We start from the raw sequence: 72089 nt of genomic DNA, 5'->3' as shown, positions 1-72089 counted from the left end.
ACTGTCCATCAAAGCAGAGTTTACAAAAGTTTACTTGTTAGAACCACTAGACCTCAGGAATTCTGCAGCCATTTCACTCCTGCCATTCCTGATCCCCCAAGCAATAGAAGATTCACGTAGGTTTGCCAAATTTAGGAATGGATTCCCTCTGCATTACTTTCGTATATTATAGATTTGGTATTTCCACAATCTAACCCATATTTCTGCTCAGGCTAAAATATTTCACTGTTACAACAATCTGCCAGTGAAATCCTTTCTCTCTCATGTAGTTTCCAAGCCAGTATCTTTACCAAGACAAACCTCTTCCAGTCTCACGTAGATTTGTCTAGTATGAACACAAAGTGATTCACACTGGTGATGGCTTCAGTGTTTAGAACATTATTTTTATAACAGTCCGTAAAGATGACATAAACCTTCAGCAAAAGGTTATTGCATGCCTTCTGACATTTTATTCAGCTGTTGCTCCCCTCACAACTCCCACTGAACTATGTATAGTGTTTTAGGTGTGGGCTTGCCAAAACCTCATAGGAAAGAACTAAAATCTCTCACTACTCTGGAATGATATGTTGCATTACAGCTTAAAGCCATAATAATGCCTTCTAAGAAAGGCTCTGAAAGCCCTCAATGGCTAAATTACTGTGATTCTGATGTCTCTTGGGACAAAGAAGCAGCCACAAGGCCAGTACAATCTTCGCCACACAGATATGGAGAACAGGAGTTCCACCTCTTCCACCACATGACAAGGAACAGGAATGTAAGCCAGGGCTGGCCACAGCCTGCTGGAGGCTGTGGGCAGAGTCAGAGTATACTCAGCGATGGAATGCCACTGTCTTAAGCCTGTTCCTGTCCAACATGGCAGTAAAGGGCTACAGTAACCACAGCATAACCCTAAGACAATAGAGAGTAAAAGTAAAAGCATCTATTTGTGACAATAGAGGGTAAAATATTAAAAGCTTCTCAATAAATTGTAGCATAACAAGCCATTGGCTTCCAGGCCTGCTTGGAAGAGCCGGGGACCTGCTCATCATCACCTCCCATGTGACTTCCCTGGTCACCACAGCTCAGATGGCAGAACTGAGTGCATGAACACTCCTTATTCCACCACAGCACAAAGACCTATGCTCTATTAACTGCCAGTGAAACCCAGTGGTTCGAGGCACTGTTTGAAAACAGGTGTTAGGACCTCCAGAAAGTTCAGGCAGTCCAGCTCCATCCCGTATGTTTAGTGCGTGCTAAAGAGGACAAATGCACCAACCACTGCAGGACAGATTTCGTATCACTTTTCTGCAGAACAAAAACCCGTCCCAGATCTATTACCCTTAAAGAACTCAGATGTATAAGGGAAGACATGAGTCATCTGGAGCTACTATAGTCAGAATAAGGTACTCACCTACAATGGTGCAACAATGAAAAGACTCACAACCATAAATATTTTTGTCACCACAGTGTCTTCCGTGAATGGTGAGCAACGTAATCACAGACTTGACATCATGACTGGTATCAGTCTGTCTTATGACAGGGTTCAAGAGTTATTGTCATAAAAGTTACACAACTGTCAGCCAGAATTATTCTTAACAGCACATTAATAAAATGCTTTGGCATCCATTCCTGGAACCCTAGAACTTACACAGCTTCTCCTCGTCTATTCCACGTGCACTTCGAAGGATAATATCACGCTCTCCATCTCTGCTTATAGCTTCAACACCTGCAATTTTGCACAAAAAGAAGCTGCATCTTAAAAGCATAAATGAATTAGTTTGCAAAAATCAATAAAGACAATAAACCGAAGTTGGTGAAAAGAGAGCAAGTGTGCTATAAAGACCATCAGCTTTCCATGCTACTGCCTAATTTAAGGCTGAAACAGAATAATCATGCTTTAAAAAGCAGATGACTTACTAAACATGTGCTTTTTCTGAATTAAACACGGTCTTAGTATCCAAGGCATAGTTTTAATGTAACAAAAATATCCTAGACCCAGTAACTACAGGGCAGTGAAGAAACAGGAAATCCTGCCTTTGCCGGCATGAGAAAGTAACTGAATGTGACTATCCTCAGCCTAGCAAAGTTTCTTCCCTGGTAGCATTGAGAAGCTTCCTTGTGCTGGACCCAGTCTGGGATTAAACACAGGAGTTCAGTTTCCAAAACTGTCAGTGAAGAACGTTTCACACAACCTAAATTCATTTTGAATTGCTAAAGGAAATACGTGAAATAAAAGGAAGTCATTCAGTGTTCATCAAACGCAGCTGATTTAAAGAAAAACTATATAACCTGTTGCATGGGTTGACTTTTAGCTCGTGTGGGTTCAGTTAATAGAGCTGAAAATGTTAGCAAATACAAGGTCTGAGGCCATCCTCTGAACAGACGTAGACGATAACCTTGTTGTGCTCAGCTGTCTGCTTCAATCACCTTGCAAACGATAGCCTGTTTCCAGCACAAGAGACAGGATTCAGACTGTTTGTACTAATTGAAATTGCACAACTAGACACTTCTGCACGCAAATGCTGTGGAAGCGCTGTGGAGGCTTTCTCACTGGGGCTCTAAATAGGAGTTACCAGAACTGTGAATAAACCCTTCCCAAACAAAATAATCCTTTCATTCCTAGGGAGTAACTATGGCCTATCAATCCTTCTTTGCCCTTGGTACCACACATGCAACAAAGGTCATTCTCTTTCAGGATTTATTCAAAATCTCAAAATTTACCCAAGTTGTTAACACTTTTTCTTTTTGTTCCCTTAATAAGCGGCTCACAATACCAAATGTCCTTTATTTTAAAGGCCCCGCAATTATCCTCCCACACTTCTTTTACAAAGTCAAAGCACAAGGGATGCCAGTGCTTGACAGTACTCTAAGCGATGATTTATGTGCTGAAGGCAGTCTATGCACAGCAGCATGGAATTCCATACAGGCTGATTCACCCTGCTGCACAGTTCATATTGATACAGCATGTATTGATACAGTATGCAAGCAGCCAGCAGTATTGATAACGGTATATGGCAGGTAAATTTCAGGCCTTCATACCTCCACAGGAAATGAAATCATCATCAGAAGAAAACAAACCCAACAAACCCCACTTTTGTTCTGGTTTTCATGATCTGGGGGGCTAGATTCATTCGTTCTAAACAGGATGTCTGATCTCTGTGATTCAAATAGGAGAGCATTTTGACAGCAAGCCCAGCCTGCCTCTACCTGCAATGCTGCCAGCTCCTGCTGTCTTTAGGCCCTGTGTCACTTTTTCTTGAGCTTAGAAGAGCTATGTTGCCAGAGACTCTCCATAACCAACATTTAATGTCACTGCTGAGTGACACAAAGCGCTGGCAACTGCATAAAGGCTGAATACCAGTTCTCCACTGTCCTCTGAACTCCTCCTGAACTCACAAACAGAAAGGTCCAGGGCAGAGTATCAAGTCCAAGGCACCGAGTAAGCAGAGAATTCCTTTAATACCAGCCTACCGGGCCATTCCCCAGACTTTGCCTAAGCATTTCAGCAATATGCTCTACAACCGTCTTACATACAGCGTGCTGCTGGATTACTTACGACTTCCCACTATTGTTCTGTTAGCGTATCATTGAAACAGAGCTCAGGCACCCTCAGGAGAGTGTAAATGGGAACATCCTGGCAGGAAAACGGGCTTAACAGTGCTTTTAAGCTACGATTCAGCACGAAAATTCTCTGTGGGAAAACCGAGGTGAACAGTGCAGCGTAGTTCGCACAGCAGACAGAAACGTTAAGCACGGAAGTATACACACGCCACAGAGAACACAAACCCCGATCCCGCAATCGGATTCAACATTCCATCAAGCAGCGCGGCTGCCCTTGCTACCCATGCCGCAGAGGGGGACAGGGGACCTCCCCGCCGCGGGGACGCCCAAGCCTGGCCCCGCCAGCCCGGCCGCTCCCCTCACAGGGCCCCGCAGGATTTCCTGCCTCGGCGGCCCCTCAGTTCTTGGAGAAGGCTTCTCCTGAGGACAGGAAGGGCGGCGCTGCTCGCTGCCCGCCGCCCGAAGGCCGAAGCTTCGCCGGGCCCGCGGGAGCTGTAGCACCTCACCTGAGCGGAGGCGCGCGGCACTACAGAGCGCATCACCGCTCCGCCCCGCCCCCTCTCTCCCCCCGCCGCCGCGCGCGGCTGTAACAGCCGTAACGGCTGCAACGGTACCGCGCGCTCGAGAGTGCTCACGTGACGGCCCGGCGCAGCCCGCCCCGGGGGGGCTGGTTGGCTGGCTGGGGTGCGCCGGCTGCTCTGCTCCCCGCCGGCCGGGCCGGGCCGGGCCGGGCAGGGCAGGGCAGGGCGGGCCGGGCCGCACCGCACCGCGCCGCACCGCACGCTGAGGAGGTGGGCCGCGCCTCGCCGCGCTGCGCCAGGCAGAGCGCTGCGGGCTGTGGCTGGCACTCCTACGCTGTCCCCAGCGGATCCCGCTCCGTGCTCAGGTGAGACGCGCGGCCCCGGTCGCGCTCCCGCGGGGGGGCGGGCGGGTGCCGCTGTCAGGCGCTGCCCGAGGCTCTCCGGGGCGCTCGCCAGGCTGGGCGCGTCGGGACTGGGCACGGGTGACCCAGCGGGGCCGGGGCCGGACGGGGCGGCAAGTTCCGCTGGACCTGAGGGGAGCGGGAAGCTGCCGGGACAGGCGGCGGAGGCAGCCGCCGCGGAGGAATGAGCGGCAGGCGGCTGATGCACGGCGGGGCTCGGGACGGCGCTGCCCAGCGGGCCGGGGGACGCCGGCCGCCGCCCGCCCCTCTTCGAGGGCAGATCCTGACAGGAGCCCTCGGCTCCTCCGGGCCGCTGAGCGGGGCCGACGCGTCCCGCCCCTGGGCGAGATCCGGCACATCCTGGCCCGATCTGGTGTCCCATTCCCTTCCGCGGTAAGGCTGAAAACGCTGACAGTCCCTTGGGCGTGCAGGCGGTCCCACTGCAACGCTATTGAGCTATTAAATACCGCTAGACGTATTTATTACATCTCTGGTTGAACACGGGGTAAACAGTGCGCTGGGATATTTATCACTACATCTGATATGACTTTTACTTGTTCGTGCAGAGGGCTTCTTTATATGATTTGTTCTGGCTACCCCCCCCTTTTGAAAACTCGATGGACAAAACTAAAATCCATTCTTATTTCTCTGTCTGGATATTGATGTGTCACATTCATAAAAACTAAACTTTCCTCTCGCATGGCTTCTCCAGACACTTTCTGAATGCACTTTCTTTGAAAAGCAATTTGCTGAATTAACGTAGCATGCACAAAGATAACTTGAGTTGACGTACTAGCAAAGTAACATCTATCACATGAGGAAAAATGGAATATTCCCGCCCTTAGGTTCCTTTTTAATCTTAAATTATTAATGATTCTCTGCATCGCATGAATGAAATTTGCGATCAGTAGAGTGCAAATGCATGTAGAGAATCAGATACAAGAGGAGCTGGTTATGAAGAAGGACGTGTCTCCAAAAAGACTATCAGGAGGATGAAGGTAGAGAGCCTCCTCTGTCCTTACAGTTGTTGAGGACCTGTAGGGGAGAAGCAGTGGGCCGTACCCAGCCCAGCTCTTTTGCAGATCTCAGAAAAGAAGAATGAGGAAAGGGCAAAACTTCTCCCTACTTGGGGAGCATAGGAAATTAGAGCTTTAGTACACACGCTTTTGTTTAGCAGCTGTTTAACCGAGTTGTTGGGGTGCTCCTAGAGTAAGGTTAGTGGCTATCATAGTATCCTGTCCTCTTTTAGAACCTGATCAACTTCTCACCAAATGCCATCGTTTGCACTTACTTAAAAGTTTTTGCATCACATCGGATACTTTTCTCTATGTAAACAATACAGGAAAAAAAATCCTTTATCTCTAAGGGAGACCCCAGAAAAAGCACACTGAAGTCTAAACTGAAGTAGGAAGGGCAAACCACTTGCATTTGCTGTGGATTCCGGAACATTAGAGGTTTGAAAATATGTTGAGAAGAAATGTTGCTTTAGGTGTCGAAGTAAAATTTCTACTGTCTCTTGAACCATGTAATGTGCAGTAAGTGAGGTGTGTCATAGTAAAAATTAGTAAAGTGAACTAAGGTTCTGCTCTTTCTTTTACTTGAACTTCTTCCAGTATTTGAACTTTGAAAAGCAAAAGTTTGAAGTAAGACCATATTAAACAGAGCAGAAACATCATGCTTATAAGCAGTTATTTTTCTTCCATTAATCCCTGAAAGTTTGTTGAAGGCATTTTGGGCAGATGTACTGAAAACATGTGATGTTATGCAAGTATGAAACTAATATGTGGAGATGATAGTCCAGTAAAAGGAAGCTCTTAAGTAGGTTGAGAGTATAAAAGTTCTGCAATATTGTTAGTTTGGTAACAATCTGAAAAGAAAAGAAAACAAAAAAACCACAAACCAAAACCAAACAAAAAACCCACCCCAAACCATATAAGTGTATAAGTACATCCCTCACTGAATTACTCTTTGTTCCAGCTGGCTTTAGTTTCCCCCAGCCTATGGTGACTTTTCTGTGTGTCCTGCTGTCACGGGTTGAGGCTGAGCCGGCCACTAACGAATGACAGATGCTCTCTATTAATCCCTCTCCCCTCCCAAAAGGGAAAAGGAGAGAGAACAAGGAAAAGAGACTTTATGGTTTGGAAAAGAAAATTAAAACAGCTTTAATGAAACAATAACAATAAAAGAAAAGAAAAGATAATAATAAGAATAAGGGAATAATGAAATATATTCAATATGTACAAATATATACAAATAGATACAAAACCAATACCGAAACCAAGTCCCCCGACCCTGATGACAACATATCACCACGACACTGCAGGGCTGGCACTTGGGCAGTACCAGGCTGGACTCGACAGCAGACGGGAACAGGATGCAGGAGCTGCACTCAGGCACTGGATTCGGGGATGCACAGATCGGGATCACCGATAAAAGAACAGACAGAGTCCTCCTCAGATGTCGGCCATCGAAGAAGAGAGAGAGACCCTCGTGATCTCTCAGCTTTATACTGAATATGACGTGTATGGGATGGAATACTCTGTTGGTCAGGTTTGGGTCACCCATCCGGTTCAGCCCTCCCTGCAGGTGCAACCTTTTTTGTGCTTGCGACCCTTTTTACTCCCAGCATCCCAACACGGAGTACAAGATTTAGCATTGACCTTGGTCGGTACAAGAACAAGTGTAAGCAAGGGCCTCTCTGCATCCCATTCCTTGGTACGAGCTATAAACATCAGGCCTTATCACTGCTAGGAGCAGTCACTGTCTGGAAAAACATGCTGCTGTTTCAGAAAATGCCGTTAGTTAGAGGAGACTTAACTGAAAAGTTAAAGCACTAAACCAGAATTAGTTCTGGTTTAGCCCAAACCAGGACACCTGCATACAGCACCATAGTGCACTTGCTGTTGTGGGTTAGCATTAGTTCAGGTGATGCCTGCCTGGGTGAGGAGTGAGAGGAGGAATTGCACTGCCACAGCTGGAACTGATGCTCTCTGGGGCAGGCACACGGGGTAAGAGTCACATAAAGCCAGCTCTCTTTTTCGGTTGTGAGCTCCTCAAGACTCAGATAAGGAAGTTGCACTTAAGCTTAGCTGCTCTGTTGTTCTGGGTGCAGATCATCATCACAGAAATAGACGATCTGCTTCCACTACCATAGTAGGAAGACGTTTATGATTTGGAGTTGTAATCAGGGAGTGCGATGCTCCTTAAAAACCTCTTTTTTGTGGTCCCAGCTATCTTCAAAACCAGAAAGTGGAAGTGAGATTGAGGGGCAGGAGATGGAGGCCAGAAATTTTTTTTCTCTGAAGTGGAACTTTTAGGCTTATGCTTTAGTAATGATGAAAATCAGTTTTAACTACATTTCTATCTGTTTACACTCTTCAAACACCTGGTCTGACTTTACAGCATAACAAAAAAATAACTCAGCAAGCTGAGTCTCAATGTGGCCTTTAATAGGACAATAATGTAAATAATTAATGATTTCTGAAAAAAGAATGATGAATGAGCTGATGGAAGGGCTTTGCATGTCTGTTTGAGAAGGATCTTAATGTATCTGCGGAGGCCGTGTCTGTGGATTTTAATGAGAGCAAGACAGAGAAAGGCTGGTTGAAATCCATCCATGAGATCTCGGTGAAATATAAACAGAAAAAGCTGCAAATAACTTCCACCAGTACTGAGGAAACAAATGAACAGTTAGGAATGGTACAGTATCACAGAAATAGGTATTTAAACAGTTTAAGAGCCCTGTATGTGCTAATGCCACTATTTAAATCATTATTTGGGGTTTTGTTTTGTTGTGAGATAAGGCTGTTATGTGTAGGGCTTGCAAAGGGAGCTACGTGTGAAGGCCGCTAAAACACTTATGAGTAAGTAGCAAAGGTGCTTCTAGGGAAGGGAAGGACTTCTAGAGGGATAAAAAGATCATGCCTCTAGCTCTAGTCAATTCCAGTGGCTTGCCTATTCAACAAAGGTGGAATGAAGTGTTACTTAATTGTCTGTGTTCGTCCTCGCTGTTGTATGGTGCAGGCTGTCTACAGAAGGCAGGAATTTCTGTGAGAAACTAACTTCAGTCCTAAATTCAACTCTGACATGTTGCTGATAAGGAGGGAGAAATGTCTAGAAAATCTAAGCCAGTCGCTAGTCTCTTCAGCTGAAGAGTCTGCATTTCACTTCTGCTTTTCAGGCTAGCATGAAACCTCTGAAAGCTGCTTGTGTCGTTGAGCGTTGCTTTTAGGGCATCATCTGAGGTGAAATCATTGTTGCTCCCACCTTAGGTTCTTGGAAAACCTCAGCCTTGCTCCTGGATGGGAACCAAGCCACAATAATGCAGACATTTACTAAACCCAACAAAGCACTTCTATAATTAATTTAATTTGGGACGAAAGGTGGAAGCAACACAGAAGTCCCAGTTCGTATGTCACCAGGCTGTTGGATCATACTTGAGAGTCTTGTCACCTTCTTGAAGGTGGTCAAAAAAACCCTTCTCAGGGTCTGTTAGCTAACCTGCGAAGACCTGGTTAACTGTAATACAGCAGCGTTCGGTTGTGACACGTAAGGTAATTATTTTTTTTATCTAAACCTAGAGGAAAATTATTCAAGAACAAGCTTTAGTTGACAGAGCTGTGTCAATCTACAGTTATGCTCAAAAGCTAATTTGTCCACTTGTGATTTCTTCAGTACATTGGAGTGAACAGTTGGTATTTTAATGCAGATATTCAATTTACCTGTTTGAAACTTCGAAAGACTGTTTTGTTGACCAAGCAGGCCTGTTTTACAATATAAAATGGATCATAAGAGATGTCTTTGGTGTTGCACCTGTTGCAATTTTAGGTTAAAATGTAATGTTTATGTCCACTTTTTTTTTTTTTCTTTTTTTTTCCTTTCCCCACAGGAATGCCACAGTGAAAGGAAGATGTGAAATATCTTTAATGGACTTCTGCCTTTGATCAAGCTTTTAAAAATGGCTATGAACATTATTTTCTCCTGTGAGGTAAGTATTCTCAGGGAGAAATAAAACCCAAACAAACAAAAATCCCTGAGTCTATTTCATTTCGTGTTGCCTGTCACTGCTGCTGTTCTATCCAGCAGCTTTCAGTCAGGTGTTTTGAAGTTATAGCATCTGTGACTTGGAGAACTTTGTACTGAAAGTCTTAACTGAAAAGTCCTAGAATGAATCCTTTCACTTATAGGATTAGTCAGCTTTGTTCTGATATTCCAGTAGATAAAAACAGATGTATAAAGGATCTGCGTTGTTGCAGAGTTAGTGTAATGGGCGTTTTCTGCACATAGTAGCTTTTGACCCAATGTCAAGCTTTTCTTCGAAGCATCAAAGAAACGGAAGCTGCTAAGTCTAATTTTCAGGAGTGAATACTAACTGCAGATGCAGGAAATGTGTGAGATCCTGGGATGAAGAAAGAGTTTGTACCACACCTAAGCAGGTACGCTTTCATGTGACCAGGCAGCTTTCTCTGTTCCTGCTCTATGCAGCCTAGGGAAAAGGTGGGGCTGTTGCCAGCCTGAATTACAGGTGCATATTAATAATGCTTTTGCTAAGTCCCACACCCAGATCTTCAGAGGTTCATACAGTAAGCGTGTTACTCAGTACAATCAAATACATCTCCTTAATTTAGGATCACAGGGAAACTCAGGTTGTAAGGAACCTCAGGAAGCCATATAGTCCAGCCCCCTGCTCAAATTTTGGAGTAGTCAGTGAAGTTAGCTCATTTTCACCAGTTGGCCTTCCCAATGTATGGGAATCCTTATATGTTCAGAAGCATTAATAAAAGGTGTATTTGTGTCTTGCCATACGTATTGAATGTACATTGTAATAATGCAGATAGGAACATAAGATGCTACTAAAATTTGTCAGGAGAGAAAAATATTTGAATTAAGATGGGATTGTACAAGAATTGTCTGTTTCTCTGAACAAAGGAAACAATAAATCTCTGATGTATTCATTTCTCGCAATTACAAATGGAACCTCTACATGTCATCTAACACAGTGACATGCTGCCAATATTTTCAGGACTGGTTCCCTGCAAGAATGACCCCTTCCCAGGCATCTCTGGGGAATCTATTTATTTACTTTCTCATGTAAGCAAAATTGCTTTCTCATAATAAAGGGAAGGGAAGTGAACATCTTGCTTATCCTGCCTGATACATGTTACTGAAACATTTCCTCTGAAGTATAAATATTTGTTCAGGGGGAAACATAGTGACAATGTGAAGAAAAATAAGCATCTTGTCAGGAAGCTTAGGGAGCAATCTCTCCCCTGGGCTCTCAAAGTAAACACAAGCCAAGCATTCCCCCCTATCATTATCTACTACCAATGTTGCATGAGCCCTACTTCACTGTTTTGTCTAGGGAGGGTCATACAAAGGAGGGGTTAATGCTGGCAGGAGAAAGAGATTTCAGCATTCAGAGCCTCAGACAAGGGTCATTGAAGTGAAGAGACACTTGGTCTACTTTGGATTTATGCTTATCTCAATGTGCTTTGAATTGATCCCTCAAAATTGGTAATTTAATAGCTTTAATAGTTACATTAGTAATTCAATAAGCCCCATCCAGCACATCATCAAAGACAAACATATACCTTGTGAACAAAAATAGAAGTAATTTTATAGGTAATGTAGTTCCTGAAAGCTGGTATATAATATTACATGTATGCAAGTTGTGATGCTATGAATTATTTAATATGCACTAAGAGTGATTTCAGCATCACAGAGTACTTATTAGGGCAAATGGCCTAAGAACCCAAATATCTCTCTCCACCTCTGCTCCCAGTGTGAAGTCTCACTTCCCAGCCTGATTTTCTGTCTCTAAATGAATTTCTGACTAACATGCACAGCTTATATAATCAAGTTACAGAATAATGTTCTTGGAAACGGACTGTTTCCATACCAGTTTCTGTTGCTTCTGTGACTGGGTCTCACTTCTTGAAGAGAACATATCTGCAGGTCTGGTCAAAAGTTAACTTAAATGTTGTCATGCCCTTGAACCAGAAAAAGCTGCATCTGTGGAGGACATGTCTTTGTAGAGGTGTTATTTGCTCCTTAATATCCTGGTCAGAGCTTATTTGCTTATGGGCTTCTGTGTCACTTGAGGCATTATGAGACAAGTAGTAGTAAATTTAGCTCTCTGGTTAAAGAAGCTACTGCTCGCTCAGAGATTACTTTCTCCACAGTCAGTGGAATAAAATAGGTACATGTGTGTTAGCCACTACAGCACAGTCTGGCAATTTAATTTAGCTGACAATTCAAAGTTCCGGACTGTGCAAAACCAGGAGAGCGGGAGTATGTCTGTGAAACAGTAGCCTTCAGCAGAATTAAATGTAGCAGAGCAAATTTTAAATGTGAAAACTGCTTGAGCTAGTTCTTTGCTTGTGGTTGCTTGTGACAAGAGATTAGAAAATTGGGCAACTGCTGTGGGTCAATGTTGCTGTTTGTTGCTTTTAATCTTTTTAATTAAATTTATGTTCTCTAGCACTGTCTATCACAGACCATTGAAATCCTGTACCAAGCATGTTTCTAACTTCATCATGGGATTTCCTGTGCGTTTGATAAAGGAGAATGAATGATTCTCACAACACCTGTGCAGAAACAGGAAACAATTCTTTGTAATTGTTGGGTGGGAAATGAAAAAAGAAACTATGCAGTCCTGAAATGTCCGTTAATTCAGGGAGCTTAAGCAGTAAGGTACCCAACACAAGAAATCCAAGTTGTGATATAAAAGCAGTGCTGTCACCCCGGAGCATCCTCTTGCCAACTGGAATTACCTGTGTCTTGCACTTTTGGAAGTGCCTAACACTCTCAAGATGAGGATTTACAGCAATGAAAACATACTTAATGTGGTAACAATATTTAAGCTTTAGATACTTGCTTGTTTTCACCACTTTGTCAGTGGTTAAATGTGCTTCTACGTGGGCTTCTAAATGGGCAGATGTTCCAATAATTGTCCTGAGCAACAGGTACCATTTGCACCTGAGACAAGTGTGTATGTTGTGGCTCTTATGACTATCCATGTTTCAGTTCTTGATTTATAGCTATTGCTTAACACTTGAATTCCTTAAATTTGTCTCTTCTATTTCAGATACATGTTTTTGACTGTCATATGTGCTTAGGCAGGTTATCGGTCACTAAATAAAGAGGAAAATTTTTTTAAAAAAAAATCATAGTCATCTAAGGAAAATACCTGTGGGTCAAGCTTTTCTTGAGGCAACGCAACTGTCTCCATTGGAATTTCTCCACAGGTGAATTTGGTTCTGTTAATCTTCCTTCCTTTGTGTGTTTGCAACAGTGGTTCCTACTGGCAACACTATAATTAAGGAATTCTCAGCATTTCTCTTAAAATAACAGTACAATAGTATTTTAGCTGTAGTTTTGAATTTCGGCTAGAAGCCTAATGTAAAAGTAAGTACTGTTCACCTATTTTAAATTAGAATGGTGGAGAAATGTTTATCATCTGTAACAGATACAGTTTGACAAAATTTTATAGGCAGTTGCTTCTGTAAATAGTTCATACTTTTTCCTGCAAAAATATTTTGGAGGCAAGCTGGGGGAGGCGCTCAGTTCACCTGGGGCTTCTGTAGTGCTACAAATGCACCCTGCTCTATCACTTTTGCCAATATGTATGGGAGTAAATAAGATTAATATCTTTGTAGTTCTTGTCTTCTACCCTTACCCAGGAAAAGGACACTTGCCTGACTCAGAAAAGGCTCTAAAGGGTTCTTTAAAAATAAAAAGCTACATGCCTTTCTACTTTATTGAAAAAGAAGAAAAACTGTTAGTAGAATTCATGATGCTTTAGCAATGTGACTTCCAAGCAATGAGCACATGAGAAATTTCAAGGCACTGGAATACTTTTGATTTTATTAAAGCTCCCTCAATGCCTGACTGAGTTCAAAACCACTGCTGGTGGTTCCAGTTTCTTTTTAATTTTACAAAGGTAAATTTTGCTCCTGACATATTTAAATGCTGCAGCTATCTGTTTGTGTACGTGTAATTGGAAAGTAATGTGTTTCTCCATACTTTGCAAATCACACATCTTACATAGTAGCTTGCATCCTCTAAGCTCTCTGTCTTTTGCCTAATCTGTGTTTCAAGCCTGTAACAATGATACTTTGGCAGCTCCTGGAGGGAGTACGTTCCATACCCTCTCTAAAAACTGCAAATATGTGCAAGAAAGATGTACTTTGATGGCTTGTGGCTTCTGAATGGTAGTATTAAAAAAGAACTGAATCCTTTTTGGTAACTATTCTTAATAAACATAATTTGGGAAAGTCTCATCAAACAGCCTGTGGTGAAACATGCAAACTGTCTTCATTCCCTGCTTCTTAGACTTGGAATCACTTGTGTGCATTCACCTGTATGGATCACTTGTATGCATTCCTCTGCAATTTCTGGAATTACCATTTTCCTTCAGCTACATAGTTGTGCTAGAATTTACAGAAAGTGTTTCAGAGGGAGAAAGATGTAATATTCTTTCTGCATATGACCTAAGACCTTGACTCACTGGGGAAACAAAAAAGTGGTAACTAGACTTGCTTAGACATATTGAAGTAAACAGCTAAAACAGATGAGCAGTGTTTGGACAGTGTTGATATAATCCAGTCTAACCCACCAAATTTAAATTTGTGTTGCAAAAGTGCAGTCTTTCCATCCAATCTGTGCTAGTGTAACTAAATCACATTATTAAACTGATGTAAAAAGTTGTAAGAGGCACAAGCTCTTAACTTCCTGGAAAAGCTTTCTCTTTCAAAAAAATGTATGGCTCAAAAGCAGAGAATGTGCAGAATGTGACAGGAGTTTCAGACTTTGAATTTGGATCTTACATGATAAAAGCCACAGTATTGCTACTAGGGAGGGACTTTACGAGAGTGTCCGGCGACAGGACAAGAGGAAATGGTTTTAAACTGAAGGAGAGTAGCTTCAGACTAGATTTTAGGAAGAAGTTCTTCAGTATGAGGGTGGTGAGACTCTGGAATAGATTGCCCAGAGAGGTTGTGGCTGCCCCCTCCCTGGAGGTGTTCAAGGCCAGGTTAGATGAGGACTTGAGCAAGCTAGTCTAGTTGAGAGGTGCCCCTGCCCATGGCAGGGAGGTTGGATTAGATGATCTCTAGGGTCCCTTGCAACCTAACCCGTTCTATGATACTGTCCAGAATCACACTATTCAAAATAAATGAAGATTTGTACTGTAATCTGGGGATGGATTGTAATCCAAACCAGTATATTCTTTGAACAACCTAGTGGAAAAAATGTTAAAGTGCTAAGTGTTTCATTCAGTGCTGTTTCGTTTCAGCTATTTAAAGTTATATGTCTTCATCTTTCTAAAACAGGCATGTTACAACTAATTCTGTGGAGTTTTTCTTCTTGAATTATCACCTGAATTGAAGCCCAGAGGAGTAAATGGAAGCTTTTGTCCCTCATTTCAGTAGGATTTAAATCAGGTTCTTAAACTGTAATTGGGGTCTTTTACTTTTGTGTCTAGCTAACTATGGGGCAGAAGTGCAGAAAAGTAAGTTGTAGTTAATAAAACTGTTTCTCAAAGATTAATGATAGTGAGATTAAGATGTCCTTGATTCTACTATTTAATCCTTCTCTCTTGGTTTGACACCCTATAAAGATCCGAATATGGCTGTTGGCTGCTGTTGTTATATATGAGCAATGATTCAGAGACCAATAATACTAGTCTTTAGCAACTGTCAAAAAGAAGAAAAAATCCACTTTGCTTCTCTTCCCCTCACCATCCTTACCCTACACCTTTCAGTTCCTGTAATTAGAGATCTGTGTTCAAGACTTGTCCTCCTGATCTCTTTATGGCACCAGTATAAGCAACTCAGAGCAGTAATGGCAAGTCATTGCAGAGATCTCTGCTTATATATTGCTCCTGTAGAATTTACACAATCTTTGACCAAGATTTCAGCTTCTAAAATTTGGCCTACATTTTGTATCCTTCTGCATATAGAGCTACTAGGCTTTTAATACATGAGGTGATTTTTAGAAGCCTCAAAAGGCAGGGAGAATATTTATAATGCTTTAAAGAATGAGAGCTGATCCGTTTATACGTGGCTTTTAAAGCTCAATAGCTTGAATCAAGAGTGAGGAGCAAGGACTGTGTTTGCCATTGAAACCTCCTCTTGTAGTATAAAGGGGTTCCAAGATATCCCTGTCTCTTTGAAACTCAGTGCTCAGACAGAAGTGCATTTTGACTGATCTGCTTAGAGGAGGGATGGAGACCAACAGCTAGCCAGAAGGTCAGACAGACAAAAAATCTTCCCCAGCTCACCGTTTGCTATGACTCTCATTTTATTACACAAAGAAGTTCTTTCCATTCCGTTAATATCTGATTAGATGGCAGAAATGTTTTAAGAAACTCTGAACAATTATGCAGATGCCAGCACTGCAGATGAGATAATTTGATAACGTAGTACAGACATGAAATCAATTCTTCAAGAAAGATTTGTACCTGGGGTGAGCATTTCATATATATGGGAATGTTGGCCTGTCACATGGCAATAAATAGTTATTCTGGGCTGAAAAATGTATTTCTAGCATTTCCCAGTCTGTGAACAGAGGCAATAGCTAGGGACAGAATTGTCAAGAAATTAGCATAATTATTCTCTGTCAAACTTTTACTGCTGCATTAAGCATAGCATTACCTTTAAGTTTGGTTAGTGAGCTTTATAAAATATAACACTCCAATAGATTACCATTGAGGGCACACCATTGATTTTGAAGATGAATCTCCTGTTCCTTGGAAAACCCCTTAAATACTGGCAATAGCTGATAAAGCAGGCATGCTTTGGATAGTGTCATAAGACTGTTTCCCAACTTTGGTGCAATCACGTCCAGTTTCATTCCCTTGCTGAACAGCAAAATGACGCACATTCAAGAGGAAATCTTCCTGCTAGTCAGTTCCTCCCATTTAGCTTCACTTTGGAACTGTTTGTATAAGCTGATTAAGTCTTTCTTACTCATGTTGTAGTTTTGAGGATCTAGAAGCAGGGAATAGAGCAAATAGAAGCTGTTGCAAACTTGTTAGCATTAAAATAATTACACATCTAATACAGAACTGTGCTGTACAATGAATTCTTAATACAGCCTTGTCCTCTCTGGGTTGTGAATGCAATGAGCCATAACTCTGCCATTTCTTCCCTTGGGAGACTCTTATATAATCACTCAGCTGTTTCTCTTACTGTTCATAATAAGCCAAAATTTTATTTTGCTTAATTGTATCCTGGTACAGCTAGCTTTGCAAACTAGGACTGTTCAAATCAATCTACTCCCTTCTAAGACCAGACTATGCAGCTTGTATAAAGAGAGGTGCAGCAGCAAAGGCAGTGATGTAAGGTTTTGTAAGGTTTCATGAGAGAGACTGACAGCCCAAGTGAACAGGCTGAGATACCTTAGTCAGCAGAGAGCCCTTCCAGCAACGAAGGCTAACCACATACTGGGTTGCGTTAGGATAAGTGTAGCGAGGAGGTGAGTGGCAGTGGTTATTCCCCTCTACTCAGCACTTGTGAGGCTGCATCTGAAGTTCTGTGTCCAGTTTCAGGCTTCACAGTGCTGAAGAGAGCTTGAGCAACTGAAGAGAGTCCAATGAAGGGCCACTAATACGGTTAAGGGGACTGAAACACAAGATGTACACAGAGGGGATGAAGGAGCTGTTTATTTGGCCTGGAGAAGAGAAGGCTAAGAGGGCATCTAACTACTGTCTCACGTACATTACAAGGAATTATAGGGGAAACTAGTCCCTCCTCAGTCATGCAACAAAAGGCAGCAGTCACAGGTAGCAGTAAGGTAAATTCTCACTGGGTATAAAGAAAAACATTTTCATAGTGAGTGGCTAAGCAATGGAACAGACAAGTTCGAGACTGTGGACTTACCATCCTTGACCTGATCAAGCTTTGAAGTTATCTGTGCATTGAGGAGGAGGCTGGACTAGGTGACCTCCAGAGGCCCCTTCCCACCCAAATTATGATCCTGTTGTAGAGTGAGGTGGGGAGAGCAGGGTCTTATAATTAACAGGTTAAATATGGAAGTAGGGCAAGGTGAAAGCCAACATCTACATGTGATTAGACTAAACACTGAAGTATAGTTGAAATATAACCCTCTTAAAAAGTGGTGGGTATGTAATTTTTATTCCAAATTATAAATATTGGCATTTTCCTTCTTTAGATAGTCGCTTTCTTGTTTACCCGGCTGTTTAAAGTGCATGCATATATTAAGCATTTTATATCCCTCTGCTAGTGAAAAAAGAATGTGGAAATACAATTCATAAGGTAAACAACTGGTGCTATATATCATTCATAGAATGCTCTAATAAAATCTGGTGCATTGCAGGCTTCTTAAGTGATGATGGTCTTGCACTATATTTAGCATTTGGTGAATAACTGAAAAAACCCTAAGAAATAAATGGACAGTGGTCCATGTTAGGGTCTAATGCACACAGTGAAGATATCATTGTCTATGTTACATGTCTCCGTTTCTAAGAATGGAGACAGTTGTGTGAGATAGTATGAAAAGGGATGCAACTGGCCTAATCAGTTTGCACAATTGGCTGAGAATAGATGTTGACAACACTGAATAGAAGCACCTTACGTCAACCGCTAAACTCTGTCCTTATAATACCAAAGAGAAAAAAAGGACTGTGTACAATACATAATAGTTTTGAAAAGAAAGCTAATTGTGAATGCATAAGCATTTAGTATGGGTACATTACAGTTCTGAATGCAAATCCATTAATACAAAAATCGTATTGACAGGAAATTACTTGAATTTTATTTCAATGTGTATAGAATATGCATTTACAGAGGTTTTTCAAGGCATTTATTCACTTCATGAACTTTTCATGGATAAAATCTAATAAAATATATCCTAATCCATTACAGAAGTATTTAGAAATTATTTTGATCTACCCACATAATTAAAGCCTCCAAGCCTAATTGTAGGGAAAAAGTAGACTTCAATGACAGGAGCTGAGTAATTCTGGTATTCTAATTCGCGTGCTGCCGGTTGGCTGAGACTACGTATATCACATACAATGGGTGGATGGTGAAGTCCATAACTGAAGTACCACATGTCTCCTTATTTTGATTGTACATCATTCATTCACATTCTGTTGTATTGTTGAAAGCAGGTTTCATGGACTGTAGAAAGCACCTTCTGTCCCTGTGAGAATGCCATTCACAACATGGAGCCCATATGGGATAATTTAACCTTTTTTTTTAACTTAATTCCCTGTGTATTTAAACTTATTTCCACTAACAATCTTTTAATCGTAGCGTGCTCCTAAAGTCTGCTAATGTGAAGGGCCCCTGCATTCAGGGATATGGGAGAGAGAGGAGCTCTAGTTTGTCCTGTACTGTTGAGTTTCATTTTTGGACTGTCCCAGGCTGCCTCTGCAATGTCAGGTCCACCCTGTCTCAGCGCACACTCAAGCCCAGACCTGTAACTGTCCATGCTGACTGTTGTCAGTGTGTGTAACTTGTCTTAGGAAACTATGTTCATGCTTGGGTGGTACTACCTAAAACAGAGGGGAAATAATCTCGCTTGTCCTGAATTAAAAGCCTGAGTGGGTCCTCAGAGGCAGCAAGGAGCCACATCACTAGATATTTTTATTATTGTCTTTTTTTTTTTACACTGGCATCTGTGGTAGACCCTACCTAGACCTCTACTACAGGGAAGAAGCCCTTGCTTCCACATGGCCTCGAGTCTGGATGGGTCTGGGATGTAGACTTTCTCAGAAAGCTGGTAAACAGTAGTATAAAAACTAAATCCCAGACTTACCATGATTAGACTATCATTCTTGTGCAGATACAGCAGACTAGGATTATGATGGGCTGGTAAGAAGCATGGGCTAGTCCATTTCTTCCTCTTCCAGAAGAGTTTTGACAAAGAAGCTTAGTAAATGCTTGTAGTCCCCCCTTCCTGCACCTCCTGTTATCCTTGACTGGTATTTTTTCAACCTATCTATCTCTGGTTTCTCTGGTGTCTCAAGAGTGCAGAGGATGGAAGGGCCTGAGGGCACTGAGCGTCAACATTTCTGAGCTGGTAGGAAGCTCCCTAAGGAGTTCTGCTAACACTGCACATAGGAGCAGCCTCTGAAGTTAAACTGACTCTCCAGATCCAGAAGTAGAAAGGTTATTTGTAAATTCAGTTACGGTTTATGCACAACTGATGGTTTTTTGTCATCTGAGAAATAATTCTTAGAAATAAAAGGTTACTTTAGCCCCGCGGTAATAAATAAGATGTTGTATCAAATGGGAACATACCTTTACATTTGCACTTCCAAATGCATTTTGTGATTTAGCAAAACTAAAATAATTCTAAGTCAGTAGAATTCTCCATAGGTGTGAATGCATTTTTAATTGTTTTATTGGTTTTTTATCCTGTTATTCTCTAAGTTGTATGATAGTGTTAAAAGCCCATAATGAGGATGCAATGATGGGGCACATTTGGCAGCCCATAATCAAGTTTTGGAAAGCTGTACAGACTTGGCAAAAGCAGACTCTGTAGTTAAATGCTAGCCATGGTCTAATGACATGTCCTTTAGGATTTCTAGAAAAGATGGCACTTATTTCTCTCTCCCTTTCCCTCTAGCTGTTATCCTCCCCTGAAAACAAACAAATAAAGAAGAAAAATCCAAGCTGGCTACCTGGAATACTTAAACATCTGATTGAGTAAAGCTTTACCACTCATATATTTTAATGCTTCTGCAAAGTCAGTGGGAATACTTGTGGTTTATTACTGTGCTTTCTTGTATCAAAGCCTAGAAACTGTTGTTTGCTCTACACCCTATTAGAGATGCACTGCAGCCACTAATACTTGGTGTGTCACTCAAGTTTATAGTGAAAACTCAAGCATTTGTTTAAAAGTTTGGAAAAATGCAAATAGAGTTCAATAGGATTATGTGTCAGAGAGCAGAAAGCTTCTAGCTGTCCTGGGGGGTTGTTTTATACTTTGCTGGAAAAGCTGCAATCTGAATTATGTAAGTTACACGTTTGTGGTGGGAAAGCACTGAATGGTGAAAGTTGCTGTAGATGGTCATTAAAGTGGAAACTACATAGTAGCATGTAGCTATTTCCGCAGCTGCAGGAACCTTCAGCCTCTAGGTACCCTTTGATGAAACAGGAAAAAAAAGATGGAAACTTGAGACCTTTTCTTTATCCCCATCAAAAGCAGAGCCCTGTTTCTCTTTTTCCCATTTTAACCATGACTAATCTTTGTCATTGCTGTATTCTGCTAATTTTACTGTTGTGCGCTAAAAGTAACACTTTCTCCCTTCTTCCTGCCCTCTTCCTTTATTCCTGTATAAAAGCTCTGTAACAAGCTTGCAAGTCTCATTGCTTTGACCTGTTTTCTTCCACATGATGCTAACATACCTATTCCGACAATAGCATTCACTCTGTTAGCAGTGGTGATAGTCTAGGTGTGTTTAATAGAGACACGGCATTCTAGCTGTGATCTGTCTTCAGAAAGTGATCGTTTAGACTGTAAAACAAAGGTACCGATAAGAAATTAAGATTTGCCATACTGAAACAGTAAAAGAAATACCTTTTTTGTCACCCTGCTTTGCTCAGCCCCCTGAACTAAGTGGAATGAACCTGGGCCTCATTGTTTTCCTAAAAGTTGCATTTCCTACAAACAAGTGAATACACAGGTATTGTTGTTCTTGCATAGAATGAAAATTTTTAGCCCTCGTTTGTGGAGAAAAAAATAGTTCATGTAGAGCTTGAAACTTAAAAAATGGAAGATAATTATACTGTAACTTTTAAATCTGTTGGATTTTTTTTTACCTTTTGTTGCCTGCATTATCAATTCAGTATTTATTTGATTGCAAGCAGTTGCCTGAATGAGAGTTGGTTTACTTTCTGATGCGTTTGTCTTGTCTATCCAAACTCTGTGCGAAGCTAGGAAAGTAAGAATATGTGCAACGATGCACATTGTTCCTGTGCACCTAATAGCCTCCTGTGATGTGAAGTTGCAAACTGTGATTTTTCCTGATTGGATGGACTCAATTGAAAGTTGTTGCAGTCTGACCTGGTTAATGCAAGTTTGGCTTCTGGGTATCTGAAAAATGTAAGTAATTGACTAACCAAATGCAGTTGGATGCTGTTAACCTGTTAATGCCACTGTTGACTGTTATTGGAAGCGGTGTTTTTAAAACAGCTTTATAACATGTTTTCAGGGAAAAAAAAATGACTGTATTATTGCTACAAGACTGTGCAGTGTGTGAGTCCAGATTGCTGTAGGAGAAAATTTTCTTTCCAACAGACACAACTATGTCAGAAAAGTTTCTTTAGCTGGAGCAGTTGTGCCTCTGCTGCTTTACTGGTTGGCTACATTTTGTTCATGTCAAGTGGTGAACAGAAGAGCTGGAGAGCAGCATTTTAGCAGGGAGCCTAGTCTGAATTGGGAGTGCTTTTCCCAGTTACAGAGGAAGACTTGAGTCATTTTCACTGGTTAGAAAACACCCAAGTCTAGATTGTCAGTTTAAGAGAAGGGGGGTTGTGGTTTAATTGCGCGGGTCTGTTTGACATGAAGGGTTCACATATTAGTGAAGATGGAGAGAAGTCATTTCAGAACATAACAGCAGCACCTGCACTAAGAAATTGCGCACCCAGTTTAGGGGATTATCCAGGGAGGCCTTCAGGACCTTTGCATTGCCTGTGCGCATACAGTATTTGTAGAGCGTGGATATATGTACGGCGGGGGAGGGGTGGGTTCATTGACTGTGAACTAGTTTCGTGTCCGGGTTTTTCCCGCGCGCGGCCGCGGCAGAAAGCCGCCCAGCGCGCTGGTGCCGGGGTGGAGGGGGGGGCGCGCCCTGGGCTGCCGCCGGGCCGGGCACCGGGAGTCGGGCGGGGCTCCAGCCGCCGCCCCTTTACGCGCGGCCCCGGTTTCATGAATGAAATCCAATCGCCGCGCTAAAAATAGAACGCGGCGCTGCAGACGTCACGATGAGCGCGGCTCCCGCCGGCCCCGCCGCCGCCCGAGCCAGCGGGGCGGGCCGGGCCAGGCCGGGCCGGGCGGGGAGCCCGCCGCACGCCGGGGGCAGAGCAGCGCCGGCGGCATGATGCCGCCCTGCCCAGCCGGGCCGGCTCCTGGCGCTGCCCCGCCGCCGTGAGGAGCAGCGGGAAGGGGGCGCGGCGGCGGCTGCCACCCCCCTCCCGTGCCGCCGGCGCCGGGGGGCTAACCCCGCTGCGTGCATCCCGCCCTCCCGGGTAGGTCCCGCGTCGCCCGGGCGCGATCGTGCTCCGACCTGCCGGCGCAGCCTCCGCGGCTGCGTGTGTGGGGCCGGGTCGGGCTGGCAGACAGCGGCTCCGAAGGGCGCGTCCCGTCTCCCCGCAGGTGCGCTCCCGCCCCGTCGGGAGAGGGAGGAGGAGGTGTCCTCCCCTCCGCCGAGGACAGAGAGGGCTGAGTCCTTGATGAAGCCGATCTGTCTGGCTTCCTCTTCCAGAGAGGCCACAAGGTGCAAGGCAAAAATAGAGGAGCATGATGCGTACGGGAAGCAGAAACCTCCCGGCGCTTGGTACTTCTGAGTGTCATTTACTAAAAACCTGAAGGATTTCTCTTTCTCCCTCTTCTTTCCCCCTCCTGTGTCTGTGGAGTCTGTTGTGGGTTGCCGTGACAACGGCAGGAGGCTGGGGGGGGGGGGGGGGGGATGGCCTTGCAGCACACAGGTTATCAGGTGTCTGTGTCGGGACCTGTTAGGGGGTCGCAGAAAGGTACTGTAGAGACAAACAGGCGTAGAATTTCGTTTGTTACGTCAACCTTTAGCGGGCATTGTGGCATCCAACAACTAGGGCAAAGAGACTGAGGCAGACTAGTCAGAGAGCTCCGAGTTGACTTCTATTGGTCAAGTTGCTACTCAGGCTTCTGAAGGCAGCAATATACTTGTTTAAAAAAATATAATAATGAAAGAAAGCCCTTGAAGCTCTGCATATGGTCACAGTAAGAGCAAGGAAGTGATGCCAGAATATTCTCAATGACTTTGTTCATCCTCAGTTTGTGTACTATTTCAGGACACAGCTGACTCGAAGCCAAATGTTCAGCTTGAGCTGTAATAGAAGCTGGAGTGGAAACTAGTTTGTTCAGTGTGCTTGTGGGGAGTTCTTAAGCTGCCGGTCATTCAAGGCAAAGATAAAGCATGTGGGGAGAAAAACGCCTGTTGTTAGGACTATGTTAAAGAGTTGCCATATGACTGCTCAGTGTAAGTAGCAGTTGAATGGCACGTAGCTCTGTACAAGCTGTGCTTCAGAATTGGGAGTCACAGTACATGGAAACAGAATAGCTGAATTTCTTTTCAATATTTTTCTGCTGTCCTCTCCCATTAGGTTACACTTTTCTTCTGTATGCACATTGGCTTTATATGCCTGATTCTGTGTCTCAGGTATACAATGTATCTGTTCACTATTAACAGAAAAAAAAACCCAGCCACACTTCGTGAGTTCAATATTTGTTCTAGGGTTCTTTATCTAAGTGACATAATACTTAAGGGCCAGAAGATCTAGGGCAGGCTCCGACGCGTAGGAGTATTTTTATCCAAGAAGAAATAAACATCAATTTTAGCTCTGGAGAGCTTTCTAAAACTCCTGCCCTTTTAAAACTCCAAGCTTCACAAATACTGTAGAGCATTAGGCTGAGGGGAAGAGCTGGTCACTTGACCAGTAAATCCCGATGTTTGATTCTTTGCTAATACATTTTATTCTCTGGGAAAATGCTTAAGTCCTGCATCCAGATGTTGCCCTGTGCTGAAGGGGATGAAAGGACAAAGGAGCCTTGAAGTAGGAGAAGCAAATGAGCAGCAGGTGTCTGACATGCTCCTCCCTTGATCCCATCTATCCTGCCAGAAGAGTACGCAAATCTAGAACGAAGTACGTGCTTGGGAGGGAAAGGAAAGGCTGAGCAGCCTGTGCTGCGTACAGCAGGCTTGCAGAGCAGCTCATGGCAAGGCTGGTCAGACTGGTGTGAAGGTACCCTTGGATCACTGACTGGGTTTCCATGAAAGAGCTCAAAACCTTGTGCTGAAGGAGTGAACGGTGGCACAGTGCATGAGCTAGAACTGGTGCAGCCTGCAGTACATGTGGTGATAGCTGGGTCCTTTGTTACTAGGGGTAGGTTCATGAAACAGAAGTAAGGATTCCCTTTGGTTACCATCCAACACCATTCTACTTTTCTGTTTTCCTCTCCTTTCTGTCTGACATGAAAGACACGAGATGGCACTTTCTCTCTTTTTTATTTTTTTTTCTTCTCAAATGAGTCTCTGCATGGCACTAGACATTACACGTAAACTCCACATCTACTCGCCTCCTGCACAATTCAGTTAATGTTGCTGGATTTGCATTTGACATGTAAATGCAGAGCTTGACCCGAGATCTGAAAGTAGCCTTTATCTGAAGTCTGCCATCCTGAAGTATTTACTATTCTAGTAAGTGTTTAGGTCTTTGAGGTCTCACTCTCCTTGTGTAGTTTCCTTGTAGTGATCACCTGTGGGAGTGAATAAAATCACATGTAATATCTTTCTAACATCACTGATTAAAAAAGAGGAGAATGCATGAGAGATGTCACATAAAGTTCAAGAAACAAGAGCCTGATTCTGTCTTTTGGAAGGAAAACAAGCACAGACAGTGATTTCAACAGCTCTCTGTGCTAGAAGGTCACCAGTGTCTCTGGAATACTTTTCTTTGTAGTGCTAGCAAAACTTGATAAATATTTTCCCCGCAGAAATGCGCAAAAGGTGTGAGAATGCCTTGTTTGGTGGTTATTGTTGGGGTTTTTTTCTTCCGTACTGTTGGGAGCACTGCTCGGAATAATGTCCTTACGAAACAGATCGTACAATGTCAACACCTGTCTTTATACATGGGTAAAATCAATAACAACCTGTGCTACAGTATCAGTAGTTTAATGCTGAACAAGCTTCTGATGCTCTTAATTACATAAGAGTAAAATCAGGGATTTTATGGAGTTTATTACCATGAAGCCCAGTAGTGTTGTATCAGGCTTTTCCAGTGATCCTTCTCCCTTTAATCTCAAGTTTTTTGTGTACTCCCATAACATTATACTCTTGAGCATCACAGTCACTAAGGATTCAGCTGCAGCTTTGCCCCATTTATGTTGATCCAAACAACAAACCAGGAGTCAGAGCATCTGATGCTCCAGCTACTTTAGCGGGTCATGTGATGCAGTAGCAGTGGACGTGGGGATGGAAAAGTTGGTGCTGAGGACCCAGTGTCCACACTGCACACATTTCAGGGACAGAGGGTGTTACTTCAGCTTACCTTTAATCTGGTCCTATGGACTGTACGCTTGCTCTTTAATGGTGGGTGGCATATCTTTCACTTCAGATTCATTTGAAAGGAATTAAGTTTGTGCACTCTGTGGCTGCACTTGATGTGAACCAAAGCTTGGTAAGTGGTGACAACTGGGATATTTGCTTCAAAATATATTCTTGATCTGAACTGAAATGCTAGTAGAGGTGCACCCTTAATCTCTTCCTGCAGTGTAATTTTTTGTTACAGAAGGAGGACTGATCTAAGGACTCAGTGCACAATGGCATTTTACGGGTGGCTGCTTTATAAAGTAACAGCTGTTTGGTGATGGTTATCACCATCAATGGGTATTGTCCATTCTTCAGTTACTTGGTTCTCAGCCACTTTTGTTAATGTCAGCCACAGTTCATTTCAGTTTGTGATGATAGGACAGATTATGACCCACAGCAATGCCCAGGTCTTGGTCATTGGCTAGTCCGTTTGGTCATCTCTGGTAAATGGAAAGAACAATCAGTTGTAATCTGGTGTTTCCATAATCCTAACAAAATGCATCTGCAAAGCTGAAGTGTGAGCCTTAAATCAGTCATGTACCAGCTATGGATTATTTCCCTCTTTCCAGGGGTGGGTCCAGTGTGGTCACCCTTCCTCGCATCTCTCTGCACAGCAAGAAAGAAGAAACAGAAGAAGGCACAAGGGACTGTGCTGTGTTGAGATCTGTTCTTGAGGTAGACTCTGAAGATTTGGTGAAAGGAGGGGTGGCAGTGTTGTAGGCTGTCACACCGTATATAAAACACATCCCAGATTCTCACACACAAGGTTCTCAAACAGTTAAATGTCCTTCACCTGCTGTATAGATTAATTTCTAGAGGGATGATCTCATCACAAAGGATATTGCAAGGTGTATCACAGGTCAAAATAATATGTAAGCTGCTCAGTGTAATCAGCTTGTTGATTTCTGCCCTTCAGGTCTTCCAGAACTTGTCAGAAAATTGACATAGTTCAAGCCTAATGCTGAGCTTCACATTTGGATCTCTGTTTGGTGTGATAGACTGTGAGTGTAACACAAAGACATGTCCTTGTGGACTGCGCATTTTCAGGATGCTCAAGAGAATCAGTTATTGTATCTAAAACTGGATGTTTTCATGCTCACCTATTGAACTTCAAGGTAGTCTCTTTTATACAGTAATGTGGGAAGAATTTGTATTTTGCTAGTATCTCTGATTTTTGGTCATATAAGGAGGTGTTTATTCTTACTGATCAAAAGGTGTTGTGTCACCACAGAAGTAGGTCAGGCTTGACGAAGGGTCCTAATAACTGTCCTTTAGAAACAAACAAATCTGGAGTCACGCATGCTGAGAAAAAACAGACTGAGAGGCTTCTGATACTCCAAGCCTTGAATTATTCCCTGTCTCTACAGTTTCTACAAAGGTTGTGGCGACAATTTGACTGAGAATTTTTCTAGGTAAACGTAGAGATGTCTGTTCTGTCTTCAACTTTACACCTTTCTTAGGGGCTGCTCCTTTCATTTCTATGTGTGGCCATGGTCAAATTTTTGCTCCTTTTTTATCTTGAGGGATAGAGCAGGGATTATGGCCGCTGAATGGAGGCTTCAGAGAACTTCTTTCTTCCAGCAGGTAAACAAAGTAAGGGCTAGCATCCAGGATTAAATCTGATGCTTGTTGGCAAAAGCTGTCATGCAATAAGCTGGTTCAGCCAAGTGGAGTCTGTTTTGATGACAACCTCAGTACTTACCTTCTCCAGCTCTATCAAATTCTAGCAGCGCTCTGTGTGGTTTATTTCTTTGTTGATACTGGCCATAAGATGAAACACCTCAACTATCGCAGAACAGCTGAAAAAGGGTGGAACCAGATTCTGCCCTTGTGGAAGATAAAGGTGTCCCTGCTGACCTGTGCTCTCCTTTTGTGGGCAGCAACAGCCAGGCATATCTCATTTATCACCTCCTACAGTGACGGAACGTTTCAGTCAGCTACTTTTCTCTTTCTACCTATGGTAGATCCAAGGATCTCAAGTTTGAAATCAGGTTAACTTTAGAATATAAGGGCTTTTTTCCATTCCCAAGCATTGGCTGTATCTGTTGTCTTCTGTTGACAGGCCAGGTGAGGTAAGTAGTTGATAAATTGCAGAGTTAATCTTGAATTTCTTCCTCCCGTGTCAGTCTCTTCAGTCTTTCCATGTAAAATTCCAGAACTTTAAATAATGGCAATAGGGAATGCCTCTTCATCCTGGATGAGAATCCAGCCTGATACACATCATGCCGATCTTTGTCCCCTGGTGACATAGTAATCTGATCCCACCTTGACCCTTTGTCACCAGCTGGTTCTTTGATGCTGACAAGAAATAATTTTTCTTTTTAAACCAATCTCCCTATCCACCTTCCTGCAATTTAATAAAATACTAATATTAATTTATACCTTGTGAAAAATGTTTTGTGATGGTCTTTCAGCAGCTGTTATAGTTTATCTGTTACTTGATACCATGTTGAGATTTATTTCACAAATGTAGTTGGTGGGGCCCTAAATTCATTGATTAAATTGAGCCAAACCACAAAACAGCCTTTTGGCCCTTAACCTTTCCCCAGATCAGAGCTGTCTGTGAATTCTATGCTCTTGCACAAATGAGCAATAAGTCCCCCTGCTTTTTCCCTTGCCATATATGTGTTAATCCATTAAGATTCTGAAACAACACATGGCAGGTCATGTATTGAGAATGAACATTTCACACAATCGTTCTGGCTCATGTGCTCTTCAGTCCTTGCCAGCGTGCTGGTGCCTTGGGATTCTGCAGTGTAAGGAAGTGACTTCAGTGCATGAAGAACTTGGCATTTTGCACATCTTTTTCCAGTTTCCATGGTTGCAAGCAGTAATTTTGCAACTTGGAGATGAAGGTAAGAACATTGCATAGTCTTGTAAATTTTGTTATACTCCTCATATGTTACTGTGTAATGGCTCCCTGAAGGAGTCACTCCAAAACTATACTCAAAAAGACATCTCCAAGTAGATTGAAATATGGAGTACCTACAAATGCTTTTTCATATAGTTTCAAAAGAGAGTGTTTTTCAGGGATAAACGTTGATGGTCTTAGTACCTTACTGACAGCCTGAGTTTTCCAAATAATTCCCGCTCACACCATTCATATTGAGTGGTGGTAGATTTTGGTGTCACTTTCCATTAGATTCCTTTCATAAAATTGTGACATTGTAACTGTGGTTGGCAGCTGTTTGTTTGAAGGACTTCCTGGTTTGCATGTTTGGTCAGATTACTCGCGACAGGTTGGAATTACTATTTTTTTATTGCCGTGGAATAGCTTCAAGAAAAACTTTACTCAGCAGGGAAGGTTCTTACATGCTGTCATTCTGAACCTTCAGCTGAAGAGTTTGCTCTTAACACAAAAACTAAGTAACATGCTTGCTTGTTTTCATGCTAAGCAGTGCTATCTCAGTCTTACAGGGCCTGTTTAAGTACTGAGCTAAGAAGTAAATGCCTGCAGGATCATTCCATAATCACCGATTAACATAGACACTCTTAGTGATTTGTTTGTGGTGTTTTGCTGAAGAGAAAAGAGTTGGTAATTAGCTACTGTTCTTTGAAAAAAAATCTTGGTTATGTTTTGTACATGTGGAATGATGATTTAAAATACCTGGAAATTTCAAAATGGGCAGTTAGCTGCATAGGCAGTGAGACCCATAGGGGTAGACTCCTGGTCCTGCTCAGGGAACTCACTGTTGGGTCTGGATCTTCAACCACTTTCTTTCCAGCAGAGAAAAATGCAATTATAGCTTTAAATATATTAAACTGCATTCTTAAAACAAGACAAGTTCATGGTTAGGATCTGGTTATCTTTTGTACCTGAATATACCTCTGTTAATACAGAGAGAGGGAGAGAGAGATTATGTGTGTGTATCGTGTTTAATCTGTGTACCAGTGGACCAGCTAATCAAGTGATATGCTTCATCTACAGATCTTCTGGAAAATTTCTCTAGAAAGGCAATGTTTCATTACTGAGGCAGACTAGCCAGAAGAATCTGCATGCTATGGCAACCACAACTGTTTTTTAGTGATAATAATAACAACTCATTCAGCAATGAGGAAAAACTAGATAAAAAAGCAAGCACCCTAGAGCAACAGAGAAAGAAATCAGTGACCGTAACCGTCTGCAAGCCATGGTTTGGAACAGAAACCATATACTACTTTGGAAATAAATCAGCTTTATTTGGAATAGTTCTATTCTGCTAATCAAATGAATTAAATAAATGGCTTTATCTTAGATCTTGAGTCTACTCACATCTCCTGATTTCTGGCTGCCCCTGTCTCCTCTTCACCTGCAAACAATCACAGGTGACAGTGTAAAATTAGAAAAACCCTAAGAGGTTTTTTGAGATTCTGTGTTATTCTTGTGGGTATCTTTTTTTCATTTCCATCCATCTGCTTATATTTCTGTATAACTAGATTAAGCAGCTGAATCTTTCACTGCTTTCTTTTGGGAACAGCCATATTTGATCAGATCTTTCCCCTAGTAGGTTTCTTGCTGCTCCTCATTTGATTGCCTTTCTGTCTTTCTTTGGCTTTTTTGGCAGTCCCGTCTGAGACTGGTCACTCTTCCACCAACTTTCCTCTTACTTTACCCTATTTTGTTTTGTTGGTAAACTAAACTATTGCAGGTTGTAGGTTGGTTTTAGCAAGTTTTTCATTGGTCTTGAAATTTTATCGTGTGTTTTTTTAATTAAGATTTATATACGCTGGTTTGCTTTTGTCTAACCAATTTTGTTTCAGTTCCAGTTGGTCTTCCCAGATATAACCAGACTTTCAGAGCTCAAATCTAGAATAATTTTTTTAAGTTTTATAAATACATGTTTAGCATTTTTAATCTGTGTGATTATATAATAAGTTTAGCACAAGCTTAACCTAGAGGCTACCTTAAAAAAACTAACTGTGGATGTATTCTTAAGATCAATCATTCCAGTAGCCAGAAGGCTTCTGGCTACATTTGTAAGCATTTAATACACACATTTTACTAATTGTTTATACTGTAATTTGTTGTTAACATCTGTTTTTATTTGGGGTGTCTAAATATCTGTCCAGGCTCCTGTCTGTCAGTCTTTTCAGGAGCTATTTATGTTTTAATCCCTTTCTGAAAACTAGTGAACCATATTAAAATGATCTGCACTTTTAACACACATGTACTCTATATACACTGGAGTGGGTTTAAGAACTTTCCTTAACATAGCCACAAAGCTTTAATTTTGTTTTTATTCCAAGTTTATTTTAATCTCTGGCCTGTGCAGTATGGAGTCATGCTAAAAATGTCTTCATTAGTCTGCCATAGATCTACAATAGGGCATTCAGGCACACTGTGTCTGAATTCTGTGATAACTTTGCTTTAATTAAGTTAGTAAGTATATTGGAAATTGAAAAAAATAATAATTCTTAGATTTTATTTTCATGTGTTCCTTTTCTAGGATTCTCAAATAATTGATTTCACTTGTTACTTTTATTTAGATTTGCCTTTTAATTTTAAACTCACTTTGTTATCCTCTTGGAAATTTTGTTAAGATTCCAGACTCTATACTAATACATATTTTGTGACTGATGTGTATTTTGCAGAACTAACACTTCTGTTTATTTTGGATTGTTATATAAAACCTCAGCTAATCTGTGTAACAGCATTTTAATGGAATATTGGGTTGGAAGAAAAATTGGTTTGGCATCTCTCTGCTTGGTAGTTTAAAACCAACCAGACACACTGGCTAGTCACGCTCCTTCATTTTGTTTCCCAGCCTTGTAAACATTTCCACATTCCATCTGTGATGTCTAGTCCATGCATGAATAAAATATCAAGTAATTTAATACCACATATTATGTCAGGGGCTTGCTGTTTATTCTCAGACTTGAAGTGAAACTTTTTTAGATCACATACTAAAACCTCTTGGGTTTTTCCTACTCAGTCAGGGCCCTGCTTTGAGGCTGTGGTGTACAAATATGTCTCATTCTCTGCAATGTGGAAAAAAAAATATTGGTTTTGTACTTTTATTTATGTCATGACTGTATTCTTGGAAAGGATGTGGAGGAGGAAAGCGTAGTTCACTCTTATTTCTCTTCCGGTATTCGGACTCATGGAGATGGTGCAGAGCCCATGGGCCATCCCAGTATCAGCCTCGTGGGAGCTTGCATTCAATAAGCAGCAGTGGTTGGATCGCAGACAGCTAACTGGAAGTCTCTGTAGTTCCTTACCTCAAGACTAGTAACCTTTCAGGATGCAAGTTACAACTCAGATGAAGGGATAAAGGCAATAACTTAATAGCTTTGCTTCTTTATCAGCTAAAACCTCTGTGCCGACATAGCAGGTTGGTATCACAAGGCCATTAGGGTTTACATGCAGTAGATGCTGTGCGTGTATGTTTGAAGTCATGTTATTCGCTCTACATTTGGCAGATTGCAAAGCTCTAATTGTGCAACCATGTGTATTTGTACCAGGATGAAAAGTTTCTGGGCCTATGTTTCAGTCTAGTGTAGGTCAGCTCTCTCAAATATGGTCTTACATGCTAGGCTGTGCTGTAGCATTTCCAGAAGCATTCGATGTCTGTGAAAACATCAATGTAACACAGTAGTGGCATAAATTCATCCTTGCACTTGCTGTCTCTGTGGTCCCTAACTCCTCCCATCTGCACAAAAATAAAGACTATAACTGTACCTTAGCCATTATAGCTATTAACATGCAGTCCATGCTCAAAACTTTAAATAAATGGGTAGCATTTAGTTTACCACTGTCTTTTGTTTATTGGTTTACATCACTTTAAATAATGAAAGAATGCTGTTGAAATTAGTGTTTGGCTAGTAATTACTAAACATACTTTTTCTTAAATCAGAACATAGTGCCTCTGACCATGAAAAATGGATACCAAAACAGCTTGTATCTATTATTTTAAACAGCCTGACAGTTAATATATATTCTATATTTACGTGTGAATGAGATGTTAATATTAAAAAGGTGTTAAAATGAATCATTTGGTTTCTTTATCTGTAGTGCTTTCTTCTTAGGAAAAAAGGCAACATAACTCCAGAGGATGACCTGTGTTTTGCCATTTAAATTGCTGTAGGTTTCCTTGCTGAAATAATTATTAGGCAACTGTTCCTGAACGTGTTTGTGCCTTGCATTTTCCCTTTTCTCCCTCCTTGATTACAATTCCCTGGCAGGACCAGATTGCTCAGCAGACTACTAGATATTAGAAAACCAAAATCAGATATATTAAACTACGATCCCACCTTCCTTTATATGAAAATGACAGACTGTAGTAAACACACAGGAGGTTTCTTTTAGTTTTTCAGATATCCATTTTTTCCAGCTTACATTCGTATCCAGTCATTTGTTCAATATATTGCCATAGAATATTTAAGTAAATCTTTTCAATTATAACTTTCCATGAGGATAGTATCTTCAAAAATCTCCTTCTCTTCATTTTCCATTGGCATGTGAAAAAGAATTTGTAGGTAAAGATAAGTATATTTGCAAGTTCCTGCTGGGCTGTTTCGTTTCCTTTTAGTCCATGATCTGTACAAACTTCTTGGAAAATTAAGAATGTTTGATACATGCAGGATATAATAGGAGTTGTGGTTTGTAGAGAACAGAGTCTCTGGAGTCATCTTACAAGGTAGTTTTATTGTGTGCATATAACTAAAACCATCTGTGTGACCTGCTGTTAGCAATATTGTTTGGACAGCCCTAGATCAAATCCTGAATGGGCAAGATTACAGAAGGCAAGTTTATACTGGTATCCTTCAGATTAAACCTACTGATGTCCAGTCTTTTCTTCTTGGCATAAAAAGTATTAGCAAGAGGTAAGTTTGTGCTAGCTGACCTTGTTTCACCAAGATCTATCTTCTGCAAACAGGCTTGTGTTTACAGAAACCAAAGTGAAAATAGCATGTGAACAGCATAAACCAACAGCAGTCAAAATAGTTGTGCATTTGCATAACTGTGTGGTATTTAAAGGAACGGCTAGCTTACTTTGGTACAGCTTACTACAAGCTTTTCCTTAAGAGTTTGTCCTCTTCAGGTATCTCAAAAAGTGGAAGTAGAAGGCTCTGATTCTAAATAACATTGGTTTTGCACAGTAGCAGAAACCAAGTTTAACCATCTTGTTACAGTTTTTGATAAATGGACACTGACATGGACTACGAAAGACCCAATGTTGAAACTATCAAGTGTGTGGTGGTTGGAGATAATGCAGTGGGAAAGACTCGTCTAATTTGTGCAAGAGCATGCAATACAACCTTGACTCAGTATCAGCTGCTGGCAACGCACGTACCGACTGTCTGGGCCATTGATCAGTACCGTGTCTGCCAAGAGGTAAGGACTGCAGGTGTACAAAAGATGGACCACATGCTGTGAGGTTGTACTATTATTTCTTTGTCTGGATGCAGCAGTGCGCTCAAGTATTTTATGTGTGGTGTCTACTGCAACCATGGTCTGATATACATGTCTCAGAATCTCTCATTCCCTATTTTTTAATCAATCCCATTTTTAGGAAGATGCATATTCTGCCTGTTTTATAAAACACAGCATTCGCTGAAAACTTTGAGTGATAGACTTCTGGTCTAATATGCATTGGACCTTCTTATAGGGTGAATTAGGAATGTACTTGTTTGATGAAGGGAAAGAGAATGTTATGTATGTTCTGTTCTAGGTCCTTGAACGCTCAAGAGATGTTGTGGATGAAGTAAGTGTTTCTCTCAGGCTGTGGGATACATTTGGGGACCACCACAAAGACAGGCGCTTTGCTTACGGAAGGTAAATCGATCCAAGCAAAATTTTAAGTAATACTTGTAGCAAAATTGTAGGGCAGAAAATTTGCAAATCTTACTTTTGAAAAGCAAGGACTTAAAAGCAATCAAGGGTATTCATATTTCTGCCTATTGCAAAGAAGATTATCTGATGCAAGGATTAAAAAGATATAAATATTTAAAAAGCAGCATAGTTTTACTACACTACATTTCCTTGAACAGCCTGCTAAGCTCTATCAACAACTGCTGTCCTATTTCAAATAATAAATATCATTCCCCAAAATAAGATTGTAGTTTTATAAAATTGAACATCAGCATTCCCTGCCTGTATAAGCAGTGTACGATATCATTGCCTAACAAGGAACTAAGAAGGAGAGATGTTGGGATACATCACTCCTACTCAGTGAAATACTTACTTTATTAAAACCTGTGATGTTGAATAGGCAGCTAACATCTTGAGAGCAGAGCCAATTTCATGAAAGGTGAGGCTTTTCTGTATTTTCTTAATTAAAACTGAGGAAAGGAAAGGTTTTTCTTCTATAAATATCAAGTGTCTGCTAGTGAATCGATTAACACTGGAAATTCTAAAAAAAAAAAAAATTAAAATGGATGTAATTAGATTTTTCTAGCATGTATAATGTGACTTCAGCATAGTTTCAAGAAGAACTGAAGCCAGTGATAGTCTTTCTATCTTTCGTTTTGTTTAACGGTAATTAGATCTGGCCTTGTTGCAGTACAGACAGCAGAATGGCTGAGTAACAGGCATTTGAATACACATATAATGAGAACAGATCACCTGTATTGAGCAAATACTGAGCTTAAGGTGGATTTTGAACAGATATTTTCATAACTGACATTTGAGCGAGGTCTCAGTCCTCACAATTTTTTTTCACCTTCTTGAACTTTTTCATATTTTCATGCCTGATTCAGTCACTACAGATGATCAAACATCCATAGACAGATTTTTTTTTTTTTTTTTTTTTTTTTCCAGCTAGGAATGCCCTTTGTGGAGTGTCTGCCCCAGCTTTGGATTCCATGTTGCCAAAATATACTGTCTTACTGTTTTCCTTCTCTCTTGCTGCCTGATGAAACAAGTGACTTTGAAAAATGACAGTCTTTTCTATTCTCTATCCCTTAAAACTGCCAGAGAGGGTTCTGTTGGTTGAATCCACCAATTAAATTTTCACACTGTAAAACTCGGTATGACAGTTCGTACAAACTCTCCTTTGTATACAGCACTGTGTTAGTTGTGTTTTCATGGAGTCTTGAGTGTCAGGAGCTAAAGGAGCAACACATCTGGGCTACACAACCTGTACCGTCAGTAAATAAACTTTGTGAGTGAAGGAAGTTACCGAGGTTAAAGTAATGTTGACCTTAATATTTAGTGCTACTTGAGTATGCGAGTAGATATTGTTTTACATTTTGGCAGCATATGTAGTCTACTTTGACAAATATGGGTATAACTTAACGTTTCCACTAACTGTTCCTCTTTGATGTGGCCTTCTGATATTCTGCAACAGATACAGTGTCACTGAGAAGATTACTAGAGATTAGGAGAACAAAATCAGGCATGTTCTGAACTCTGATCCCGCTTTTACTGACAGGGCGGGAGAGGGGAGAAACAGCATACTTAGATTCTAATCCTGGAAACGCCAAGGAGGATGTGAATAACTTGAGATCTTGTGGGATTAAGCGTATGAACACAGTGATTTATTTGTGTTGTTAGCAGAACTGAACCTGTGCAGAATCAGGTTTGCTATCCCGTGATTAACTTTAAAAGGCTGTTCTGGAAACCTGCTGTTCTGTTAGTGGTTTTTCCGCAAATCTGTTAATGCAGAAAGTAACGGGAAAATCTATAGAAACTGCTTTATAAATAGAATTTCAGTTGTAAAATTTCCTAATTGTAAGCACTGATTAGGTACTTAGTTGTTTTGAAAGGTATTAATGTTTCATTTTAAACCAACTGTTTAGTATTTCATCTATTTTATCATTTTAAAAAGATTTCCAGCATTGAATGTTCGCACTTATAGGAATTTGTTTTAAATAACCTCTATACATTGAACTACAGTCTACTCACAGCTGGGTCAAATCTTGCAGTACAGTGAAAGGGGTATTTTATGGCAAACTGCTCAAGGCTACACCTACAAGTGCTCCATGTTTCTGATTGTCTGAAGGATCATATGATAATAGAACCCTTTAATTCCCTTCAAAAATTTTTTAGTGCATATGCCCCTTGTGCAGAGGAAAGCTTATTTCAGCCAAACACCTCTAATTGTCCTAAATGTGGTGTAACAAGACCCAGCAGGTCATTAATTCACCTGCTGCTCATCGAAAAGACTGTTCCACACAGTTTTACAAAATGTTACATAAATAGATTATGCTATAGATGACAGGGTGAACAGTTAATAGGACTTGCAGCAAAAATCAATCCTTAATTCTTTCTTTTTCACGGATAGAAACATGAAAGGAAAATGACAAAAGGAATGTGTTTTCCACTGGTTTTGTGTGACAGAAAGAGAGAAACGTATTTGAATGCCACTGAGGATGGAATAGTTCGTGTTTATATTGCCATCCTTTAAAATGAGAGTATGGGGAGTGAGATCCATCTTGCGTTCTACAGTGTGGTGTTTAGTTTAATAATCACAACCCTCCGGGAGCTTTGGGAAACAGTTCCTGGCAGCTTAAGGGAGGGAGGAGGATGTGGCTGGAGGGACTTGTGGAAATACTTACTGCAGTTTTATAGCATGACATGTTTGGGTTTTTTCCTTAAACTAGAGTGTATGCTTTAGTTTTGGAAGTATCCTGTTCAGTTCAGCTTAGGCACTATGTGATGCCAGTCATGTGTTGATACTGTCCCACAGGGTTTCATTTGATGCAAAATCACTCCAAAATGTTGTAAAATAACAATGTTCTTGTTATGATTAGTGTATTGATTTCCATCTCCTAGTCATCTCTTTGTTTAATAACAATCTAGTCTGTGCTATTGTATTCTCTAAGCCTGCAAATAAGATGGAAACTTCATATAAAGCTCACGTAGTTATTATGTATCAGTTTCCCTGGGAGGCACAAAATTGCATGTGTAAAGACAGAAAAACATCTTAATTTACATTTCAACTTGTTAGGATTCACTATCCTCTATCCTTCTGTCCAATCTGGTTTTGAATGAGAGTGTCAACATATCATTGTGTTCCAACTAATTCTGAAAGCAAAATGGGAAGAAGACTGGCGTGCACTTTTTGGTTTTGCTTTTGCATCCTTTCTTATTTTTTTCAGGTAAATATGTTTGACTACAATTTGATTAATATCCTATGTATCCTAATTTTTTATACATGCAGCTCTAGGATGTGTAAACATGAGCACAAATCTGCAGAGAGTTAATTCAGTCCTAATCAAATACTTATTCCCAATACCATGAATATGGTTTGTCAGCTGATTCAGCCAGGATGATTTATTTACTTGCAACTTAAATATGAGCTCTAGACCAAACAAAATCTGTTCATGTAGCATGGACAGAAAACAGCTTTTTCCTCGTGACTTACAAATGTGAATGAGTCTTGCTGTGAGACTGCTGACAGAGCCTCTTAAAATATGTTTAGAGTATTTCTTCTGTTATGAATGGATTTCACAAGCCTTGTGGATTTTGTATGTACACAGAGGAACACAGGCTTTTTTTTTTTTTCCGTGTGATTACAATTTTCTTAACCAGTTACTTCAATGTAATTGAATCCATAGAAATATACCTTCTGAATGCTGCTGAAAAGGGTCCATGAGAATAGGGGTTTGTCACTGATATTTGAAGACTTCCACTGATTTCTTTAGGGTTGTTTTGCTTTCTATTTCTTTTTCTTAAAGGACAGTGATGATGATATAAAACCAAAACCCAGGTAGCTTTGATGTAAAATGGTATTTGCCTTCAGCAAATTCCTTGAGATTAGGGCTAGGTGGATGTCTTCACGGAGTTACTCGGTTTGCCTTTAGTTAGATCAGTGCCCTCTGTCACTCACCACCTGTGCCTAAGATAAGAATGGGCCAGCAGCCTCTCTCATTTCTTCGGAGAAGGTCCAAGGTTTCAGAAGTGCTTTGAATGAAAGCCCATGCTTTCCCTTGCAGTCTTGCTATCCTTGTTTTTATGTTACAATAATTCTCCACCTTCCACGTGCCTTACTAGCCATTTACTGGCATGGGTTGGAGGGGATCATCAGAGTTGTGTCTTCACAGCAGTAGCACTTAACAGACACAAGGCAGCCTTTTGCTTTGTTATCAAAGGGTCAGCTGATGGAGAATCCAGTTGTTTTCAGCTGTCTATCACCTTGGCTGCTTCCTTTTGCTATGTTTTGCTGCTGCAAAAAGTGATATGCAGTATCTTTGAATCATCTTCAAATACGCAAATTTGTGAGTCTCCCCACCTACTTTACAGTGGTTTATAAGCTATTCAGGTTCTTCATCACGCAATCCTGAAGAACTCCTGTAAAAAACATTTTTGAATGTTTGTTATTATTTTTTTTCTCTTTCCAGTTTGACTCAGATCAGCCCCAAGAAAGGCTGGAATAAGCAGAGAAGTTCACAGAGACATAGCTTTCTCAAGTAATTTTATTCTGATATGGTGTGCGTATGCACTAGTTTTTTGTTCTTTCATTACCTACATTAACATTTGAGGCTTTTTCACTCGGTTCATGGGAAAGTGTATGTTTTGTTACTCAAACCAGTGAAAATAATGCAAATCTACTACTTTCTTCTCTGCATCCCACCATGGTTCCATATTACTAAGAGGTTACTAAGGAATCGTTGTTAGGAATCCTTCCTGCTTTGAAGAGGTATGTGCCAAATAACTGTTGGTGGGATCTGAGGCTCAACTTGATGTATATGTAATCTATCTGTAATAGAGAGACACTTGTAATGCTTTAAGCCTTCCTTGACTGAGATGCAAAATTATGTATCAAATGTTATTTGTGGTATTACATAATTTTCCATTTTAGCTTGTTCTAAGTCAGTGGCTGGGTGGAAAGGGGATTTAGGCTCTATCCTAAAAGACTGCAAGGCAACATCAAAATCTTTTGGAAATGCTAAACCTAGGAAGTGACTTATCACCAGAATCTTGATCTTAGTGAATTATTTCTTTGTGAATAGGTTCTAGGTGGATTTCTTGAACTGTTTTCTACTCCAGGGTTTCAGGATCTCGGTCTCGATTTCCTCATACATATGTCAGAATATGGAAACCACTCTGCATAACCATATATAACTGTTTTAAACTGAGTTCTTATCAATAACTTTGTGACATCAACTTGCCAGTTAAAATTTCTTGACAGTTCTTTTAAAATTAAAAAAGGGGAGGGGGCTGGTTTTGGTGATAGCCCAAAGAAAGCAAAAAAATGTGGAAGTCCATATTTTCTCCCCAGAGAAAAAGATGGATCTAGCATCTGTTAATGTTCAGTTTTCATGTCTTCTGTGACTTCAGAAGTCACTGTCACACTGGATGCCAACCAAACCCTGTCATTCTTTCATTTTCTCTGGACTTTTACGTCCGTTTTTGTCTTGTCCCTGGCTTCCTATCTGTGTTCTTCATCAGTACTTAAAAGGAATCACGCTTTTACTGAATTTTGAGACCTAGCTTTGGATTTTGCTTTTTCTTTCTTTCTTTTTTTTTTTCTTTTTCATCCTTACATCCCTCCCCTACCTTGAAATATTTTTTTTTCTTCTAAACATGTTGCTTCAAATGATGTTTTAACTAAATCCCATCTTACTTCTTTAAACTCATTATGTTTTTCTGATTGATCATTGGTTCCTGGTTTTTTTTTAGAGGATGCGTCTGGGAGTCAGCAGTCAGCTGATATGTCTTACAAAAGCATTTTTAGTTATATTCTTACCAGTCCTTTTGTATGATACTGTGAGTTTTGGTATTTGCCCCAGGTTGATCCGATTTGTTCCAGCTAGCCCTGTACCTTCTCTTGCTCTATCATTTTCTTCCATCCTTCTCCATTGATTTGGTGTTCAGGTTTTGTGTCTTTTATAAACCCCAACTTTGCTTGCAGTGATAGAATTATAGAGTGGTTTGGGTTGGAAGGGACCTTAAAGATCACCAAGTTCCTCCCCCCTGCCATGGGCAGGAACACCTCCCACTAAACCAGGCTGCTCAAAGCCCCATCCAGCCTGGCCTTGAACACTGCCAGGGAGGGGGCAGCCACAGCTTCTCTGGGCATCCTCTTTCAGTGCCTCACCACCCTCACAGTAAAGAACTTCTTCCTAATATCTAACCTAAATTTCCCCTCTTTCAGTTTGAAACCCTTACCCCTCATCCTATCACTACCCTCCCTGATCCAGAGTCCCTCCCCACCTTTCCCATAGGCCCCCTTTAGGTGCTGGAAGGCCACTATAAGGTCTCTCCAGAGCCTTCTCTTCTCCAGGCTGAACAACCCCAGGTCTCTCAGCCTGTCCTCACAGGGGAGGTGCTCCAGCCCCCTGATCATGTTCGTGGCTTCCTCTGGACTTACTTGAGCAAGTCTGATACACAGAATATTTCAGTATTTCAGTCTCAATTAACTATCTCTAGAATTCTTATTTATCATAGAATTTTTGTTCCTGCGTTAGAAACACAGTAATCAAGACGTCTTCTCTAGGAAAGGGGAAAAAGGCATGTATTGGTGTGTTAATGGTGGATGTGAATACTGCAAACATAACTGGTTCCAAAGACAGTTTTACTGAATCTACTGGCAAAATTTGACCTGGAATCATGCTAAGGTACCTTGCAGGCAGCCTGTTACAACAGCAAAGTTCTATTTAGCCTGAAGAAGGAATTTTTCATATGTAAATGCTGAACCAGAATTATGAGTGTATTTACTTCTTATATCCAGCAATAAAATGAACCAAATTCCAAGACTGTGTAAGCAGTCCTTTAAATTAAAAATAAAATTGTTTTCCTTTTGTTACAGTGTTCCACATGACTTTGCCATTCTTTTTAGCACTATTGCTGGTCAGGCATTTGTACAATAAGAGTAGATCTTACACATTTCTGCAATGGAGAATGAGGTATTTTAATCATTCTTTGTGATACCAAAACATTTTTTGTCATTCTCTGTAAATGCACCACTGTTTTCCCATGAGTACCTCAAAGGAAATAGAAGATATTTTAAAATGCTTAACATTTAAGCACGATGTATTGTTTGTAAGGAATGTATGGGAAAACTCTTTCCACTTTTGAAGCACAGTCTTGAAACATGCAATTTTCTTAAAGGTAGATGTATCTTCTTTTTTTGACTGTTGTTTCCTACTAAAAATGACATTACAGAAATTTTGGAAGTAGATCTGCATGCTACTCACCACAAAATCTGAATATATTTCAGGGCATTTTGACAGTTTCGCACATTACACCACTACTTAAGAAGCTTCACTGCTGTCGGTAAAGTATAGAACTAATTGATTCTCCTGCTCACATCCAGGGCACTGCATGGTCTTGCCCTGCCTTACCTGGATATCTTCAGTTTTTCACATGCCAGGCACTCCCTGCATTTTAGTTTTCCTAGCCTCTCATCTGTTTTGGATGTGTGCACATAAGTCCTGTGTCTCCAGGTCATTTTGTTATGCTCACCAGTCACTTAATGAATTTTGTCTCATTTCGTGTGATGGCTGCAACTGCATTTACTGAAAACTGAGCCCCCTTAAAACATTATCAGCCTTGCTTATCTGCCCAATTATTTTTTTTCAGCTCTGTGAGATGCATGCATGAAAAATGTTGTATTAACTGAGTGAATCTCTCTCTTCAAAATGTATCTGGATTGACATGGAGATGTAGCAGAGTTTTGTTCTGCTATAAATGAGATTCTCAATTTAATTCTTAGGTGGTCTTCTACTGCCTGAACCTGCTGTGCTTGGGAACTTGGGAGCTGGCATTTGCACTCAAGCTGCTGCCCAACACAATCTTTCCTTTCAGGTGGTTGAAGGACTATGCAGGTGGACGCTAGAGATAGCTCTTGTCAAATTCTGATCTCAGGTGGGATAAGTTCAGCTGTGATGCAGGTCTCTGAGGAATCTTGGGAAAATTATGGGAAGTGTATAGGGGAAAAAAATGAGAGGAGAAGAAGTAAAAGCAAACCAACTTTTTATTGATAAATAAAGTCTAAGGATTAGCTGTTCTGGTAAAGTCAAGAGAGTCTAACAATTTGGATGAAACTCTACCAAATTGTTTGCTCTGTAAATTCTAAAACACTGCCTGACTTCAACCTTGCTTCTCAGAGAAAGCTGATATCTAAAACTAGGGGGGAAAAAAGACTATAATAGGAGAAATATACTGGTTTTTTCCCTCTGCCCACCAAGTCTATTCTTAAAGTTTTATTTGATTAAATATGTGCAACAGACTTCTTGTCAACCAAAATATATTTTATCTATCCTTAAACTGATTCTGTCAGGTTTAACTCTTGGGTCTCTTTTAAGCTCTCTCAAACAAAATATGTACTTTTGACTCATCCTCTAGAAAGATGAGAAGATAGCATGGCAATACACTTCAGTCTTCCTCCTTTTCCTCTTTCCCATTCCCTACATTGATTTCCAGATCAGTGACATCTCCTCTTCACATTCTGTATTCCTCACAGCTTTATTTTTTCCACTTTCAAAAATGAACAGTATTATTCCATGACTGTTTGGCAAATGATACCCCCTACACATGACCAGCAATTCTTGCATGCGACAGTTTTTCCCAGTGACTTGTAAATTATGAACTAGAGGGAACAACTTCTTCCTAGGTAATGCAGCATGTTTGTTTCAGAAGGCAGCCTGTTTCTTTAATGAGACCTAAACCCATGTTAGCGTAGCTGAAGCCAGCACTACAGTTTATAACTAGATTCAGACTATGAAACATTAAACTTTTAAACACACGTGCCATCCATGGAATATGAGCGATATCATTTAATATTGCTGTTTCCTTGAAGTTCTGGCTAAAATAAGAGTATTAATGAAGATGGAAGATATGTAGCAGTTTCTTGTTGAAAGATGGATGAGCAATGTGATGCATAGGTGCATCTGCAGAGCAGCTCATTACACCAGGTCCAGAACACACAGCAAGTAAGCAGATAAGTCTTTCAAACTCTCCATCCCAAACCAATGGACTGCTCTGTAACAGCAAATAGCTCTAGTTAGGAAACATTAATTTTGCTGCTGCTCCTAACAAGTCTATCAGAAAGGCTTGTTACATAGCTAATATACTGCTTTTTCTCCCCTGCTTCATGAGTTTCTCATTGTAGTTAACTTCCAGATGGTTACAATGGTTACCTGTAGCTTGACGACTACTGAAGCCTGAGGTTGATAACTTAAAGTTGTCATTGTCAGTGCTGTATTGCTGGCTTTTCAGCAGTGACTTGGCCTGCTCTATGTACATCTGATATGGTTCATAACACACACTAGGAGCTTGAATGGTGGCAGCACACATGCTGATTCCTGCCAGAGATTTGGTTGTTTAGAGGGTTTCTTTTAATTCTTTGAAGTCTAAAAAGGGGTAGTTGCTTCCATCAAAAGTTCTTCTTATCCAAGTTTGGGAAAATATCACTGAATACATTGAGGTAATACCTATGTTAGGTAAATGGTTTGCTGCTCAAAATGATGGTAAGGTTCATTCTTTGCCCACAGGAGCCTCCTATAGGAAGTCCATAGCTATGTTTAGATCAAGCTGGGCTGACTTCAGATGTGTCTGTTTTGCATTAAGAATTACTTCTGTGACTCCAAGGGGAGCATTTGAAGTGCTCTTACGCTTTAATGTGACCAGAGATGCAGGAGTCTGATCAGCTAGCAAGTGACAAACATGTGAGTGGTGGTTGATTTGCCTACAGCTGAGAGAATCTGTTCCCTTTTTCCACCTGCCAAGTCCCACACACCTACCCTGTTTGGAGCCTCACTGAGTAGAAAGAAACTTGTCTTCTTACATTGGTGATGCGGAGTGTTTCACTGATGGTTGATCAAATGCTAGAGCAAGTCACACAGAAGTTAGGAGTTTTGGTGATACTTAAGTATGTTCAGATGTCTCAAATAGTAAGAGTAGATGATTCACAATTTCTTCTGATAAACCTCTGAAAAGCAGAATGTAAGAATAAATCAGTTTTGCATTTCCAACATACACCACTGAATCTACAAGACAATGTGTTGGATATCCAAGCTACCATTCCTCTTTGCTGAATTGTTTGTAATACTTACCTTTGTTTCTTGTGATACTTCAGTATCAAATATCAGTATATGCAGTAACTGTAATCATATGCTTTTTTTTTGTATTTAACAAAGGTGGAGGCACACAGTGCCTTATCTATCACCCATCTCAATTGGATGGTGTTCTAGGAGCAATGTGAAGGAGAAGTTCTAAAGCACTTTTTGGTATTCAGGTCCATGGAAACGTTTCTTCAATCATTCCTGAATTTTACTGGGAAATGGTTATGAAATTTCTTTTTAGAAAAAAGCAGCTTGTATTTGTGAATATATTGCTGCAGAGAGAAAGAAGAAAGCAGAAGTAAACCTGATTCATCCTTTCTCGTTCTCCAAGTAATCAAACTGCCCAAAAATTGCAATAAATCAGATTTTTTAAAAAAAAAAAACTTATCCTTTTTGTTCCCTGAGAATATTAAAAAACCACTGTCAAATTTGTTTGGGGAATATTAATGCATTATTTTAACCTGACAAATGCTGGATTTTATGAACAAATGTCAAACCAAACGTTATACTGAGGCATTAGCGAGTTGTAAATGTGCCTTTGAAATTAAAAGGAATTGTAGGTATTTTAATTAAAGTTTCCAAAGGACAGTTTTCCCCAAATATTCAGTCCTATGTAGGCAGTTAATCTTCTTCATATGTTATTGTCTCCAGTTTGTACTAATAGTGCTTATGACTTGAATGTAAACTTAATTTATTGTGATAAGGTAGATGTATTTTGCAAGCTAGCAGACCCAGCTGTGGTGCTGGTTCAGTGTGTGACCTCTGTCACTACCCAATGATTTCCCATCTGTCCTGTTTATGGCACAGGGCCATTTATTTCTCCATGTTCAGTATGAAACTCTCAGGTTATTAATTTTATGGGGAAGTCCAGGTTTTAACACAAAATAAATAATATGCAAATCAAGGGGGTTTTACCTCTTTACTCTGTTTTTCACTTCATTCAGAAAGCAGTAAGATGGAAATGTCCTGTTAGTGCAATGCTGTGTGTGTTGTGAGTTATGGTAAAGAAACCAGCTTTCCCCAGCTCAGTTTTATGGTTGCCCAGGGAAGGTCAGAGGTGATGAGTTGCTCAAAAACCACATGCAATTCTGTGGCAAAAATGTGAGACTCCCTTGGCAAGGGCTGTAACACATGCAGGGCTGTGCTGGGGCCAGTCTGCTGGATAGTCTGGGCCTGCCTTGTCCAAGGAAACAGGCCATCACTGGCTCTTCTCAGGAGCCTGGATCTGTGACCAGCCCAGCATTGGTCAGCAGCAGGGCCATAGGGAAGCTGTTGTCATCTGCCTGTGAACTCCTGCTGGAGCTCTGTTTCCTTTTGGTTTTCTGAGAGGTGTGATGTGTGTCTTGCAGTTTCTACAGTCAGGAGGGTTGGATATTTGTGACTGCAATTACTTGGCTTAGGTATTAATTTCTGAAGGATGCAAGTCTGTCTCTCAAAGATGCTCAGTTATAGTTAGGACCAGCCAGACAGCCAACGCTTGCCTCTCATCTGTCCCAATGAACTTGAATTAAATAACAATTGACCAGATTAGAATATACATAACACATTTTTTTTATCTTAGCTGTACATTGATTTCTCCTTTCTGGGAGCTAAGCAAATGTCCACTGTGGCCTGGGTTTTACTCTTATGTGACCTTGAATAGAGCAAGTTTGAGTTTAAAGGCTGTTTGCCTCTGTTATGTGGAATACCAGTGTATTAGTTGCTTACCACTTCCCTATTTAGTTAGATGACTTTCCAGTTTGAAAAGGCCTTGTTTCTAGGTATGACAGATATGTTGCAGTTTATATAAAATACAAATGTGGAGCAGGAACATTTCTCTTGCATTATATTTATGCTCACAGCTGTACCTGTGTTGTATGCAGCTATCTTTAGAAATGGTCTTGCTGTATATATCTGTGCCCTCAGTGAAATGTAGAAAGCAGCAGTACTGAGGAGGTATTTCATTATTTAAAAGGTGAATGTTAAGATTCACTGCTGCTGCTCTATACCTTACACAAACTGCAGACACAACACATTTGTGCTAAATTAAAGAATAATAGAAGTGAGGTAGAAATCGGTTGCTTCCTCAAAATGTCCCTCCCCCTCAACTTTTCTTAAGAGTTTCAATTCAATGTTTTTTCAATGTTTTTCTTTTCTTCTTTTTTTTTTTTTTTTCCATGAGACCCAAGAGCTTGAGAACTGCTTTGTTACATACCATCCCAGTTTATAAATAATGAAATTGCCCCAATTTAGGAATGCCCTGAAACGAGTATTTCTCTGCCTTAGAGTGCTAGCTCAGACAAGAGTTAGGTGGTGGTTTGGTGCATGAACTGTCAACCTTAATCCTCATACTTACAATTTATAAAGCAAGTCTATTTAGTGAAGTACTTTTTGTTTTCTTAAAACCTTTAAAAGCCTGCAAATATTGTCTCTCCTTGCTCTGATTTAAGCCACTGTCCTCGTCTACATTTTACTGATCTTATTTTCATCATAATGTTTATTCTTGCTTGTATTGTAGAAGTGGTCATTCTGGAGTAATTTGCCCTTCTAACAGGTTATTTATTAAAGATGTTAGAGAATTGCTGTGCCAAGTGCATTGCAAAGGAGACCACCTCAGTATCTAAAATGGTGCACTAAAGGTATTTCTCCATGACAAGTTCAGAAGTGATCTGTGTCTGCCTGTGTGGCTGTTCTGAAGTTTTGCATAACTCCTTTCTAATTCCTAAGCACCAACTATCTTTGAATTGCAATTTAGGTGTCCAGTCAGCAGAATTATTTCTTAAGCAATGACAGCCCATGAATAACTGTAGTATAAAAGCAGAGAATGGCAAGCACTACCTCTCTTAGTGCTCTGTTTGCATGTGCAGGGATCATCTCTCGGCATAGAGGGGCAGTACACATCAGGTATGTGGCTTTGTGATCCCATGCTTTTGTGGTGAAATGTGTAGCTTCTATCAAATCTCTGCATGATCAACATATATTCTGGCATCTGGGTGTCAATGCATTTTTCAAAGTGTAGAGTGGAGTAGCTTTAAACTGGAGTGATGAAAATAGGTGAAGCTGCAATGGAAAGCATGTTTGCTGGGTTTTAATTGGATATTTCTTGTTGGTTTCTAGGTCTGATGTAGTTGTTCTGTGCTTTTCAATTGCTAATCCTAATTCGCTGAATCATGTGAAAACGATGTGGTATCAAGAAATCAAGCACTTCTGTCCTCGCACACCTGTCATTCTGGTGGGCTGCCAACTAGATCTCCGCTATGCAGATCTTGATGCTGTTAACAGAGCCAGGCGGCCTTTGGCAAGGTAAAGTTTAAATAAAAATAAGAATTTTTAAAAATCACCTTGGTAATCAGTTACAGTACTTTCAAAAGAGAAATTATAAGAGCCTAGTTTCCTTTTTATTTTTGTTTTTATTTTTTTTGTAAAATGAGAATGTATGTACTTTCTTCTTTTTAATTCTCTTGTCAGAGTTGGTTAATTCTTTAACACACAGTTAAATGTTTCCCACAATATTTTTGCACATTGGACATCTAAACTTGTTTGGGTGCCTGAACACTATGGTAATGTAGAGATAACAATGATTACTGGAGGTTTTCATATGTCTTTCTCCATCTGAACATGTGTATAATGTCCTACCTGGCACTACTGTCAGGTGCTGTTTTAAACTGACAGATTCTACTCCAGTTATCTTAATATTTTTTTGTAAAGGTAATCCTAGATCATTGCAGAAAATAAAGTGGTTGCAAATTAAATTTTTAAAGTTCTGAGATTAAAAGAGTTTGGGTTCATTCTGGAGAAGCTCTGTTTTTCCAGATTCAAAAGACAATCATTCACATGTTGGGGCCAGTCCCACAACTGCCTGCTCACTTCTAATTTCCTCCTTTTATGTAAATTTGAATGAGACCAGATTCATGGAAATAGTATGCATGATAGTGTAATTAAAGACTGTATTGTAACAAATTTCCATAAAGGGGTTGAATTAATATTTCCTGGGCTCTTAGAAAACTTTGCTTTGCATTCAAATTCTTAGTAATATGATTTTCATAGGTTGATTTGTTTATTAAACATTGTGTGGGTGGGGTGGGCTTTTTGATTGACTCTTTAAAAGGAAATGTTTTTTCAAAACTCAAATTTCTTCTTCTGCCCTAATCCTCCTTTCTGATTTCACCATAAATAAAGTTTGCATCAGTATTCTGCATGTCTAGTACAGACTTCTGCCACCTGAACTGATTATTAGCTGGAGACTAAAGCAAGCTGTTGTCTGGAGTGTGTTAAGCCTATGCCAGCTTGTGTCTGCCCAATATGGTATGCTCAGAGAGCACACTGTTGGGTCATGTCCTCTGGTGAGATGATTTTTTTGTTGGGAAAATGGATCCTAGCCCAGACATTTTGCTAGTTTGTTTACCCTACATCGTGTACTAGAGCTGCTTGGGAAATTCATGAGTTTCCACATAATGCTTCTACAGCCAAAACAGGCCTATCTCTTGAAATGTGTATTGTTACACTTTTGTCATAGGCTACTATGATTTTCTTTAAAAAGCATAAGCTTAAGAAATATTTCTCATTTCATATTTAGCTATATTTGTGGCATTTCTATGTCATGAGAGCTTCCATTTGAGTTTAAATGATGGATACAAAGAAATATGCTGACAGAATATCTGAGTAGAAAGGAATGTTAGGAGGTCTTTAAATAATGAGAGTTCTCCAGTGTCCTATCAATTTTTTTTTTGTAAATTTCCCTTTAACAGATAGAAGGCTTGCTCCATTTTGTGCAAATGATTTCTACCTATTTTTAGTACCACTGCAAAGACACTGCCAAACTTAAACAAAATTACAAGTATGTTATTCTAAAACTCTATGGAGTCATGATTGTAGGTTTCCAAAGGGCTTTGTGGGCTTAATTTTATATTTTGTTTCATTTGAATGATAGTTATCTCAGAATCGGTGCTGAGACATTTTGTAAAATTCCGTGCTTTCTGGAGTAACTTTGTGATGATCATTGTGTGTGAGGTTTATTTTTTGTTTAACCCTAGGCCAATAAAAAGAGGAGACATTTTGCCACCAGAAAGAGGCAGAGAGGTTGCCAAGGAACTTGGGATACCGTACTATGAAACCAGTGTATTTGACCAGTTTGGGATTAAAGATGTGTTTGACAATGCAATTAGAGCTGCCCTGATCTCCAGAAGACATCTGCAGTTCTGGAAATCTCATTTGAAGAAGGTCCAAAAACCTTTGCTTCAGGCTCCATTCCTACCTCCAAAAGCCCCTCCTCCAGTTATCAAAATTCCTGAGTGTCCTGTACCAAGCATGAATGAAGCTGGATATTTATTGAACAGCCCACTGTGTGCAGATGTTATGTTTGTTCTCCAGGAGCAGGACTATATTTTTGCTCACAAGATTTACCTAGCTACCTCCTCTTCAAAGTTTTATGACCTTTTCGTTATGGAATGTGAGGGAAGTCCAGACTTGAGTGAAACACAGTGTAATAAAGAAAATACAAATAAGGATCTTCTGACAAATAACCTTGAGACAAATGGTGACAGTGATGAGATATCCTTGAAATCTGCTGGTGTTAAAATTCCCCCACCAGAAAGTACTGACTCTTTAAATATTCTAGAACCTGAACCTGGTGAAACAAATTCTGCAGCAAGATCTCTGTCATCCTGGGGTAAGGGGTTTGTTAGTGTGCATAAGGAAATGCAGGTGAATCCTGTCTCAAATAGGACCTGTCCTGTAACTGTGGTAAAAATGGATTCATCTGTGCAGGCTGGACCGTTTAAAACTGTTTTGCAGTTTTTATACACAGGGCAATTGGATGAAAATGAAAAAGATCTCACAAGACTGGCTCAGATTGCTGAAATCTTGGAAGTATTTGATTTGCGAATGATGGTGGAGAATATTATGAATAAAGAAGCCTTCATGAATCAAGAGATTACTAAAGCATTTCATGTCAGAAAAGCTAATCGGATAAAAGAGTGCCTTTGCAAAGGGACATTTTCTGGTAAGTAAATACATGCTTTAACAGGAAAAACACTAATTCTTTTCTCATTCATGTTATTGTCGCTTCACAGATTCCAAAAACTGTGACAGCTTACATTGTTCTGAGAGGAAGGATGTGCCGAAATTTATAATGTTACTCAGGGCCAACTGTTCCAACCTGGGATTCTGCAGTTTAATTTCCTAAAATGTACACAGAAGCTTTTGAATAAGTTACCCAATTTTCCAAAGTGTTGAAAATCCAGTATCTCTCTTTAAAGGGAGGCTTTTTATTTAACTGTACAAAACGCTAGAGTTACCTTTGGGATGGGGATCATGGGAAGTGAAAGAATTCCTTGATTAACAATGTGCAAGTGAAACATACATTCTTGAGACACAGTTTCACTTTAAATGCAGACTTGCAGCGTGCCTGTTTCTTTGTTCCAATGGCAGATGTGACATTTAAATTGGATGATGGAACCATAAATGCCCACAAGCCACTGCTGATCTGTAGCTGTGAATGGATGTCTGCTATGTTTGGAGGTTCATTTATTGAAAGCTCAAACAGTGAGGTATTTGTCTATTTTTGTCCATTTGGCTTATAACGTCTGATGGATTTAGGGTGATGGAAACATCATTCTGTATCTACTTGAAGGGTTGCAATAATCCCTGGAATGATTCTTTATTCTTCACTTGCAGACCTGGGATGCTTTTCTTCTTACAGCATTAAATTAGGATGCCTAGGAGGATAACGTATTTTCTGCAAGGCACGAGACTTCCTTCAGTGCTGGAGCATGTATTTAAACCTGAAATCCTTTAAAATATTAAAGGGGGTGGGGGGGAATTAAATATGAATTTGTGAATTTCTTTAAAATGTTTTAAAGTTGTGTGAATATGTATTTATACAATCAGAACCATTATAAAGAGTTCTTGAGGCAGGGCATTGATGAAGGAATTGAAGGGAAAAAACGGTTTAAGAACATACAGTGTTAAACTAGAAAAGGGAGCTGGCTTCAACAGTACTTCAGTGGAAACTTAAGCTCAGATTCTTTAGTGCATCAGCTTGTCCTCTTGAGTAAAGCAGGTATGAAGTACAGTAAAAAAGTCTCAATGCTTTGAATTAAGATTTTGCAGCAGAAGCCTTGTATTTTCAGGTGCCTTCATGGTCTGTTTTTCAAATTCTAACACTCTGCTAAATTTTTTTTCTTGTGTCTTATCCATACCCAGATTTTGATTTTTGTTATGATTTTCTTGTTCCTTCCCATACTTACAGGTCTTGCTCATATGAAGAGTTCAAGTTTTTTGTGTTTAATGTTCTGGAAGATTGTATTCTATTTAGATTTTTCTTGCTTCTTCTAATACAGCTGTAAACATAACTCCTTTCCCAGAGGCATGCTCAACAAGCGGTTCAATAAAAATACCTAGTTTGATTCTAGTAAGCAACATTTGACAATGAAGAGTATACATTTGTTTTCTACCAGCCTATTTTTAATGGTTATCTTAACAGCGTTAGCTCATCTTTCCTATTTAAAATAGTTAGCTTCCATTTTTTTGAGTTTAAAGCATTCAGTAATGCTTTTGAAAGTTTTAAAATATAGGCAGGTATGAATTGAACAGTTTCCTTTGACTGGTTCACAAAAAAATCAAACCATTTACTTTTTACTTATTACTTTTTCAGTATTTGGGACACAACATTTTGTAAACTCATTCACTGAATTTACTGTTCTCTGTACTAACAATGAGTTTCACAACTATCTCCTCTTACTTGGAGAACTGAGCTGCTTCCCAGAGTGGCTAATACGCATAAGAGGTTCATGCTTTAGTACTAGCAGATCTGGGTTTGAATCCCACCGATCCAGGCAGAGCTGAAAGAAAAATTCCAAAGCCCTCGAAGGTTAACAACCAGCTATGTGACAATGATTAACCCCCATGTAGCAGGAAGTACCTACTAACTGCTTACAAGCAGTTAGATTAAGTTGCATGTACATTTAATTCCTCGTCATAATTTTATTATTTTTCTACTCTGCAGTGTTTTTTACTGAAAGTTCTTCAGAATACCACTGTGCATGCTTCAGCACCAGCATCTCTTGCATTATGAAGATGTATATGACAAACTGCTGATTAATGGGATCAGCTGGCTTGGGTCTTGGAAGTAGACTTACCTGCTGCAACCTTGAGCCCTGCAAGAGTCAGTTTTACCCTGTTCTTTGGAGGAGTGATAATCTGTGCAAACTATAGTTGAGATGCTACAGTGACAGGTTACAGTGGGGCTTTCTAACTCTCCTTCCTGTTCTTTAAGGCTTCCCTGCAGTGAAATGGAGTTAGGGTTGTGTTGGTGAGAAATTAGATAGCTTTTATCCTAGTCTTGGTAGTTTCATTATATGGTGGTTATGCTAATTACGTGTGTGGCAGAAATGGTTTATGTTTTCTTTGCCTCATTTCTTTGGTTCTCAGTCCCTTCCCAAGCATCATTTACTTGGATAATTTGATTATTTATAAACAGACTGAGGGGGGGGGGGGGTTTGTTATCTTTTGGTTTCTGTTGTTCTCAGAAGCCCCATAATATCTTTTGCCAGGAGTAGATAGATTACATTCCTCAAGAAGTCTACCAAGGGAGGTTTGGCATGGGAGGCACTCAGTGGCTTTTATGTATCCCACATCCATTTGCAGGCTAGAAAGCATTGAACAGATTCACTGTTAGACATGGATCCAATTCCAGCAATTTGGTACATAGTGGCTTGTGTGTAAACTGGCAAGTGATCTGATTCTGGAGGTGTGCTTACCTGTTGGCAGCTTCTTGAACTTTCATGGGAAATTTCTTTTTTGAAAAATGTTTTTCTTGCATTTCTAAAATGACTTTAAGAGAAAAAGAGACAGTCCAGCAAAGAGACAAAAGTGAAATATGGCCTCTATATGAAAATTCCTTAATTATTAGAGACTCTTCTCTTAAATATCTTTTCCAGGTAGTTCTTCCCAGCATAAACAAGACTTCCATGCAAGCAGTTTTAGATTACTTGTATACCAAGCAACTGTCCTGCAGTCAGGAACTGGACACGCTTGAGATAATTGCGTTGGCAAATAGGTTTTGCCTTCCTCACCTGGTTGCGCTAGCAGGTAAGAATTTGTGGCCTTGTCCAATGCAATGTCTTCTGCAATGGCTGAAACATGTTTTAATGGTTTTGGAACGCACAGGATTTCCTCCAGTGTCAGGAATTTATTTTTTTTTTTTTCTGAAAGGAATATTGTAATACAAACAGATACTTTCGCTTAGAAAAATCTATTTGCCTTTCTCTTGTCTTTTTTAGTTTTGTGCTAAATTAGCTCAGAACACTGAAGTATTCTGTGCTTTAAAACCAGAAAGAATAAACCTTCTCTTTAGCATCGATACAATGCCTCTGGTTTGTAATATCCATTCTGTTGTTGTTAATTTAACTGAAAACTGGATGGATCCCAGGCTTTCCATTATGTAATGAATGAAGTGCTCCATTATACATTTCTATTTGAAGAGAGTAACTGAGCCAATTTGAAACTGATCTAGATGGTCATGTTTTTTGAAATGCTGTCTTGATCCCTTTTTGCTGCCCAGGTGGAAACTGGATGTTTTGTATATACATGGGGATTCAACCGTCATATCAGGAAGAAAAACTTTTCTGCCATGTATTTAGAGAAAAATTACAGGATAGGATACTACTTAGTTTTAAAATTAAATCCGTACACATCCCAGACCTCCTGGGGAAATGTGTGTGTTTATTTGTTTCTCTCTATGTATGTAACTTGGCATTGTTTTGAATACGTGGCCAAGGCCAAAACTCAGAGGCAGATGCTGCAAAGCTACAGGTATTTGCAGGACGAAATTTAGGCAAAATTTAATCACATTCCAAATACTAGCTCTCCTTCAGTTGTGCATCGGGATTGTGTACCTTGTCTTCACTAGTTCTGACAGACCAAACCTTTATTCACTGATTTTATATGCACATTTTAACTGAAGTCTTGATTGTTCTTTTAAGTAATTGCAGCATAAATATACATATACTATTAAGAATATTTCATTCAGTTTAGTTCTTGATGAAATATTTTTGATTCCAAAGGCTACTGCCAGCAACTGGACCAGCAGAATCAAATCAGCTGACAACATTTCCCAAGAAACACTCAAACCTTTAAGATGTTTATGCTTCTAGGAAAGGGTTAAGGAGACTGTTGAACTGAAGTGACTTTTGGGGGAGCTGGTCAGCCTTCATCTGGATCCTAGGAACAACTGATCTGAGAATCTGAAGAGGGCCTGAAGTGAACTTTACTGTGTCAGTGCTGTGGGTATACCCATTAGTAAATCCACAATGCAATGGCAAGCTCACTGTTGCCTAAAAACTTGGCTATTGCTTTTGTATTACCCAAGAGAGACAGCTGATACATATTTTTAATTTGTGTTGAATATTGCACGCATCCATTATGCCAGAGACTGGTGGCTGCTGCACTTTGTGCTTCTGTAAGTGGTTATTAATTGCAGGCTTGATTTATGTACGAAAGAGATAAGAATTGTGTATGAAACCAGAAATAAAACCCAAGATTGAGGCAAAGGGGCAAACCCTCATGTGGACTGTGCTCCACTGGAGCAAGACAGTCTATACCTGCGATGCAGAATCTCCAGCCACAACCCTAAAAGCCAGAATTTGGCTTCACCCAAATCCGAAGTTGCTCTGGCTATCTGGGTGAATGTGCCACTTGCATAATACTGGAGTTAACACTAGGAGGAGGGAGAACATGCTTTCTTGGTTCTGTTACTTGGGGATCATCTGACTTTGAAATGTGACTGTTTCCCACAAGTAATGAGTCTTCTCCTCTAACAGAACAGCATGCAGTACAAGAGCTGGCAAAAGCCTCCATGAGCGGCATTGCAATAGATGGAGAAGTACTATCCTATTTGGAATTGGCTCAGGTCAGTGCACACTGTTTTTTAAAGACATTCTGGCCAACTGCAGGACTTGCTTTTAGCACCTTACTGGTTCAGAGCATTACATCTAAGTGGCTCGAAGTCTGTAGTTCTGAGACTGACAGTAAAATTTAGCTTTATCTTCTATTGTAAAGAAGGTTTTTACATTACTTAAATAGATGTTTCATCTTTGAACTAACCTGGGAGCAGTTGTCTTTCACATACATATTTTAGTTTTTCTTGATTGTGGAGCTTCCAAGCTCCACGTTCTCATGGCCGTGTTTCAGTAATAGGAAATGTAATATGACGAAGGTGTTCAGCTTTGTAATATTGACTGATTACTGGCTTCCTTTCAATTCATTTTTTGTAGCTATATTTAGACCTGTATTGTAAAGCTAAAATTTTTTGTATTCTTAGGCTTGACATTTAGACTGGCTGCTCAGAGCCAGTCGTCTGATCAAATCCTACTACTTTATGTTCAAACACATTTCAATATTTCTTGAGTCCCAGAAACCACAAAAAGAGAGCCCCAGCTCACAGTTAAACTGCACACCTCTGTTTTCCAAAAGGAGTGCTGCAGCAGTCTCCCAGATACAGTAGTATAAGCTGAAATATTTTTTAAATTGAATTATTCTTGATTTCACACTAATGATGAATCTGGCTGCAGCTTGGCTTGAAGTCTGGAGTTTAAGTAGCACTGAAATACAGCTGGCCACCATGCAAGATTTCCTGCAGCTGCTTTCAAATCCCTCTCTTGCATTACCTATAATGCTGTTGCAAAACCAGAACTGAACCCCTTCCAAGAAAAGGCAACTCACTTATTTTCAATTTTATGAAGGGTGGGGTTTTTTGTTTTGGTTTGGGTTTTTCAATCCTGGTTGAAGACAGAAGTAATACGTTTAACTTCTGTTAGGATATCCCCTGTGCTCAGTACCTACATCTGAAGTAGGTACTGTTCATAACCTGAGAAGATCATAGTGGACAGTCAGAATGCCAAAATAGATACACATTCTATACAATCTGACTTGCATTATAGCTGTGCTTCATTATGACTGTAGGAAGCCTGTACCAGATTTTGTATTGAGCTTTCAACAATGCTTGAATTCTGTCCACGAGCATAGTTTTCCAGGGAGTTACTTCAGAGCAGGATTTGCAGTAAGTGATAGCAATATATGACTGGTACAGTCATACCAGAAAATTCAGGTCCAGCATGCCTTGGGTTCAGATCCTGTGTGGGACTGAATGCAGTTTGGCAGATACTGTGCATGCTAAGCACCTGTTCATGAGCCTTTTGGGCCACTGGTTGTTCCAGCAGAACTGTGTGACAGGTTCTAGGGCATCTAGAGACTGCTTCAGCCTCAAAAGCTCCCCTGTATGCTTGGGAGAGTGCTGTCAGATAGCATCCACTGGGGACCACTCTAGCTTTAGTTGTTAAATGGGCCTGCAAAATAAATAACTTCAGGAATGGAATAAGCTCTTTGTTTTTCTTTACAGTTTCACAATGCTAACCAGCTGGCAGCTTGGTGCTTGCACTACATCTGCACCAATTACAACAGTGTTTGCTCCAAATTTCGCAAGGAAATCAAAGCTAAATCTTCAGGTATGGGCAAATTTCCTCCCCAGTTTTCGTGAGGTTTCCCCTTCTTTCTCCCCACCCAGTTGATTAACCACAAAGATGAGCTTAGATAGCTAAGCCATGAAACTGAACATCTTCACTATCTTCAGTTGCATTCATAAATTCTTCTTATCTGTAAAGAAAGGTCATAATCATTAGCCTGATTCCTGGGTAAGCATTATCTTCTCTATGTATTTCAGTGATGCTAAAAGGAACAGAGCTGTTTTCAGGCTCCACAATGAAAAATACACTTTGCTTTTTTACTCTTTGGTGGACTAAGGCCTTCTGAGTGCAACTACTTTCAAAGTCTTTTCACCCTGTAAGTAAGGCATGTAAGGAAATGAGAGGAATCCCCAATAAGCCAGCTAACATACATACTGGATAAATTATTAGTGGCATAGCTTTTTGCAGACATTTCTGGGATTTATTGGCTTGTTTGGGGGCTTTTTGATTGTTTCTTTTTAATCAGATAATCAAGAATATTTTGAGAGGCATCGGTGGCCGCCTGTGTGGTATTTAAAGGAAGAAGATCACTACCAGCGAGTCAAAAAAGAAAGAGAAAAGGAAGATATTGCACTGAATAAACACCATTCAAAGCGGAAGTGGTGCTTCTGGAATCCCTCTGCTGTAGTTGCCTGAACAAAGCAAAGTGGAAATCCATAGGCAGTGTCAGAAATTAGTCTTATTTCTAAATAAGGTGTAGTTCAGGTTTTCAGAAAACTTTGTTCCACGTGTGCATTTATTATTGCTAGGGTCAGAAGCACAAGCTCACTGAAAGTGAGCCTGGAACAGCTCCTCAAAGTCATATCTATTTTTTTGGCTAGTAAGCAGATAAATGTCTACCATTATTGCATTTCTTTTTATGCAAAAAAAAAAAAAAAGTCCAGCATTAATGTTTCAATCTCTGGTTGGGAAATATTTTTATACTGTCTGGTGCATTTTGTTCAGGTAAAATTCTGGATACCATTTTATCTTACAGACCACAAAATATCCACGTAGCAGCTTTGTAATTAGATTTTAACTATTTTTACTGTGCGAGTACAGTGAAATAGACAATCTTCAGTCATAAGAGACCACTTCTAGAGTATCTCATAAAGAGTCATCTTAGGAAAAAATCTAGTTGCCTAGTATAGGTTGTCTTTTTTAAACTAAGTACTGTGCACTGGTAATATAATTAGATGGTTATTTCACCTTTCTAAAGTAAAGGGTTAGAATAAGATCCAATAACTGCAAGATATAGAGTGCTTGATCTTTGCTCAGCTGAATAATAGGCAGTATAGTTACCTGTTCAACTGCAGGCAAATGTGTTTCTGATATTTGCCGTGTAAGTGCAAATATTTATGACTATGTGGGCCATGTGAAATCTAGTGATTCTAAGTACTCAGAGGTTTTATACACCTAGATCAAAGAGAGTATTTCTGAAATCACTTAGAAGGGCTTATTAATTTATATCCTTATACAAGTATGGATCTGAATACAAAAAGCAGTTACACTGCTTGCATTTGAATTACTGCATGGCAGTTACCTTGTTCTGTGGGATCTTAACCATGCAGCCGTTCCTCACGCCAAATTCCTTTTTGCTTTAGTGCAAGCAAATGAAAGGGCTGCAAAACCAAGTAGGAGTTATCTGGTGTTACAGCATTTTGTAAATGAAGAAGGGTCTTCACACACAAGATCGCTTCAGTTGATCCAAATTGTTTTATAGCTTTTCCTAGGTAGAATTCAAAATGTTAGATTATTTTTAAGTAGATCATATATTTCCCCTGGAAGTAGTTATTCCCAGAAATCTAGAGGCAAAACGATGGCAGAAAGGCAGAAATACTGCAAAAGTGGTGCAAGAAAAAAAAGCCTCCAGTGTTTTCAAATAGCCTGTGTGTTTATGACTTTTTATCAGCAGTGTTACACAAGATTACATAAGGATGAGAGCACTTTTAAAAAAACCAAAACAAAAATACATAGACTGTAGAACATACACATGCAATCCTGTACAGTGTCTCAGGCACAATTCTGTAACCAAGGTAGTATTGTGTATTAGATTAGTAATATTGTTTTGTGCTGGCAGCTCAGCATACAGATGTGAAAAGCTGTTTGTTTTTTCCTGTGTTTTTTTCTGTATTCAAAGGCAAGGCAGTACAGTCAAACCCCAGTACCATAGGTCAGGAAAGGCTTTGGACTGAAAGCCATGTACACCTCTACATATTTGTGTTCTGAATGGACTAATTCTTGGCAGATGCTACCACAGGATGGTAGAAGCCATCCAGCATGGAAAGAGATGCTTCTCTACAAACTTCTGTAAGGAAAGCAAGTGACAGATTCCTACCCCTATAAGATCATCACTGTATGGTGATAAAGAAGGGCTATAAATGATGGTTCCAAATATGTCTCCTTAATTCTTGGTCAGTGATAATGTATGTTGTGGAGGAGAATGAATGAGTGAAGACATGTCAAGACTAAGATGAGATAAATCCCTGTTGTCATAAAATGTTAACCGGTCACATTTTAAGTAAGTATTGCTACTAGGTTTTATACAACCAAAGCTACTGTATGATTGTAATCTTGCCAAACTGTAATGGATATATAAATGAACCTGAGGTATATGCAATAATATCCAGTTGTGCTAGTTATCAGCTACTATAACCAAGTGGCTGGTTCATTTGGTTAATGCCATCTATGGCCTTTAATATTGGTGGTTATTTTGTGGTTTTTATTTTGAAAAAAAAAAAAAAGTCAATAAAACTGTTTAGTTACAAGTTGTCTCCCAGCTCTTTGAAGAAGCTTCCTAAATTTTGCATTAGTTGTCACCTTTTTGGTGCTGCTTGTAAGCATCCAGTTGTGGTATCACTCATTGAATTTTACTGAACTGATACTTGCATGGCATATTGGGATTTATGGTTGGGAATGTCACCAGGAAATCCTACAGTCTTTGTATATGATGGTAGAAAGCTAGTGCTTGTCACTTACTGTCAAACTTCATAGCAAAAAAAAATTTCTCTTGCCACTTTTCCCCATGGTTCCTGGTATTTAATTACCATGATATTACCCAAGGGACATGAAACTAATTAATCATGACAGACATGGGGAGGAAAAACGCAGGTAAACAGCAGGAAGGCCATAAGGTTTTCAGTATGCTCTAAACTTTGTACAGACAATTTTCCCTGCTTTTTCAGTGCCTTAGTTGTCAACCATTACACAGAATCTCTCATTATCCATTAGTCGACTCTCAGCAACTACCTCCCTGAACACAGGTTGTTTAATTGAGAGGGGTAGAAAGCTGGTGCCTTTCTAGAGGATTTTTGCAAGATGTCATACAAAGAATGTTTTTTTTTTTTAAAGCTTTTAAGCAATGCCAAGGACGTTGAAAGTAAGCACATTCAGCACACAGTGTACATTTTTTTTAAACATACTGATTTGTGAGAATGTTACATATCTCAGTGATTTGTTTTTAGAAGCAAAATTTTATTTCTTTGATCTTACCATTAGAAAAGATAATGGGCTTGACAGGAAAAATGGTGACATTAGATATAAAAATGTTTCTCAATTGATTGTGATAAAACCAGTAGTACAGAAGGAAGGAGCAAAAACCAAAAGAGCATTGCTCTTCAGCACATTCTTTTTTAAATATAACCATTTAGAAGAAGTTGCGTGTCTGAGCATTCAGCTTATTTCTTAGAAACAATGTTTTCTATTTGTTCTTTAAGACAGAATTTCTGCTGGCAAGTTCCTCTGCATCACAACACAAATGAGTTTCTGTGGCTTCCCACCCAGAAATAGTACACCAAAGCCAGAAATAGAAGTGTTTTGTGAGTAAGATGGGATTGGACAGACTCCAGCCACAACTCACTAGTTTCATTCACTGAAGATCTACTCATCACTGTCTTTTAGTCAGATCAGGCCTCAAAGTGTGCAAAGGTGAGCTAGATAGTACTAAATAGTGGCTATACTAAGAAGGGTTGCCTAGTAGAAGAGACTAATCTGGACATCCCTTCTGAGCACTGAAAGCAGGATTGTACCAGACCAAGTAAGGCAAGAGGAGCGCAGTGCTTTATTGCTCTGATTCTTCAGCAGCTTACCCACAGGTATCCCTCAAGAATAACTTATGCATAGAAGCATTTGATTTGTAAAATCAGGGAGGTTTTTTTCCCCATGTTCCAGTAACAAGAACTTGGAGACCAGCTGAAGGCATCTTGGAAATCCTTCTCTGAAGGCCAAGCCTTGAATCTTCTGTACAAAGAGGTTTAGGTAAAGATCTAATGAACTAAGAATTAATCTTGGTACCTAAACTCCAGGATGGTGAAATATTTCAGTTCTTCCAGACTTGTTAAGATTACAGTCTGGTGAAGAGATTTGTTTTGTCAGAGAAAACTACAGTTTTGTCCCTATTCTGTCCGTTTTTTTCTAGATCACAGCCTTTATACTCTTGTCACTGTATAGGCTAGCATTTATTTACTCTGGGTTGGAATCCAAGGCGTGTGCTATGCAGTGAGGTGTTTTTAATGTGGCTGCTTGCCACTCCTGAATTCCCTTAGATTTTTGATCTATTAAAAGTAATCTAACAGCATTTGCATTTGTCTACTTCTGCAGACAAAATTCCTGTTGAAATGGATGTGATAGCCCACACACACACTTTGGGCTTTGAGGTGGCACCTGATGAATTTACACGTTATTGCCTGCCTGTGTTCCAAATCTGCTAACAGAAGTTTTCCCTATGTACTGCATGCAGGATAAGACAGTGTGTTAGCAGCAATAACCCCCATCCTGCTGGCTGTACAATAGGATGATTCATTGTCGGTTAACATATGCCTTTTGCCTTTAGCTAAGAGACTATAACCCACGTCATGGATTCACTTTGCACTAGCAGCCAGAGTAGGGAGACTATTGTATATTTATACATGCAAACTAAATCACTCACTGCTGTTTACATAAAAATCTTGATTTCTAGTAGAAATATGAAAAGCTTTTGGATCAAGGCTGCAGGAGACTAAGACGACAATTTGAACATCAGAGGAGCAAGAATGATTATGCTAATGTATCCCAGCTCTAGAGAAAGTAAAACTGAGATAAAGATGTGATTCAGAGAGAGCAGTTAGCATGGGAGAACAGAATTGTAACAGCTCCTTTATAATTCTTCAGCCTTATTATTTCATTTGTAAGCAGGCCATATAGCTACAACATCCCACTGGGCTGTTCTGCAGTAATAGATGTTCTCACCACATAGGTCCTGCGTCCATCCTCCACAGGGTGCGGGGACACAGGTTGCTGTGAAAACACTATATTGCTAATTCATCTCAAATCCTTTCCACGATACCCCACAATCTGTCCTTTGGCCTGCAGAGAAGCCCAGTACCACCTGCTGGACATGGTATATCTACTTTCGCCTCATGTTGAACGACATTCCAGAACAGCAAGGTCCTTATCCCAAAATATGAAGGATCTCCAGCCAGTATCCTTCACTGGAACAGCGCATAGTAGAAGACCTAAGCTCTATGGCAGCCAGGTATTGGCCTGTTGAGGGATTTCAAGATAAAAAAGGATAAAATAACTCTCAAAAAACACTCAGAAAGTCAGAGATAGAGTCACAAAACGCACAACTATGTGACAACCTGGATAGCAGTGTTTCAGGTACCATTTAAAGATGCTAAACTGGGGAGGGGTAGATTCCCTGTAGATCGCAGCTCTGGTTTTCAGCTTTAAAGAAAAACAGCTTTCACCGTTAGATAAAGTTAGCAAGCTGGGTGCCATCCCTCTGTATTGCACAGGTCTGAGCAGCCACACTGGAGGATTGCCTCTTCCCCCCACCCCATTCTGGCTGCTCTAAAGTTTTAGATAAACAGTCAGGTGATGCCACTTCACAGGGAGGATTTTCTGAAGATATTTTCCTGCTTTTAACATTTTTTAAAAAGTATTATTTATTCCCTGTGTGGATTTTTTTTTTTTTTTCAAGTTATGGTTGTATAGTAAGGATTACATGGCATTCCAGGTATTAGTGCTGAGTAGTCCAATTATCCTCAAAGGTTAAAACCCCCTACAATTAGCAGCAGTTTAAGAGTATATGATTAAATTTGCATCTTAGTCATTAAATATAAGCTGGTCATTCTGACTAGATGACCAGATGTGATTGCCCCTGCCACCCAGCTATTATAAATATTAGTTGTGCACTTCATATTACAAAGAAATTTCTTTAGATTTCTCTCCTGGGTCCTCAGTCAGTTACAGCTTGCTTTCAACGTTTTGTGGATCTCTGTGCTCGTTATATCACATCTCTATTTTCAATTGTAGAGCATCTGGGGTTAATTTTTAAATAATTAACAGATCACATGTGATGAAAGTTTGTTAGATGATGATGCCTTTTCTCATAAGCAGTGTAGAGAAAAGGGGTTTCTATGGAATCCCTGGGGACTTTCTGAGGCCAGGGAAGCTCTGTGAATCCTTCCTGTTGCTGCACAGCAGTCTGCAGAAAGAGCTGCATTGGCTTGCAGGGGATGTTATTGAGTGTCACTAGTCCTGCGGTCTGTAAGACATCCAAGAGCACTCTGTAAAACAACCTCAATCAAGCGTAAGTACTTACACACTTACTACTCATCTTCAGAGATTAAGATTTACCTCTACTTTGCAGCTCCAAGAGGTATACAGAGCTTTTCCTGCTTGCCTTAGGCCAGTCTGCCAAGGCAGGTCCTCCCCAGCTTTGTTCCCCCCTCATTTTGGCTGGCCAAGGGGAGTAAAGTTTGAGTACACTGAAGTGATTTCTGGCCTGGGGACAGAGCGCACCGCTCTGGCAGGTGCTGCAGTCAGTGGAGAACAGCAGTTCCCACAGCTGCACAGCCTTTCCTTTCTCAGGTTTCCAAGGCTAGAAAAGGAACAGTGGTAATGAGCTGCAGAGATTGATGTCTGCTCTTAACAGAGGTTTTATTTGCTCCTGGGGGGTCTGTTTGTTTGCTATGGTCATAGCAAGGTTTATTTTGTGTTAGCTGATTTGTTAAGGTAGGAGGAATAAGAATTAAAAATGACTGAATCAAAAGATAATTGGGTAATTAAGTTAAAGACTTGTTTTCCTTTCTTCTTAGTCCTCCCCAGTACGTCTGAAGGTGAGGAGGGGAGTGAAGGTCAGTGCAGAGGTTGCTGGGCAGAATTTTCCTAACTGTTAGTAGAGCTGATTGCTTCTCCGTAGCTGAACGGGGGTCAAGGAGGCTGGTGCCTTAGAGTTTGTTAGAAGCCATGAAATGACTCGATGTCAATCTTTCCTGCTACCTGTTAGCTAGGCACTACAATAGGTGGTGTTGGTCTGACCTTGTTGTAGGGCTCCAGGAAGGGTTCTGTGGCCTGCACCGAGTAGTCATACATGGAGCCCATGTGCCATGCACCTATAAAAGGCAGGCACTTGCTGCATAAGCTGCAACTATAGGGACAGCAGTTGATGACCTTGCTGTTCTCTTCTAGTGCCACAGCTTTTTTTTTTCCCCTCTAGAAAAAGATACCAAGGAGACCTCCCAGCCCATTAACACGGGATGACACTTGGACCAGGGAGTTCTTAGTTAGAATTACATTCTGCCCTCAGGCTTCAACAGTCTGTTTCCTTAAACCTGGGTACGCAGACACCAAAGAGAAATCCAGCCATTCTGCCCATTGCACTTTCATTCATTCTAAGCTGTTTTTCAAGCCTTGTCAGCCAAGCTGCCCACAGAGAGCAGCCAAGATGCAGAACTTGCTGTGTCACACTGGGAATGTGAAGAGCTTGCACAAGTTCCCAGGTAATCTGGAAAGGTTCATGGATGAGACGTTTACTGAGAGTTAATAAATATATGGAAAGTATGCCCAGCTGAGCAATTTCCAAAGTCAAACAAATAGCTGGGAGTTTTCAGGAGAGGTATCACTAACTGGTCTTGCTGGTCTTTTTTTTTGTGGGCATTAGGTTTTGGCCCCTGTCAAAGACAACATAAGGAACAGATAAATCCTCTGTCTGATCCAGCACTGCTGATCTCTGTGCTCTAAAAATGTTGGGATGAAGGATTCAGTGCAGGAGGGAGCTTTTCCCATCCATCTATGTGCTGCTTTGCAATGAGCTATCTAATAGGGTTCTTTCCATGCCATTTTGCTGATCACCTTACGTTGCTGGAAGGTCTCATGAGGCTCTAATGCTAATAATAAATCCAGTGGCATTGATGGTAGCATGCATTAAAAAAAATCAGTCCTTGTGCTTTTTGCAAGTTAACATGCAGCACTTCAGTGTGCCTTTACTGCACCACCTCCACTTAATGGGATTATTGCTTATTCACTAACCACATCTTGGCATCCACAAGAGTCCATAACTGCTCTAGTACACCTTACATCTCCTGGATGTTGTCACGGTTTGAGGCTGGGCCGGCCACTAATGAATTACAGATGCTCTCTGTCAACCCCTCTCCCCTCCCAAAAGGGAAAAGGAGAGAACAAGGGAGAGAGACTTTACAGTTTGGAAAAGAAAACTGAAACAGCTTTAATGAAATAATAGCAACAAAAGAAAATATAAGAATAAGGAAATAATGAAATATGTACAGTATGTACAAATAGATACAAAAACCAATACCAAACCCAACTCCCCCCACCCTGATGACAACATGTCACCACCACACTGCAGGGCTGGCACTGGGGCAGTCCCAGGCTGGACTTGGCAGCAGACAGGAATAGGATGCAGGAGCTGGACTCAGGCATTGGATTCAGGGGTGCACGTATTGGGATCGACGACAAAAGAACAGACAGAGTCCTCCTCAGATGTCGGCCATCGAAGAAGAGAGAGACCCTCATGATATCTCAGCTTTATATTTAATATGACATGTATGGGATGGAATACTCTGTTGGTCAGGTTTGGGTCACCTGTCCGTTTCGCTCCTCCCTGTAGGTGCTACTCTTTTCACTCCCAGCACCCCAACATGGAGTACAAGATTTAGCAGTGACCTTGGTTGCTATAAGAACAAGTGTAAGCAAGGGCCTCTCTGCATCCCATTCCTTGGTATGAACTATAAACATCAGGCCTTATCACTGCTAGGAGCAGTCACTGTCTGGAAAAACATGCTGCTGTTTCAGAAAATGCCGTTAGAGGAGACTTAACTGAAAAGTTAAAGCACTAAACCAGAATTAGTTTTGATTTAGCCCAAACCAGGACAGATGTTTATCCAAAACCTGTACCATACGGGCTCTGGATTGTTATCTTTATTTTGCAGCAGAGTTGAAATAGAAGTGGTTTTGTCAGGGTTATGCCCGTGGTCAAGACCTGCCCCCAGTCTCTCTCCTTTAGGTGCATAGCTAATCATAATCAGTTCTTGAATGGACTGGCAGGTGTTAAGTACAGCTAATTTGCTCTTTCAGTGTTTCATCCACTGCTCTTTTCTTTCAGGGACCTATCAATGTAAGACAGATCTTCTCTTTGAAATCCTTTTTGGTCCTAATTGAAATACCTAGGGAGAAAAATGGAGTCACATTTTCCCCTTGTCCCTTCAACAGTCAGCTACACTGTCATCTTCTGATTTGGCAGCGTTTGAGTGAAGCACTAATCAAGTCAAAACCATTTGATATGGGCACTTGACATTTCATGAGCATCCTCATTCTTTGATACAGGCTATAATTGGGCATAGGGAGGGCAGACTGGCACAATCACTGTGTTTGTGCCAAGGTCCGCACATTTGTCAGGAGTGGCATACTCTAGGAAACCAAAAGGCTTTTCAGAAGTTAGTCATCCTAGCCTGCTAAGAAAATATTAAGGGCTGTGTTCAGCCTCAGGAGGCGGCGGGGGGCACAGAATTGGAGAAGCCCAAACTTATGGGAGGTGGAAATGCCATCATGGAGTAACTAAGCACTCCCATAGTATCAGAGCTAAATGTCATCAAAAGAAACTAGCACATGGCAGATTCACAATCAAGAACATCTCTCCACACCAGTGTTAGCTGAGCTGCAAAATTTCTTGCCAGAGAACACTGGCTGGAAGCTCATACAGCTCCCAAAGGAAACCTGTGGGAGGAAAGCTCTCCAATGCAAGATCATCACCTCTGCTTCAGGGACTTAAACCCAAGGCACAGAAAGTTGGGAGTATACCACCAAATACCATTCCATGCTTACCTTTGCCTTATGTTTCCCAAAGCACCTGCTGTTGGCCACTGTCAGAGGCAGGATTTGGGGCTCAGCAGAGCTTTGGTGATCTGCTTGTGGCTGTTCCTCTGACCCTCGTTAAGGACACTCCTACTTCACTGCAGAAATACCCAAGTCTGCTGCCTGTCCTGCAGGCAGAGTCCCTTGTGTTTGATCAGGTTTATCTTCTATCTGGTGTCAGTTCAAGAGTTCATCACTTACCTGTTGGCAAGTACGCTCAGCCCCTGATGGGGGAGGAGGGAAAGCAGAAGAATTAATCCTTCATCCATTCCTGGAGGATTGTAGTGTTCCTGCATTGTTCTGTGCAAAGGATTAGTCTTTTAGAAGAGGTCAGGTCCATGAAGTGCATCTACAGACAGAAAGACTGCAGAACAGAAGCCCTTTGAGCACAGGAGTCAGACCAGGTACAAGCTCCTGGAAGTAAGATAGACTAGTCCTGCCCACTATACTGATGATGAAATCTGGCCTTGTGGTCTACAGCAGACACTGGTCATTGTTCTTGATAATGCTAAATCACATGAGAAGGTACAGCAAGAATACAGTGTCTGTCAGGGATTTTAAAGCATTTTGAATCATTTCACTGTAACCAAGTACCTAAGTAAAATGTTAGGTTCAGGTCTTTGTGTTGTGATCCCCAGAGTCACCTACACTCCCCTGCTCTTTAGGAGGCCCTTTTTGCCTGTTGGGAACTAATCAGTTTCCAGTTCTGGAGTTATACAGTAGCATATTTAAAAAAAAAAAAAAATCACTCTGATGTGAGCAGTGATACTAGGGAGACAAGGAGCTATGTCTTACCTTAAGTGTAGCCATCAGGCTGTTGCTGGCTGTAGAGAGCCAAGGTAAATACTGTGTCCAACCACCACTTCTGCCTACCCTCTTTGTCTTGCTTCTTACTCCACTTATTTTCATATACAAGGCTGACAAAGTACTGTCACTTAGTGTAATACACATTCCTTGTATTGCACTGGGAATAATCTTTCATTATTATAAGCTTTTTCAATTTTCTTAAGGCCTTTTACCACTTTGCCAGTGTAGCATAATTTATTTTGTTGAGTGGTTTACACATTAAAGTGTGTGAAGCTGTATTTATTTGTCTCCGATGAGTTCTTTGCTGGCTAGTGGATCAGTGTTGTGCTTTTGTTGTCACAGCTCTCCGCTTTCACAGCACAGTTTTTCACCTAAAGATTAAGCTTCAAACCTCCTGACTTCTGCCACCTCACACCAGTTCAATTCTCAGCCCCAGATAGACAGTGTAGGGCCTGGTATCCTTCCTGCAGCAGGAGCTTCTCACTTCTGTCTAGAGCAGCTGAGACCTCTTCAAACAACAAGCTGCAGCTGTGCCTCTGAGTTGCTGTCCTTTGGTTTTCTGTCTCCATGTTCTTAGTTTGAGTTACATTATTTTTATTCCTGTATTTTATATGTAGTTTAAAAAGTTTAGGCTCTATCTACTGTCACCTTTAAAACTGAAATTACTCTCCTCCCCATACATCATCCTCCCTCTTGTAACATAAGCTTTTCCTAAGCTGTGTAGCAAGGTGAGGGCATTAGGTGTGATTAAAGGAGACTGTGGGTATACTCACATGAGAGTACAGGGAAAACTTAACTCCGTTTTATGCAGGTGCTGTTACTGATGGAGAGCTTGTGCAGCACTTCAGGTAGGACAGAACAAGGCACAGTCAGAGCCATCAGACATAGACTAGTCCTCAGTGATTTTTTTGTGAAAGAAAAAAGGGGCAACAGTTCTCCCAGATATGCCCATATCAGATTGCAATTACAGCACATTACTTTACCTATAAGTGCCTCTCTGGAATCGCCCGGGTTCAGCTAACTGAGAACTATGTTTATGTAAGGCTTAGTGCCTTTTTTTTTTTAACTAGAGAACTAAACCTTAGGCAGAACGCTTATATTGATCAATAGAGTAAACATTGAATTTATCGATACTAAAGGTAGTTAACAAAAACCACAGTTTTTCCTAAAAGGCGGTTCAAAGAATTTAAAGTTCAGGGAGAGTTGTGTCTTTCGTCCTTGCTGTGCATCAGTGGCATCCTGTTTTGCCAACTAGGCCCTTGGAAATACTGTGCATACTTCACTGCCTTTTGGGCTGGGGAGAGGAAAAATGAAAGTGGTATTTAGAGGAGGCCGAAGAGCAGGTTATAGGCAACCCCAGGAGAAACTGAGGCTTATTACGTGCACAATCATCAGCACAAGTGGATTCACCTGCATTTACCTTAGCCGAGAAGGGTGTTTGCAAGTCCGCATGCACACTAATTCTTCCTCTCACACCACCACCCTCCGACCTCCAGCTACAGGAAAGCACTGGAGCTGCTCATTAGGCAGTACCACAGGTGAGCCGTTAGGACAACCTTTACACCATTCCCTTTGGGTGTGTGCCAGCAGCACAGATGGCTTCTTTTTGGCTCTGCTTTCTAAGTTGTACATATTAAAGCCTGCCTCAGATTAAGTCTGCCTTTGCATAACTAGCTAGAACATAGCTGTGTGGCTAGTTGCGAAAGAGCATCACATTCCTTCCTAAATATGAGGCACACTTCCTCTGCTTTGGGATATTTTACCCACCTGCTAAGGGTTTTGAGAGTTGCCAGGAACAGAGGAAAATATGTCCAAAAAAATGCATTACAACATCTAAAATGGGTAAGTTAAAAACTGAATGGGCTGTTGAAAGCGTGATTCAAGCAATAGGAGTGGCTGATCATTAAGTTTTCTGTAACAGATGGGGCAGTGCTATAAAAGCTATTACTAAGATTAGTTAATTTAGCACCATAACACCACTTTTAAGTAGGTGGATTACCCCACTGAATAGGGAAAAAGTAGTAGATAAAAATACTCCGTGGAAGCTAATTGTAAGTACATCAGCTGCACAGAGAGCCCCACACCTATTTGTCCTCAATCATTGTACAAAGCTACAGCAGCAACAGTCTCTGCAACTTTGAGGAAGGCATTTTCCCTGCTGTTAGTGATCAGCTAGGATTCACGGTCAAGATATCCCACATGACAACTCATCCCTACAGCTGTTAGATGTTTTACTGCTCGTTCCTTAATTAAACACCTCTTTCTTTAGCACAATAGTGTAGTATAGCAGCAGGGAGCAGAAACTGAAGTCTAAAGATGACAGGAGCTTCTAACTGTTTCCTTACAAGAAGCATCCTAAAGGATTACAAACTAGCACAAGGCCAACCCCAATAAAACCAGAAAGAGAAGGTTCCCAGCAGAGCAAAGTCTGCCATGCAAAAATAGGACAGAGGAAGCTGTAAGGAACCATTAGCTCAGTTTATGAGCAAAGATACAAATTAAACTAACACAGACCTAAACTGCTAACAGCATGTAACCACTGACTTGACATGAGAGGGAAGATTCATGCAAAGGAAGAAAAGTTCCTGTAGACCTTGGAAGATACAGATCTCATTATCTAGCTTACACTTCTTACACCACAGAAGAAAAATTATCAGTTTAAGCCAGGTAAGTGTGAAGCAGTTTACCTTTTGCTTCCTTTAGCTCTGAGTACTGCTTCTCCTTTTCACCAACAAGCTCTGAACTGGCCAGTTCTGCTGCTGCTTCAGGTTTTATAGCCCTCCATTCCCCAGAAGCCTTTGCAGCCTCTCCTCTTCCTCCTCACCTAGGCTTTATTTCAGTGGGCTTTAACCTAGTAGGAAAGTAGATCTATTTCAGATACAGTATAGGTTGTAATTCTTGTTTCCTTCCATCTTTTTCTGCTGAAATTGTGTTCTATTAAGCACAGTAATGTCTTCTTGCTTTCATTGCGCAAGATAAAATAGTTCACATGAAAAAAAGGTACTTCTAAGCTTACTTTTTAGTGGAGATCTATTCATAAGCTTTGACACGTTCTTCTGTAAGGAGTCTACTACAACCCTACGTAAAATTTGGAGCTTGGATCTTGAAGAGGGCCTCAAACATGTTCTTGAGGAAAAAAGGTGAGAGAATTCTGCTGACCAGAAAAGAAAGAGATAGTGGTGTTCAATCCTTTTCTGTGTGCTGCTGCTTCTCCTTCAGTTTCCAGGTGAAGGTTGCCTCAAATTGTTCAAGTATAACCTTTTTTTCTTGGTTCCGTTAGGCAGCAAAGTGTGAGGAAAAAGTGTGTTTTGGTGCTCCTGTCCTTTGTACAATAAAAGGAAAACAGTCCTTCATAGTTGTTCTGTCACCTACTGTATAGGTGACATGTTCACCACTTCCCTGGTGAAGCATTTCCTTTGGTGCTCTATCTACCTGTATCATATATGCTGCTTTTGTTAGCAGCCTATGGTTTTGTAGGGAACATATGCATGTGACAAAATATATGAAGAAAATATTAGGGACATTCACATGTTTTAGATGTGTTCTTCTGAGACTCTCTGGAGCTGTATGTTTTCTTCAGCATGATGAAGCTCTCAAGGATGCTGTCAATCTGGTACGTGGTCTAGGTGAATGCTCTGCATGCTGTAATTTTACCTGCTGTAGGGAAGATGCCTCCTGCCTTGAAAGTGATAGTTTGGTGGTTTATAGAACAGATCTGTATGGGTTTATCTGGGTCTCTTCCCTTTGCTTGCTCCTAACTGCTCCTTTCTTGCCACAAGTGGGGTTTGCTGGTGGGACAGTGACCTCCAAAGCACATGGTTGCTGTTGGACCCAAGACAGTCCTGGGTGGCAGCTGGGAGCAAGCTGATCATGAACCTCAGAGTAAGAGCACTGGGGAGGCCAGTCCCTGCACATGGCTGGGGGCCACTGAGCCAAGCCCTGCACCCTCCTCTCCAGG

General features: G+C 40.6%; 1 protein-coding gene across 2 annotated transcripts; it reads left to right on the top strand.

Moving 5' to 3' along the window:
* Positions 1-33903: 33903 nt before the first annotated feature.
* Positions 33904-57847, top strand: RHOBTB1 (Rho related BTB domain containing 1). 2 transcript variants are annotated; one of them, XM_086466856.1, is made up of 10 exons: positions 33904-34095; positions 34433-34536; positions 47808-47993; positions 49724-50160; positions 50338-50691; positions 51120-51238; positions 53630-53780; positions 55511-55599; positions 57088-57193; positions 57678-57847. In XM_086466856.1, the coding sequence occupies exons 1-10, from the start codon at positions 33904-33906 to the stop codon at positions 57845-57847; spliced, it is 1908 nt and encodes a 635-aa protein (XP_086322982.1). The 2 variants fall into 2 exon arrangements, with proteins under 2 accessions (XP_086322982.1, XP_009950751.2); XM_009952449.2 differs by having other exon boundaries at positions 49724-50691.
* Positions 57848-72089: the final 14242 nt, after the last annotated feature.

The sequence above is a fragment of the Leptosomus discolor genome, chromosome 6 (genome assembly GCF_034619465.1).
Source record: "Leptosomus discolor isolate bLepDis1 chromosome 6, bLepDis1.hap2, whole genome shotgun sequence".
NCBI lineage: Eukaryota > Metazoa > Chordata > Aves > Leptosomiformes > Leptosomidae > Leptosomus > Leptosomus discolor.
Note: the sequence above shows the minus strand (reverse complement) of the source record. Positions and strands in the feature narration are given on the sequence as shown.

Excerpts from the sequence above, each read along its gene's own strand:
- RHOBTB1 (XM_009952449.2), top strand. The coding sequence starts at position 33,904 with ATGGACACTGACATGGACTACGAAAGACCCAATGTTGAAACTATCAAG. Across the intron at positions 34,537-47,807 it reads AGGCGCTTTGCTTACGGAAG|GTCTGATGTAGTTGTTCTGT; the intron begins GTAAATCGATCC and ends GTTGGTTTCTAG. Across the intron at positions 51,239-53,629 it reads TTGAAAGCTCAAACAGTGAG|GTAGTTCTTCCCAGCATAAA; the intron begins GTATTTGTCTAT and ends TATCTTTTCCAG.